This window comes from Idiotropiscis lumnitzeri, chromosome 7, assembly GCF_059441095.1.
Source record: "Idiotropiscis lumnitzeri isolate Australia: NSW breed Sydney's pygmy pipehorse chromosome 7, RoL_Ilum_1.0, whole genome shotgun sequence".
Lineage (NCBI taxonomy): Eukaryota > Metazoa > Chordata > Actinopteri > Syngnathiformes > Syngnathidae > Idiotropiscis > Idiotropiscis lumnitzeri.
In genome coordinates, this window is record NC_142397.1 from 23,520,420 (window position 1) to 23,592,508 (window position 72,089).

General features: G+C 47.4%; 1 protein-coding gene across 1 annotated transcript; it reads left to right on the forward strand.

The window, feature by feature from the left end:
- Nucleotides 1-1,993: 1,993 nt before the first annotated feature.
- On the forward strand, nt 1,994-14,714 carry LOC148334301 (uncharacterized). Its single transcript, XM_088299878.1, has 4 exons — nt 1,994-2,075; nt 10,740-11,988; nt 12,166-13,521; nt 14,680-14,714. The coding sequence occupies exons 1-4, from the start codon at nt 2,052-2,054 to the stop codon at nt 14,712-14,714; spliced, it is 2,664 nt and encodes an 887-aa protein (XP_088156004.1). The 5' UTR covers nt 1,994-2,051.
- The last annotated feature ends 57,375 nt before the right edge of the window (nt 14,715-72,089 follow it).

The window sequence follows — 72,089 nt, forward strand, 5'->3', positions numbered from 1 at the left end:
CACGTAGTAGCGGGAGACTTTAATAAGGCCAATTTAAAGACTGTACTCCCAGAGTTTCACCAGCATGTCAAGTGCCCATCGAGGGGAGACAACACTCTCGACCATGTGTACTCGAACATCAAGCACGCATACAGAGCCCTCCCACTCGCCCCTCTCGGCCAGTCAGACCACCTGTCCTTGCAGCTCGCACCTGCGTACACCCCTCTCAGGCGCAGATTCAGGCCTACCACAAAGACTGTGAAAACCTGGCGTGACGACGCCATGAGTGAATTACAGGACTGCTTTCATGACACAAACTGGGACCTCTTTGATCATCAGGACCTTGATGTCTACACGCATTGTGTACTGGACTACATCAAGTTCTGCATGGAAACTGTGTCCCAACATAAGACTATACGGACCTTCCCAAATGCGAAGCCCTGGATGTCCAGCAGGGTTCGCTCTCTCCTCAAGGCCCGTGACGCTGCCTTCAGGTCAGGCGACAAAGCCCAGTACAGGGTGGCTCGTGCTGACCTGAGCAAAGGCATCAAGCTAGCCAAGGCAACCTACAAGGGGAGGCTGGAGGCCCACCTTGCCAGTAACAGACCACGGGAGGTGTGGCAGGGTCTACGGAGCATCACCAACTTCCGTGGCAGCAGCACGACCTCTGTAGACCCGAGTGCATCGCTGGCAGAGGAGCTTAACTGCTTCTTCGCTCGCTTTGACTCGCCCCAACCGTCACACCCCCGCACTTCAAGCTCAGACTCCCCCCCACTCATCGTAGAGGAACACGATGTGAGGCGCACGCTTCTGGCGGTCAACCCCAGGAAAGCTACTGGACCCGACGGAATACCAGGCAAGGTCCTCAGAGCATGTGCCCACCAACTGTCACATGTTTTCTGCAGGATCTTCAACCGCTCCCTGGCTCAAGCAGTCATCCCCTCCTGCTTGAAAACTTCCACCATTATTCCTGTCCCCAAAAAGTCACCAGCCGTCCACCTGAATGACTACCGTCCTGTTGCTCTCACACCAGTCATCATGAAGTGCTTCGAGAGGCTGGTTCTCCAGCACATCAGGGACTGCCTTCCTCCCACTCTGGACCCCTACCAGTTTGCATACCGGGCTAACAGATCCACTGAGGACGCCATCGACACTGCTCTGCATGTTGTGCTGGGCCACCTGGAACGATAGCAGAGCTATGCAAGGATGCTCTTTGTGGACTACAGCTCGGCATTCAACACGATCATCCCAGACATCCTCGTCGCCAAACTGGACACTCTCGGCCTCCCTGCCCTCACACGCATCTGGATTAAGGACTTTCTGACCAACAGACCCCAGACTGTGTTGCCTTCTACCACTCGTCCATCGAGAGCCTGTTGACGTACTGTGTCTCCACCTGGTACAGCGGCTGCACTGAGGCGGACAGAGTGAGGCTCCAGAGGACAGTCAAAACAGCGCAAAGGATTATTGGCTGCCCTCTCCCCTCACTGTCGGACATCTACACCGCCCGGTGCCTCAGAAGGGCTCTCAACATCGTCAAAGACAATACCCACCCAAACTCACACCTGTTCGACCTGATGCCCTCTGGCAGGCGCTACAGATGCATCAAATCGAGGACCAATAGACTGAGAAACAGTTTCTTTCCGAGAGCCATCTCCATTCTGAACTCTCACACACACACGAGAACACCCTTACCTTGCAGAACAGCATTGTGATGTGTTTTTATATACCCTATTCAGTACTAAATTCCATTGCACTCTCTTATTTATTTATCTAATTTATATATTTGTCTGTATTATTGTTGTATTGCACTGGAGAGGGGAGCCCTCTAATCTCGTTGCACACTTGAGTACGATGACAATAAAGGGATTTCTAATTCTAATTCTAATTCTAATTGTGTTGTTAGCTTTGTGTCCCACTTGGCTCTGTCCTCGTGGAGGCAAGTAGGGTGCCGCTTGTGGCACACATCACACTCGCTTCTATTGCTACATTTCTTGGATTGGTGGCCAGGGTTGAGACAACCAAAACACAACAATCTTTGACGAAGCTTTTTTTTTTTAACCTCCTCCTTTATGAACTTTCTACACTTGGGCAAGGTATGTCCATTTTTCTTACAAAAGACACATGCAATTACTTGCTTTTCATCTACGCTTGAAGCCAGAACCTTTGCTCCCACCGTCGTGTTCCATTTTCCTCTTGGATTCTCAACTTCACCTTGCTTAATTGACATTAGCGAGGTAATTGGATGACAGACAATCTTCACTTCTTTCTTTTGGAATGCGACGAACTGACTGAAGGTGGGAAAATGTTGATTTTGTTCTTCCATTTCCACCGATATACGATTCCACCTAGCCATCAACCAGTACGGCAATTTAGAGAGAATCTTCCTGTTCTCGTTGCAGTCGTTCAAAATTTCCAGATCCTTTATGTGGGTCATTGCGGCCTCACAACTGCGAAGAAAATTTGTAAAGCTTCTGAGCTTGAAGCTTTCCTTAGGTCCTATCTTGGGCCATGAGTGGAGCTTTTCTCTGTATGACTGTGCAATCATGAAAGGGTTTCCATATCTCTCGTCTAAGAGCTCACATGCTGCCACATGGGCGGATGTTGTGCCAAGTAGGAAATAGCCCTCGATTGCTTTCTTTGCATCTCCATCTACATATCGGTGGAGGTAGTAGAGCTTCTCATTTTCATTAATGCTCTTCTGTTCAATCAGCATTTTGAATGACAGTCTCCAGTCATTGTACATCAAGGGATCCCCTTTGAATACAACAGGTTCAGGAACTGGAATTCTGTTGGTACTCACTACACCTGCGATCACCTGGACGAGCTCTGCTGCACTTTCACTTCGGGAGGAAATCTGGGCCTTAAGTGCCGAGAGCACATACGGGATTGAGGACTTGTGGGAGCAGGTACTTGTTTGACTGTTCTCAACTCACAACTCAGTATGTCTTTCTTCTCATCTTCAGTGACCTCCACTTGATCGTACACTTCTATTCTCGCCTGTGCTGCACTGAGACTTTTCATTGCCTCCAATTGCTGTATTTTACGCTTCTTTTCATCGAGTGATCTTTGAAGGGCTGCATGTTCTGCTCTCATTTGAGCTTTGATTTTAGCTTCCGCTTCTTCTATTTGGATTTGTCGTTTCAACTCGTCAGCTTCTCTTTCCAAACGGCGATTTACAGCTGCTGCTTCTTGTTCAGCTACCTTATTCAATGCTTCCTCTTCCAGCCGTCGTATTTCTTGTTGCTCTTTTTCTTGTTCTTGAGAGACTTTGACTTTGGCATGGCTTGCAGCAGCATCAGCAGCAGCTTCTTGTCGTCTTTCAGCTGACCCATTTGTATGTAGTGAGGTCTTCTTAGAGCCAGAGAAGAGAGAACTAACACGAGAGTTGAACAGAGAACCTACTTCAGGCCATTCATCATCTTCAAGTGCATCTTCACCCAGTTGTCTTGAGGCTTGGTCAGAAATGAACTTGGATACTTGGATCAACTCTCCGGCGAGTTTCCTGATCTGGCAGTGAGATTTGCCGTAGCTCGTCATATGCACGCTGTACATCTGCAGCACAACCACAACCAATTATGTGATTGAGCTTGTACTCTGTTACTGGTTCTGTAACGTGTGCTAATTTCTTCTTGGCAAATTTCACACTGTGCCTCCATTTCTCAAATGTGAAATTGAACCTTCGTTGAAAAGCCTTAATTTTCTCCTCTTGCATTGCTCTGCCTTTCTCAGTCAGCGTTCTGCTTCTTTCACTTTTTCTCAGCTTCTTTTTAGCAGTGTCTACAACTTGCCTCCTTTCAGGCTGCTCTTGGGAGTCCTCTTTGTCACTAGTAATGTCCCTTACAATCCTAGTAACCTGCTCACTTAGAAGCTGACTATCACTGCCTTCTATGTCAGTCAGCTCTCCTTTTCTTGACATCTTGTCACAGACCTACACTTACTTGTGTGTTATATAAACTAAATATATTAGTATACTGAATCTGTAAATTGAAACTATTACTGATTACTGTGCTATAACTGAAATGTTTATATATAAATATTTCCTTTTAAATTTCCTTAAACCTCTACATCCAAAGTTAGCAAATATGATTATTGTTCAATTAAATTAATCTTGAAAACTTGAAACACTTAGTTTATATGCAGATATGCAGTCTTACTTTGACTTGGAATTGACGCACATGTTGAACAGTCAATATAATACTCCCAAACAATGTAAACCATGTAAAATATTGATCCCTAGTGGTTATTTGTAATTATTATACAATCAACCCACACTTTACTCACACACTAACTAAATAGCACAATTACAAAAATCGCCCTTTCCTTGGATTAGTTTCTTAACAACAGTCCATGTTACGTTATTGTGTGATTAAATAACGAGAGAGAGAGAGAGCGGTTAACTTGCTTGTTAACGTTTAATATAACGACCCATGTTTTCCTTACCACCCCACATTCCTGTAACAAGTCCCCTGATTGGCTGAGATAACAACATTAACTCTGATTGGTTATATTAACCTTTACACAACATCTCCCCCTTTTAAGTAAGAAACAACATCAACATGACTTCACTTCCACATAGGAACATTGATCATAACAGTCAGGAACTCTTTTCACACAATCACAAGTCCAGTCGTTTGGGTGGACGTGAATGTCTGCCTGAGCTTGTAACATAAGCAGCATTTGGCTCTGCTGCAGGTTGATTCATCCTAGGCAAGTCAGTTTCCTGCCTGTTGGTCGGAATGGATGCTGACTGCTGGGTAGCTCGCAGGTGTGCGCGGTTTCTCCTCAACAGTCCATCCTCTGTTCTGACTAGGTAGGATCTGGGGGCGTCTGTCTGCTGCACAACTGTCCCGTGAGTGCTTTCTGTAGTGATACATACGTTCTGGCCAGGATGTAACTCCGGTTGACTCTGTGTTCTGTGGCGTCTGTTATAATATTCCACTTGTTTCCGTTTACCTTGTGTGTCTGTGGTCCGGAACTGTTTAATGTTGGGCCAGCGTGGACGCAGTGATTCGGGCACTTGTGGGAGTGTGGTCCTGAGCTGTCTTCCCATAAGAAGTTGGGCTGGAGAGTAACCATTTTCCAGAGGGGTCGCTCGATAACTAAGCAACGCTCTTGCATAGTCTCCTCCCCCTTTCCATAATCCTTTGACGATGGCCACTGCCCGCTCAGCCTCACCATTGGCTTGTGGGTATCGCGGACTGCTGGTTATGTGCGTAAAGCCGTACCCACTGGCAAAGTCCTTAAAGAGTGAAGCAGCAAACTGTGGCCCATTGTCTGACACGAGCACCACTGGAACTCCATGTCGAGCAAAGATGTTCTTTAGCGCTGCTGTGACTGTTTCAGCTGATGCTGCATGGAGGTGTGCCACTTCGATGTAGCGAGAGAAATAATCTATCACTACCAGGTAGATTTTCTCTTTCCAGATGAACAGGTCAGTTCCAACGCGTTGCCACGGTCTCTCTGGCACAGGGGTTGGTAACCGGGGCTCCCGCTGCGTGTGCCGGTGTTCCACACATGTCTGACAATTTCCCACTTTGTTTTTAATTTCATTTGAGAGTCCTGGCCACCAGACTGACTGACGGGCTCTAGCTCGGCACTTTCCTATCCCTTGATGACCCTGATGGAGGATGTTGAGCATGTCATCTCTTAAGGAGCGGGGAATAACGATCCTTTGTCGTTTCAGGAGCAGGTCACCGGACATAGAAAGATAATTCCTCGCATACCAGTAAGGTCCGATATCAGCTGGAAGGTGAGTTTTGTCAGGCCACTTGGTTTGACAGTACTGTCTCAAAGTACTGCAAACTGCATCCTCTTTCTGCTTTTCTGCGAGCTGTTGCAATCTTACTTCCGTTGCTGGAAGACACTGTCTGATGGAGTCCACGAAGATTTGAACATCCGCCTCCATCTCTTTCTCCTCCTGTGTGGCTAAGTGACTCACTGGAGCTCTCGACAAAGTGTCTGCCGCGATGAGTTGCTTCCCTGGCACATGCACAATGTCATAGGTGAACCTTAACAGTCGTAGTCGAAATCTCAAGACAGGGGGAGGAAGCTCATCCAGCGCTTTGCAACTCAGCAAAGGGACCAATGGCTTGTGATCCGTCTCAATTGTGAAGTTCATCCCTAGCAAGTACGTCTGCAGGCGTTCACATGCCCAGGTTACTGCTAGCGCTTCCATCTCAATCTGAGCATATCGTTTCTCAGCATCCGATAGCTGTCTGGAGATGAACACGACTGGTTTCCAGTCTCCACTCTCAGGCTGTTTCTGGATCAGGACTGCTCCAATCCCAAATGATGATGCATCAGCTGACACACGCGTCTCTGCATAAGGTGAGTATACAGCCAGGACTCTGGGTGAGCTCAGTTCTGATTTTAGCTTCTGGAAAGCTTCTCTTTGTGGTGTCCCGTCGTCGGCATGGCACACTACACCTTCACAGCCCTCTAGAATTTGCGTCATCCTCCGCTGGAAGTGTTCTGGGGCTGAGGATATTCCAAACGGCAACCGGTTGAAACAATAGCGACCGAATGGAGTGATGAAAGCAGTCAGGAGAGCACTATCTTCAGTCAATGGAATCTGCCAAAACCCTGATGTGGCATCCAATTTCGTGAAGAGTTTTGCTCCCGTCAGCATTGCCAGTGAGTGATCCACGTTTGGCAGAATGATCCTCTCCCGCTGCACCCATTCATTCAAGTGTGTCATGTCCACACACAGTCTCAGTCTTCCTTTTGACCTTGGTTTTGGTACCACGACCAGGCCAGCGCACCATGAAGTGGGTTTTGTGACCTTCGATATCACCCCCATGGCCTCCATCCGATCCAGTTCTGTCCTCACCTGATCACGTAACGGGAGAGGAACTCGACGTGGGGCGGACAGAGCATATGGTGTGGCCCCTGGTCTTAGCACAATTTTGTATGGCGTTGTCAGTTTCCCCAGTCCTTTGAAGACTGTGGGGTAACACTTTACAAAATCATCTCCCACTTGAACTGCGTGCATACGCTTCACAAGAGCCAGAGCTTTAATGGCTGGAAGTCCTAACAGTAATTTTGAGAAATTGTTCACCACATAGATGTCTTGTTCAGTGTGTCTATTTCTCACCTTCAGTTTTCCTCTGAAGTAGCCTTTTACCTCCAAGGGCTGCCTGCCCGGGCCGTACAAGGGAATTTTCGGGGGTTTCAAAGTCCCATGTTTGTCTGTTGAGTAGTGGTGAAACGGAATAGCTGTGACTCCTGCTCCAGTGTCTAATTTAAACTCTCTGGTTTCTCCATTTAATTCAAGATGTTCTGTCCATTCATTTTCAACATCGTCCATTGCAATAATAATTTCTCCCAGAAAGGTGACGTCAGAGTTACACTCCGTAGAGTCATCTGTGATGTCATGGACGCTGCCAGCTGACCGACATTTCTGGGCAAAATGTCCTCTCTTTTTGCATTTGTGGCATTCAGCATCTTTAGCGGGGCAGTCTTTCCACACGTGGTTTGTTTTATTTCCACATCTCCCGCAGTTCACCTCTTTATGCCTATTTCCTGATTTGGGACGTGCGCTGCTCCTGTCTCCTTTTGAGGTCCTCTGGGTTTTCCATTTTGTAGTCATCACATCTATGTTTCCCGACTCGCTCTCATCCCTACTGCCACACAGTACCGGTTGCTGCCTCTTTATTTCTTTACTGTGGCGCACTCGGCATATTGTCTTTTCAAGTGTGAGATCCGGGTCCATCTGTAATGACTCTGACAACTTTGTATCTCTTAGACCAACAACAATCCTGTCTCTGATAAGCTCCTCTCTTAGTGCTCCAAATGCACAGTGTTCTGCAAGACTATGGACAGCAGTGATGAATGATTCTGCACTTTCTTTCGGCTCTTGATTTCTTCGATTGAAACGTGCACGGTCAAAAATTACATTTTTCTTGCTCACACAGTGGTTCTCAAAGGCTTGTTTCACATCTGTATATACCTTCTTCTGCTCACTGCTTAAGGGCAACACGCTCAATATATCTTCAGCTTCATCTCCTAGAGTATACATCAGGGTGTTGACTTGGTACTCTTCAGACTGTTTATCCAAACTTGATGCTATTCTGAAACGTTCAAACCGTCGTATCCACTTTGGCCATTCATTTGCATTGCTGAAGTCAAAGTTACCGGGTGGAGCTAGCTGGACACTGCTCGCCAGTGCTGGAGGGTTGTTGAGCATTTTTTTTTCTTTTTAATTATAGCTTAAACGGCACCTTGGTTCGTTGTCCTTCTTTTTAGCTTTATCGGCCGCCTTCTCGCCTGTTTACGTCTCCCCCGACGCACCTTCGGCGAAGTCGGCTCCTCTCTCTGCCTTCTAGCCTGGCGTTAGCGAGCCAACGTTAGCTTCGAGCCTAACGTAGCCACCCGATCGTCTCGTCCGGGCAATTCTTCTCATGGGAACGTATCCTCCCGCGATTCACGAAGATCCCACTTCTGACACCATGTTACGTTATTGTGTGATTAAATAATGAGAGAGAGAGAGAGCGGTTAACTTGCTTGTTAACGTTTACTATAACGACCCATGTTTTCCTTACCACCCCACATTCCTGTAACAAGTCCCCTGATTGGCTGAGATAACAACATTAACTCTGATTGGTTATATTAACCTTTACACAACAGTCCAAGCTTCTTGTGGCTTCTTCCTGTAAATGTAGCTCCTATGAAACCTTCTTGCTTGTGTGTGAAATGCGAATTGAGCTTAGCGTTCACTTCTTGCCGCTGACGTGACGACGTCACTGTAGGCGGCCATTGTGCTGTTCGACGAGCGTTGAAGCAGTCTCCGGCGCCATCTTCTGTCCACTTGCGTTGGTGAAACAGACGAGTTTTCACTGTAACTCCCTCCGCAGGCACGACAAACACAAATGGTTTTCTTTTGGATAACGGCTTTAATGAAGGCGTCTTATTCCATCACACCGTGAAAACTGTACACAAATAAATAATACAATTGACAAGTTACATTCATAAAAACAACAAAGTAACTAATGTCACATACTGAAACAATATAGAAACGAAAAAAATACCTCGTTGGCTGCTGCCACAAAAGAGGGAATTGAAGGGTGAATTGTTGAGGTGATCACTTATCCTCCTTGTCTCTATTCTTAATAAAGTCTGAGTGAAGTGACCGCAGGGTCAAACCAGTTGGTTGTCTATACACGTGTGGGGCCAAAACCGGGAAGGATTTAAAGGGAAACGGAAGGCAAGGGCGTGTCCTCCAATTAATGCGATACTATGTATATAATTAAATGCAAATACTAATATGTAAATTACTTAACTGCATAAATTAACTATACATATAATTAATTATAAAGAACTAACGAGGAACAAATAAATTAAATCCATGCCCAATTATGGGTACATTTACAGTGACCACAAAATGATTTTAAACTAATGTACCCCTAATTCATTATTATTCTCTTACACACAGAAAAAAACAACCGACTGAAAGCAGTTTGTAAAGAACGTTAAGGTTGGACTAACAATATTGACTGCAAATTATGGCTTAAGTTTCATGTCGCTTTGACAACAAAAAGTCCTGTAACTTCCGTTTATCCATTATCTGTACAGCTTCTCCACACAAGGGGCGCGGGGTGGGGGTGCTGAAGCTTTTCCTAGCCGTCTTCCGGCAGTAGGCGGGGGTACACCCTGGACTGGTTGCGAGCCAACCGCAGTATTTAGTATTTACAAATGCTAAGCTAATGCTTATTAGTGTGTATGTATTATGTATTTTGATGTACTTAACATTCGTGAAAACAAATTAAACTTTATACGCACATCAGGCTTGGAATATATATATATACATATATATATATATATATATATATTTACAGTGCAGTAACTTAGAGAGAGAGCGAGAGAGAGAGATTATTTTGCGATTCTCAAAATAAATGAATAAACAACTAGAACACCCTACAAATATTTAACCAAACAGTGTCGGTAATATGTTTCACCTCGGAGACATATGTAACAGCTCAGGACCTACCAAAGTGTTTTGGAACCCTCCCCTGAATCTTATACGATGTCCACCATTTTTATCTGATGTACTTTTCCTAGAGTTAAGAGTTAACCCGATACACCTGATATTTTTTGAGGAAGAGTGTGCTGGCTTTCATGATGTTTAAACATGAAATTTGTGATGTTTCATGAAACACTCCTGCCATTGGAGCTTGCGACAGACTGTTTCACATCAACAAGTTGTTTTGAAGATCAAAAAATGCTCAAAAACTCACATTCAGCCTGGCAAAAAATATAATCCATAATTTAGAGGTTTATTGTGCCAGTCCAATTCCATTGTGCCAGTATCACAAAGTGGCCTGGGCTGTGAGGGCCCTCCATAGCTGCTTGCAGCTCTAGTTTTCGGCTACTTGTTTTTTTGTGTTCAAAATTGTATTGTGTATGTGAAAGGGGTTTTCTAAAACACCCATACAATACATTTCTCAGATTCCATGTTGCATGCTTAATTTACGTAAAAGGGATGTAGTGTGTGTGCGCGTGTGGGCGTGTAGGTGTGTGTGTGTGAGTGAAAAGGACTCAATTCACTTCATATGCGGGAATGTTTTCTGCAAAGTTTGCAATGACATTGTGTGTTCCTGATTAATGTTGCAGAAGACTTAAATTTTCAAAAGACTGGTGCCATTAAGGACTATACCCACTCAAGCTTAATAATGGACTTTCAGGACCATGATTCATATTTGATTAATTTTACCCTACTGAAAATGATTGATGTGTAAATGTTATTTTAACAATATGTTTAGATTCAGCTGTTAGCACTCCGTGCTAACCCCGCGTGGGCTCCCGGAGCGAGACCCGATATTCCCCGCGAGCTGAGGAGGAAGAGACGGGGATGTCGTGCGGGGGCTAAACGCCAGGCAAGGAGGAGACGATATCACCCCGTCCTCCCGTCCGTTATTATGGGGAATGTTCGATCCCTCTCCAACAAAATGGACGAGCTAACAGCGCTAACCCGGCACGAGAGGATTGTCCGGGAGGCTAGTTTGCTGGTGTTCACGGAGTCGTGGCTAACAGAGCTAACGCCGGACGCCGTCGTGGAATTGGACGGCTTCCAAATACTACGCGCGGACAGGACACTGGAGAGCGGTAAGAGAAAAGGGGGAGGGCTGGCTGTGTTTGTTAATGATAGATGGTGTAACCCTGGGCATATAACTGTTAAGGATCAACTTTGCAGTCGGGACATTGAGATGATAGCTGTTAGCATGCGTCCGGTCTATTTACCGCGAGAGTTCAGTCATGTGATCGCGGTAGCGGCGTACGTGCCTCCCTCTGCTAACGGTGAGACAGCCTGTGATGTACTGAATGCAGCTGTGAGCAGGCTACAAACACAGCACCCAAATGCCTTGCTCCTTATCTCTGGTGACTTCAATCATGCTTCTCCTTCCTCCTCTCTGCCTTCATTCACACAATATGTAACATGCCAAACCAGAGACAATAAAATATTGGACCTCTTCTATGCCAACACCAAGGAGGCGTACACGTCACTGCCCCTCCCCCCGCTGGGCAAAGCTGACCACAACTTGGTTGCTCTCCTGCCTGTGTACAAACCTCTCGTCCGCAGGCAGCCAGCTGTGACACGCACAGTTCAGCGATGGTCCGGAGAAGCCGAGGAGGCCTTGAAGGACTGTTTCAACACAACTGTGTGGGAGGTATTCAGCGAAGCTCACGGTGAGGACATTAATGGTCTAACAGACACAGTTACAGACTATATTAACTTCTGCATGGAGAACACCATTCCCACCAGGACTGTAAGATGTTTCTCCAACAACAAACCCTGGATCACACCGGACATTAAAGCTCTCCTGAAGGAGAAAAAGAGGGCTTTTGTTTCAGGCGACAAGGACGAGCTGAAGAGAGTGCAGCGTCAGCTGAGAAGGAGGATCCGAGAGGGGAAAAAGTCCTACAGGATGCGGATGGAAGAACAACTGCAGCGGAACAATGCCAGGGATGTCTGGAGGGGCCTGAAGACCATCTCAGGCCACGGACAAGCAGGTAAGACCCGGAAGGGGGGGGGGCTTCAGTGGGCAAATGAGTTGAACCTATTTTTCAATAGGTTTGATCAAATGTCTGACCCCGCTCAGGCTTCCCTGATGCAGCCCCCACCCACCCCTCCTGCCACTGCGAACAAGACCCTCTCTCCCCCTCTCTCGCCCCTCTCTCTCTCCACAGGCTCCAGTTCCCAGCCTCATCAGACAACCACCACTTCCTCCTGCTCAGCCTTGTTCCTCACAACATCTCAGGTGAAGAACCAGCTGAGGAAGATGAAGGCGAGGAAGGCGGCAGGCCCAGATGGGATCAGCTCCCAGCTCCTCAAATCCTGCGCAGACCAGCTGTGTGGAATCGTCCAGCACATGTTCAACCTGAGCTTGAAGCTGGGCAGAGTCCCCCAGCTGTGGAAAACATCCTGCCTGGTTCCGGTTCCAAAGACACCCCATCCGAAGGAGCTCAACAACTTCAGACCAGTGGCGCTGACGTCTCATCTGATGAAGACCCTGGAGAGACTGGTCCTCGTCCATCTGCGCCCCCTGGTCAGCTCCTCAATGGACCCACTCCAGTTTGCATACCAGCCTGGCATCAGTGTGGATGATGCCATCATCTACCTGCTCCACACTTCACTCTTCCACCTGGAGAAGGCGGGGGGCACGGTGAGGATCATGTTCTTTGATTTCTCAAGTGCTTTCAACACCATCCAGCCCGCCTTATTGGGAGACAAGCTGGAGCAGGCGGGAGTGGGCCACCTCCTCATCACATGGATCCACGACTACCTCACAAACCGGCCACAGTACGTGAGGACCCAGGACTGTGTGTCTGACGTGCTCCTCTGCAGCACGGGAGCGCCGCAGGGAACTGTGCTGGCTCCCTTCCTGTTCACCCTCTACACCTCGGACTACAAATACAATTCCACAACCTGTCACCTGCAGAAGTTCTCTGATGACTCTGCGATTGTCGGCCTCATCACTGACGATGACGATCGGGAGTACAGAGGGGTTACGCAGGGGTTCGTGGACTGGTGTCAGCAGAACCGCCTCCAAATCAACGCTGGGAAATCCAAAGAGCTGGTGGTGGATTTCCGCAAGCGTCGGCACTCTCCACCTGCACCAGTGAATATCCAGGGAACAGACGTTGAGAGGGTCTCAACTTACAAGTACCTGGGTGTTCATCTGAACAATAAACTGGACTGGAGCGACAACACAGACGCTCTCTATAGGAAGGGTCAGAGCAGACTCTTCCTACTCAGGCGGCTGAGGTCCTTTGGCGTTCGGGGAACACTCCTCAGGAACTTCTATGACTCGGTGGTTTCATCAGTCATCTTCTATGGAGTGGTCTCCTGGGCAGGAGGCATCTCGGGCCGAGACAAAAAGAGACTGGACAAACTGGTGAGGAGGGCCAGCTCTGTCCTGGGCTGCTCCCTGGACTCTGTGGACTCAGTGGGGGGCAGAAGGATGACTGCAAAACTGTCATCAATGCTGGACAAACCAGCCCACCCATTCAATGACACTCTGAGAACACTTTACAGCTCCTTCAGTGACAGACTTTTACACCCTCGCTGTACCAAAGAGAGATTTCGCCGCTCCTTCCTGCCAACTGCTGTCAGACTTTTTAACAAGAACATTGGGTCAGGCCTACAAACGGGAGGGCATTAGTGCAATTGTGCAGTCCTAGGATGCAATATTAACTACTACTGTACTTTCAGCCAAGGGTGTACTTAAATATTGACCAATGATGTATTTTGTTTACCATTACAGTATTCTTATTACAATACTTCTATCACTGTAGTATTTCTACCACTGCAGGATGTTCACTATTACAGTACTTTTATCATTGCAGTACTTTCATCATTGCAGTATTTTTCTATCGTTGCAGTACTTTTACTTTTACAGTACTTTTACCATTGCAGTATTTTCTATCATGCAGTACTTTTCTATCATTTCAGTACTCTTACCATTACAGTACTTTTATCATTGCAATATTTTTATGATTGCAGTATTTTCAATCATTCAGTAGTTTTTATCATTACAGCGTTTCCCCCTCCGTATAATGGACAAACATTAGGAGTGTTTCCTTACACTTAGATACGTTTATACTGTGTATATTTGCATGCTTTTTCTGAATGTCTGCTGCTAATGTTATACATTAACGGCTACATTACGCCGCCGACTCTGTGTGATCTATATCTTTGCTGCTGTAACACCTCAAATTTCCCCATTGTGGGACTAATAAAGGACATCTTATCTTATCTTATCTTATCTAGATGTGGGAGGTTATCAACAAAGTTGTTTTGTATGTCATTGGACAATGACTATAACTACTTCATGTTTGTCGAACCCCAAGCATAGCTGCGCGCTGGTTCTTCCGGAACCAGTATCCCACATAAAGTTACAGATAAAAATAATTTTTAAAAATGTGCAAGACCTAAGAGTGCCAACAACGTTTTGTTTCATTTGTGGAAGAAACTAAGATTTTAAAAAAAGTTTCATTCGTCCCTCGGCAGGGATCATCTTAATGCACAAAATCGACCCTTGGGTCGCCAACCTTTTTTGGGTTAATATTTGTATATCTGACTCCAGCGGTGCAAGTGGCTCACGAATCATTGAAACCCTCCACACGTCACTGTCACTGAGGCATGTCAGCCATCAAATCTGTTGTCACAATGCTGCTGTCTCCTTGGAGCTTCATCTTTAGCTCCCAGCCTGGTCCAGCTCAAGTATTTAGCCTGAGTACAACTTACCGGATGCTGCTAATGGAAGTTTAGCCGAAGCAGAAACCTTCAATCCTTCTGAAGGTGATTAAGTACCTAAATAAAGGCTGAGTAAGTGGGATAAGCCTACTTGGCTTATCCATACTGTACAAGTCATGCTCCAGATGGCAGTGGTGGAACTAGACTTTCATCCTTGGGGTGGCCATGAGGTGGCCAAGGCTATCTCAGGGGGTGCTCAAAACAAAAACTTGGAAAACAATCAATAATCAACATCTATTTTTACCCATCCTTCCATTATTCGAACTGCTTATCCTCATGAGTGTCGTAGGTATGCTGGACCCAATCCCAGCTGTCTTTGGGAAGTAGGCAGGGTACACTCTGAACTGATTGCCAGCCAATTGTAGGGCTCACTTAGACGAGCAACCAATCACACTCCCAATCACACCTATTGAGAATTTAGAGTGTTCAATTAACCTACAATGCATGTCTTTGGAATGTGTTAGGAAACAGGAGTTCTCGGAGGAAACTCATGCCGGCATGGGGAGAACATGCAAACTCCACACAGGAAGGTTGGAGTCTGGATTCAAACGCTGGGCCTCCCTACTGTGAGGTGGATGTGCGAACTTGTCGGCCGCTGTGCTTTGCACATATGATACAATACAATACAATGCAACTTTATTCATATAGTGCATTTCACAACAGCTGGTGCTGTAACAAAGCTCTTTCCATATGGTGAAATATAAATTACTTGTTATAGTAAATCAATTATTGGCCGGGCAGATTATCGCGGCCGAAATTTGTCATTTTGCCGAAAATCGGCAGCTGCCTTTTTTAAAATTTTTATTTAAATTTTGGCTCGCTGCAGCGCACTTCTCTCTCTCTGTTGCGCTCGCGAACCTTGCTTGTAACAGGCAGATTGCCCGCCCACGGCACCATCTGATTGGTTCCTTGTGCAGCCAATCAGCAGTAAGCAGCCCGTTTTCTTTTTTCACCTCGAGTCACTACTGGCGAGGACCCGAGCAGAGGAAGGTACAGCGACAGACTTTGCCCAAATTTTAATAAATGTCAGTCTACTACAACTCGCAATCACTTTTAACATTACTATGACCCCTTTTATGTCATATAAACATAAGGGGCAGTTCTACTCACCACAATAGGATGCCTTTGCCTTGAGGCAAAATCTAATCATTCCCTTACTGTAACATTGCAGAGATAATTTCCTCCTTGAACAACATGACTCTAGAGACAAGTAAAGTTGATGATAATACTGAGAGATGTAAATGATGTAAAAGTAAGGAATGGGTGAGTGTCAGTGTATCCATAGCTGTGTGTGAAAGTCACATGTCAGAAAAAGCTAAACTCAACTATTTAAAGAGCAATTTAAAACAACCACCGCTCCATACAAAGTGCTGTTACATGGCAAAGATTGACACCAGAGTACTTGAAAAATAAATATATATTTTTTACAAGCGATAAAAAAGGTTTGACATGTTGTATATCTCTAAAGTTGTTTAATAAATATGTGCTTAAAGGCTTTTAAATTAAGTCAAGTTTTGGAGTTTTTACTTTTAAAATTTTTGACTCAATTTTACCCCTTTTTTTCTACAAATGAATATCGGCTTTAAATATGGGTTATTGGCCTCCATGACTACTAATAATCGGTATCGGTCTATCACTAACATACACGCACGCATGTATATATGCATGGACACACACACACAGTTACTGTATTCACAGTCTTATTTACACATATAGGACTAAATACAAATTATTCTTTCTTTTTTTTTCTCTTTTGGTGGAGGTGATTTTGTGTTCAGTCAGACACTCTCTTTTATAGTAATACCTGGCTTCCTTCAGAAATGAAGGAATTCATTTTGTTTCCTGTAGAATGAGAATGCCCTCTATTGTCATTATACTCAGTGTACAATATGGAGAGCTCCCCTCTCCAGTGCAATATAACAATAATTTAATTAAATGTATCAATGAAATTAATCAAATAATTAAATAGAAAATAAATACGAAATTAAATAACTAAACCATGTTCTATGCGCAGTGCTAGCGTTAGCATTGGGGGGGTGTAAACAGCAGTGACCATTACTACTGTTAGCTCCCTCGGGAGAAAATAAGTCAGATAATTAATATCCGTTTGAAATATCTTCTGTTGTGCCATTTCCTGACATTGAGTCACTTGTTTTACCATGTATATAGCATATTGGTGCACTGGCATCAGAGTTGACCAATTTATTTGAATGTTTTATTGTATCTTGTTAACGGTTGCAAAATGTATTAGTTAACATTTTAAGGATATGATATTTGAAGACTCCATTGGAATTAATTTTAAAGCTATATGGAATCAAAGTGAATGAGAGATCTACAAATGTCATATTACAAGACGGCACGAGTTCATATTTAACTTACTGTAATGATTGCTATTTTTTTTATGTCATTGAGCTTTTCAAACATTACCAACACCTGAAACAAAAAATACAAAAAAAGGTTTTCAGTTATAAATGGGTTTCAATTACTGAAATAAAAAATAAATAATTAATCTAAATGACTTCTTGGCCTGTTTGCTATTTCTGTTCTTTCTTTTCTGTTCCCAATTCCCCGAATTAGGTGATGGCGATTCACTTGGAAGTGGCTGTACTGAATTTACACCAACTGACTGGTACAAGATCGAAGGCTCATCTTCGGATATGCTGCCATGGATATTACGGCCCTGGATGAGGACCCACTCCACTGAAGTCATCTTCCTGCAGCACTTCATTCAATTGACTCTTATATTATCTCATCTATTATTGCATAGCATCATTGTATGTGTCAAATGTTGCCCAGTTGGCATCCATTGCAGCCTGGTCATCCTGGAAGGGGGATTCCCCCATCTGTGGTCCCTTCTCAAGGTTTCTCACTTTTCCCTAATGAGGTTTTGTGAGTTTTTCCTTGCCCTCCTGGGGGTTAAGATCGGGGATGTCGATTGTGGCTATGTAAAGCCCTTTGAGACTGTCTGTGATTAAGGGCTATACAAATAAAATTGACTTGACTTGACTACGTTGTTTCGCTTGAGAAACCACTCATCTTGTTCCCTGCCACCACTTACCCCCCTCTTTTATATTTACTTAGATTATATTTACTCCCCTGAGGCTCTGCCTAGTCCTCGGCACCTCCAGCAGCATTTGGTCCACAGACCAGAGGCAGCGGGCAGGTGCATAGGGGGGAGGAGCTCTAATAGGTACGCTGGGGCGAGGACATTTAAAGAATTATTTGAAGACGAACATAAGTATCATAAAAAGTGAACTCTAAAGTGCACTGGGAGCCAGTGAAGAGAGTCCAAGATTGGGGTTATGTGACCCATCATCCGAGCGCCAGTTAAGAGGTGAGTGGCAGCATTTTGGACCAGTTGGAGGTGAGGTGAGGAGTGGCTGACTCCAAAGTAAAGTGAATTACAGTAATCTAGTCTAGATGTAACATATGCGCCCGACCGCCACCACCACCTGTCTCTGTCTCGGTGGTGCCGACCTGCCGCCGCCACCTGTTTCTGTCTTGGTGGTGCCAACCTGCCGCCGCCATCCGTCTCTGCCTCGGAGGCGCACGACCTGCGGCTGCCATGGCCTCCAGGACACCCGCCTGACTGGCCTCCCCTGACAGGCATGGAACTCTTGGAGGATTGACGGATCAAGGATCCAGGAGCAGGGGACCCACTGACGCTCTTCTGGCCCATAGCCCTCCCAGTCGACCAAATACTGGTCACCCCTGCCCCCCTCTTCTTGAAGTCCAGAACCGACCGGATCGTGTAGTCAGGCCCACCATCGACCAGACGCGGAGGAGGAGGAGGCCCCTCTGGAGGGTTGAGCGAGCTAGCAAAAACTGGCTTCAGCAGAGAAACATGGAACACAGGATGTACCTTCAACGCAGGCGGGAGCCTGAGTCTCACAGCAACAGGGCTGATAATAGTCAATAGCAAACAGACCAATGAAGCGCGGACCCATCTTCCTTGACACACCGGCTAGCCGAAGATCCTTAGTGGAGAGCCACACCTCCTGGCCAGGAAGACGGGGCACGCGACGATTGCGGTCGGTAGTACGGGAAAGATCCTGCCAGACACTGCGAGCCCGGCGGAGGTGAAGATGGACAGAGGGAATGAGACCTCGGATTCTTGAGAAGGAAAAACTGGAGGTTGATATCCGTAAGCAGACTTGTATGGAGATAGTCCAGTGGCTGAGCAGATCAAGGTGTTATGGGCATATTCCACCCAAGGGAGGTGGAGCTACCAGGACGACGAATGCTGCTGACACACAGAACGAAGCGCTGCCACAAGGTCTTGGTTAGCCCGTTCGGTCAAGCCATTGGATTGAGGGTGGTACCCCGAGGTCAGGCTTGATGAGGCCCCCATGGCCCTGCAGAAAGCCTTCCAAACCTTGGATGTGAACTGCGCTCCCCTGTCGGAGACCAGATCCACAGGAATGCCATGGATGCGAAACACATTCTTCACAAGTAAGTTGGCCGTCTCAAGCAATGACGGCAACTTGGGCAGGGGAATGAAATGGGCCATCTTCGAGAAACGCTGCACCACACTGAGGATGACGGAGTTACCTTGTGAAGGCGGAAGACCAGTGACAAAGTCCTGAGAGACATGAGACCAAGGACGGGATGGGATGGGCAAGGGCCGAAGAAGACCCGCCGGTGCCTGATGAGAGGACTTGTTCCAGGCGCAGACAGAGCAAGCAGCAACAAACTCACGGCCGTCCGCAGTGATGCCAGGCCACCAGAATCTCCGCAAGATGAGGAATCGCGTGCGACCCATCCCAGGATGACATGCCACCTTCGATTCGTGACCCCACTGCAACACCTCTGTCCTCAATTCCTTCGGCACAAACAACCTGTCCTTGGGGCATTCCATAGGCACCTGAACCGTCTTCAACGAGTATGCCGCCCTCGTGATTGTGAAGTCAAACTGGGTCAAGAACAAAGCCCACCGAGCCTGACGGGAGTTGAGTCTGTGGGCCGCTCTTATAGATGCCAGGTTCTTATGGTCTGTGAAGATCTGGAAGGGTCTAGCTACGCCCTCCAGCCAGTGCCTCCACTCTTGAAGCGCGAGGACGATGGCCAGGAGTTCGCGGTTACCAACGTCATAGTGTCTTTCTGCGGTGCTGAGGCAACGTGAAAAGAAAGCACAGGGGTGAAGTGTCTGGTCAATGGGAGAGAGCTGGGACAGGACGGCCCCCACACCTGAATCTGAGGCATCCATTTTACGACAAATTGAAAGTCAGGGTCTGGATGCGTGAGAACCGGAGCAGAGGTAAACATGCGCTTTAAGTGAGCAAACGCCCTCTCTGCGCCCTGCGTCCACTCAATAGGCCTATTGACACATGTCTGTCTAGTCAAGGGTTCTGCTTTATTGCTAAAACCGCGGATGAACCTTCTATAGAAGTTAATTCACAGCTTGGACCTTTGCTGGATCGGCCCACAGTTCACCCTCCTCCACTATAAACCCCAGAAAGTGTACTGACTTTGAATGAAACATGCACTTCTCTGCCTCAATAAATAGTCGGTTCTCCAGCAACCGCAGAAGTACACGCTTAACACGTTGTTATGTTTCGGGAAAAAACCAAAACATCGACTAGATACACAAAACAGAACTGGTTAATCATGTCATGCAGGGCGTCATTGATCAGGTTCTGAAACACCGCAGGCGCGTTGGTTAACCCGAATGGCATGAAGATATTCAAAGTGTCCAATTGGGGTATTGAGGCCGTCTTCCACTCGTAACCCTCTTTAATACGAAACAAATGGTAAGCGTTGCGCAAATCCAATTTAGTGAAGACCGTGGATGAGTGTAACGGTGTAAATGCTGAATCTAACAGGGGCAGCGGATACTTATTTTTTATAGTAATTTCATTAAGACCTCGATAATCCACACATGGACCAAGAGTATTGTCCTTCTTATCAATAAAGAAGAAGCCCACCCCAACCGGCGATTTAGACGGATGAATGAGACCTGCAGCTCGGGAGCATGAGATGTACTCCCTCAGGGCTAACTGTTCTGGTCTTGACACTCTGAACAATTTAGCATTGGGCAATGGGGCATTAGGGACCTACTCAATGGAACAATCATACGGACGGTGCGGAGGAAGCGTCTGGGCTCGCTCTTTACAGAATACTGCCTTAAGGTCATGATACTGCCCCCGGAATGTTTTTGAAATTGACTGGCTCATGCACAAAAGAATTTGACAAGGTTGGTTGAGCACTCGCAGCATGTAGGCAGTTAGCATGACAAAAGGTACTCCAATTCTCAAGTTTAGGGACATTCCAATTAATGCTGGGATTATGCATTTTGAGCCAAGGTAACCACAAAACTAGTGGTGCTGAACTAGACGGCATGAGAAGGAAACGCCTAGCCTCATAATGGTTACCCGACTATTTTCAGGACATAGTGGCAGTAGAGTGTGTAGCAGTAGCTAAGAGTTTGCCATCGAGGTCTCGCACTTCCTGTCAGGTTTTGCCGTTCGGCGAAGAGGTGGGTGGACCCAAAGAGCGAGGAAGCAGGAGAAGGGTAAACTAAGGGAGTTTATTAAATAAATCTAACGAGGACAAACAACGGGGCGTGGACAAACAAACGTGGCAGGATGAAAAATAACAAGGACGCAACCAAAACGTGACTAACAGAAAAGGAAGACGAGGAACATAAGCCGGGGGCAAAACGCTGAGGGGCGTGACGGGAACGAGGACGTGAACAAGAGCATGAACTTGACAGGAACAAACGTGGTCGTGGAAGTCCGGAAAGTGCGGCAGCAATTGCAGAGGGCAGGCGTAGCAGGGGCAATGTTCCGACCATGAGTTGTTGGGATGAGGTGTTTATATAGTCCAGTCATTAGGAGTGCGGATGGGCATCAGGTGTGTGAGCTGACGGGGAACAGGTGCGTGGCTGGTGAGGGCGAGGTGCTGAGGGGAAACGCCCCTACTCAGCAGATCAAAACAATAACAAGTGCACATGGCCGGGAGGTGAAGAAAACAATAACAAAACCGCATGAACATGAAAACAATAACAAAACCCCGGTCATGTCCGACGCGGATCATGACAGTACCCCCCCCCTCAAGGGACGGATTCCAGACGTCCCAAAAAAAACAAACACGGAGAAAAAAGAACACAAAAAAGGAACCCCAAAATTGTCCAAGAACGAGGGTGGGCGGAAGGGGTCGGGAGGTGGGACCAAGGTCCGCGAACGAGACCGGTCTGGCGGATGTCCAGGGGGCCAGACCAGCGAGTCCCGACGGGGCCATTCGGGCGGACGTCCGGGAGGCCCGATCAATAAGTCCACCCGTGGCCATTCAGGTGGACGTCCGGGCGCACCCGAAACAGGAACGTGGAGCGGCGGCTGGTCGTCGAGCCCCGCCGAGACAGGAACGTGGAGCGGCGGCGGGTCGTCGAATCCCGCCGAGGCAGGAACGTGGAGCGGCGGCTGGTCCTCGAGCCCCGCCGAGACAGGAACGTGGAGCGGCGGCTGGTCCTCGAACCCCGCCGAGACAGGAACGTGGAGCGGCGGTGGACCGTCGGACGCCGCCGAGGCCGTGACGAGAAGCGGCGGCGCATCGTCGAAGGCCGCCGAGGCAGAGTCGAGAGACGGCGGCGTGTCGTCGTCCACCGCCGAGGCAGGAGCCAGGAGCGACCCTGGGTCGTCGAGCGCTGCCGGGGCAGGCCCTTGCGACGGGCGCAGGACAGGCGCCGTCAGATCCTTGACCGGAAGCGGACGCGGGACGGGCTCCGCTGGGACGTGAGCTTGGGGCGGACGCACAATGTGCTCCGCCTGAACGCGAACTGGGGACGGACGCACAACGTGCTGCGCCTGAACGCGAACCGGGGACGGACGCACAACGTGCTCCGCCTGAACGCGAACCGGGGACGGACGCACAACGTGCTCCGCCTGAACGCGAACCGGGGACGGACGCACAACGTGCTCCGCCTGAACGCGAACCGGGGACGGACGCACAACGTGCTCCGCCTGAACGCGAACCTGGGACGGACGCACAACGTGCTCCGCCTGAACGTGAACCTGGGACGGACGCACAACGTGCTCCGCCTGAACGTGAACCTGGGACGGACGCACAACGTGCTCCGCCTGAACGTGAACCTGGGACGGACGCACAACGTGCTCCGCCTGAACGTGAACCTGGGACGGACGCACAACGTGCTCCGCCTGAACGTAAACCTGGGACGGACGCACAACGTGCTCCGCCTGAACGTGAACCTGGGACGGACGCACAACGTGCTCCGCCTGAACGTGAACCTGGGACGGACGCACAACGTGCTCCGCCGGGACATGGACTGGGGACGGACGCACAACGTGCTCCGCCGCAACATGGACTTGGGGTGGACGCAGGACGCGCACCACCGGAACATGGACTTGGGGCGAACGCACGACGTGCACCGCCGGAACATAAACTTGGGGCGGACGCGGAACGTGCTCCGCCGCCACATGGACTTGGGCCATCGGCAGGGCGCCGGAACGGGGCTCGGCAGCTGACGAGGAGCCGGAACGGGGCTCAGCAGCTGACGAGGAGCCGAGACGGGGCTCAGCAGCTGACGAGGAGCCGAGACGTGGCTCAGCAGCTGACGAGGAGCCTGAACGAGGCTCAGCAGCTGGCGGGGAGCCTGAACGGGGCTCAGCAGCTGGCGGGGAGCCTGAACGGGGCTCAGCAGCTGGCGGGAAGCCTGAACGGGGCTCAGCAGCTGGCGGGGAGCCTGAACGGGGCTCAGCAGCTGGGGAGGAGCCGGAGTGGGACTCTGGAGGCTGCAGCGGACGAGGAACCGGCACGGGGGGCTGCCGCTGACAAGGGACCGGCACAGGAGGCTGCCGCTGACGAGGAGCCGGCACAGGGGGCTGCCGCTGACGAGGAGCCGGTACTGGGGGCTGCAACTGACGAGGAGCCGGCACTGGGGGCTGCGGCAGACGAGGGGCCGGCGCTGGAGGCTGCAGCTGACGAGGGGCCGGCGCTGGAGGCTGCAGCTGACGAGGGGCCGGCGCTGGAGGCTGCAGCTGACGTGGAGGCGGCGTGGGTTGCTGCAGCTGACGTGGAGGCGGCGTGAGTTGCTGCAGCTGACGTGGAGGCGGCGTGAGTTGCTCCAGCTGAGGTGGAGGCGGCGTGGGTTGCTGCAGCTGACGTGGAGGCGGCGTGGGTTGCTGCAGCTGACGTGGGGGCGGCGTGGGTTGCTGCAGCTGACGTGGAGGCGGCGTGGGTTGCGCAGCTGACGTGGAGGCTGCAGCGGGCCGGGCGCAGCAGCCGGGCCGGGCGCAGCCGAAACGGGGGAACTGATCCCTATCAGCCTGCCGCCATAGGGAGTCAGGGGAACGGGAAACATGAGGGACCGTGACTACTGGTGCTGGTGAACGTGAGCTATGAAACGCGAGGGGAACGTGACTAGGAGCGGAAACAGACTGTGGACGTGGTGAACGACGTGGCCGTGATCTACGTGATTTGGGACGAGGTGAACGACGCGAGGTAACGTGGGAGGTGGTCTCAAAACGGTCAAAAGAAAAAGGTGACGGAAATTATTCGGGGGGAGGAAAGTGACGGATCCTAACGGAATCTGTGTCATGCTGGGCATACAACTGGTCATAAATGTATTCAAAGTCATCCTCGTGATCTGAGTCTACTAAAATGTGAGGTGGTGTAATGGCATTGCGCTCAAAATCTTCTTGGTAATCTGAATCTATAATAAAATGGGGAGGTATGACAGGTGGGTAATCCTTAACATTATCATGAAACGCAGGGGAGAAAACCGGTGGGGAACGAAAAATAGAACCTACGTGAAGGACGCGGGATTGGTCGGCAGGCTGAGGGGGGTAGTCCGAGCAGCGACGACGATGATGTCGCCGAGAGCTTCCCGCTGGGTCCGTGGTTGGTCGGAACATTCTGTCAGGTTTCGCCGTTCGGCGAAGAGGTGGGTGGACCCAAAGAGCGAGGAAGCAGGAGAAGGGTAAACTAAGGGAGTTTATTAAATAAATCTAACGAGGACAAACAACGGGGCGTGGACAAACAAACGTGGCAGGATGAAAAATAACAAGGACGCAACCAAAACGTGACTAACAGAAAAGGAAGACGTTGAACATAAGCCGGGGGCAAAACGCTGAGGGGCGTGACGGGAACGAGGACGTGAACAAGAGCATGAACTTGACAGGAACAAACGTGGTCGTGGAAGTCCGGAAAGTGCGGCAGCAATTGCAGAGGGCAGGCGTAGCAGGGGCAATGTTCCGACCATGAGTTGTTGGGATGAGGTGTTTATATAGTCCAGTCATTAGGAGTGCGGATGGGCATCAGGTGTGTGAGCTGACGGGGAACAGGTGCGTGGCTGGTGAGGGCGAGGTGCTGAGGGGAAACGCCCCTACTCAGCAGATCAAAACAATAACAAGTGCACATGGCCGGGAGGTGAAGAAAACAATAACAAAACCGCATGAACATGAAAACAATAACAAAACCCCGGTCATGTCCGACGCGGATCATGACACTTCCCTAGCCCAATCTAACGGACACCAAGTGCAATTTAAGGATGCCACCATTAAACCATCCACAAAACAGTCATCGGCCCCGGAGTCTATCAAAGCGTTGATGTCCAGGCTTTTACCATTGTACGAAAAGACACCAGCCAGTTGCATCCTCTTAACAGAAATCCTGTCCTTGTAGTCAGTTCAGAGTACTTAGAGGGATCCGAAGATCCTCCCGCAGAAATGTTTCTGGGAGATGCCTCTGACGTTGCGGTCTGTCGATTGGTGCTGATAGGCCCTGCAGTCCGGAGGGACCTGTAGGTATGGCGGAGCAGTTGACCACCTGATGCCCCGGCATCCTGCAGTAGAGGCAGAGACGTGACCTCATCCGTCTGGCACGTTCCGCTCGGGTCAGTCGCCTCCCACCCACTTGCTTGGGCTCCTCCGTAGTTCCAGGCTGTTCAACTGTTGAGACAGGACTCATTTCTGGAGTTGAGACCACCTGCAGAGCTGATCCGGCAGGAACCCCTGTGAGTTCATCTTTTATTCGTGGATAAAGTCCCCGTCGAAAAATACTACATAGTGCGGCATCGTCAAAACCGCTCTCGGCTGCCCGCTTATCTGCTTTTAATGGGACGATCAAAAACTTTTTTCATCTCGGTAAGGAATGTCTGTAAGGATGTGCGTGCTGCCGGGTACTGATTGCTGATTGCCATGGCCCACGCAGCAGCTTTGTCACTAAGCAACCCAATGATAAAGGCAACTTTAGCAGAGTCATTAACATATGTCAGACGTTACTGATCAAACACAAGTGAGCACTGGTGCAGAAATTGCGCATAACTACCAGGTTTGCCGGAATAGCGGGCGGGATGAGGAATGTTGGGTTCTCGCCAGCCGGCCCGAGTGAAACCCAGGGGTTCATTAACCACGTTAGTAGCATTATCAATGTTACTTTGACAAGTTTACGAATCCCTATCGAGACGCGACCCTAGTGCCTCCACTCTGGAAGACAACGACGATATATCTTCCATAATTTGTTTTAGGTTCTGGTCATGTTGACCCACCAATGCCCCCTGACTAGACAAAGCATGGCGCCACCGCTCTGCCTCTGCGTGATCCATCTGGTTGGAGTATTCTGTTATGGATGGCCTTACGGCCAGAGAAGGGATCACCACGCACAGGCAAGTGTTTGAGAGCAGTGACACTGGCTTTATTCAAACCACTGATTTAAACAACAACAGGAGACGTCGTCACAAGAGTAAAAACAAGTTTGCACTAACAAGAAATAGTGGACGAGAACCAATGGAACAAAAGGCTTTTTACAAAAACTAAACAGAAAGTGTCCAAGAGCACTTAAAAGAAAAAACAGCTTAAGTACTCTTGGTCTGCTAACTAGTCTTGTACCACAAACACAAAAACTCAATAGAACTTAATTTAACTAACCCTAAATACGCAACATAACACTGGACATGACAACTTAAAACACATTTAAAAGTAAAGAAATAAAATTGGTTTGATAAAATATCTAAAAGGAAAAAATGATTACAAATTGTTGTAGGAGCTTAAGAAAAGGATGATTAAAAAAAGACAAGTTTTTAACCTGGATTTAAAAGCATTTACACTCAGAGCGCAGCAGCTAAATGTTGCCTTACCATGTTTATTACATTGAACTCTGGCATAAATAACTGTCCTCTGTCTGCAGACTGCAGAGGACTACTGGCTTTCTATTAAATCAGCATTCCGTGAATATACTCAGGACCCAAACCATTCAGAGAACTATAGACCAGTAGCAGATTTTTTTTTATTTTTTAAAATCTATTCCACAGCTACTTGGGAGCAGGTTAAATCCTTCAAGACTGGCGGAATGTGTTTTGATCTTTTTGTTTTGGTCAGAACCTGAGCTGCAGCTCTTTTGTGGGAGTCCAGAAGAACACTGTTATAATAATCAAGTCTACTGGAAATAAAAAGCATGAATTGTAAAAAATGAAGTTTCTCCTGGTCTGGACAGACCCTTCCTTCAGTTCTATATTTTTCAGTAACATATACAGACTGAACAAAAGACTTCCAAGGACCGACCCTCGTGGGACCCCATATGTCATGGCCATTCAATCTGTTTGTGAACTAGTAATATAATATTAAATAGAGCTAATCTTGCAGTGGCTTGCTTAGAAGTTGACAAGATATCCTAACTAGGTTCGTTGCTCTAGACTTATTTCTTCTCATTTCTTTAACAAACTTTCAGTCACTTGTAATCACAGGAATGCCACATGCTTTGCGAGCTTCATTGGGTCCCGACTTATTCTGGGGACAAACACTGTTTGTAATTGATATGCAGTCTGGACCCAGAACATATAAGACCGGGCTGGAGTAAAGTATCTTCATAAGCAAAGAAGGGGATCGGTGGAGTCAGGCGTTTGTTGAAACCTGTGGTTCGTGTGGGTGAATGGTGATCAGTATTAAAAGGTGAGAACATAGGGTTGTGGAAGTGGCTTCAGTTGAATTCCAATATTAACAAGCTTGTACATCTCGTTGGTAAAATCTGGGTGTGAGTCATTCATGGACAATGGGTTTTGAACAGTCAGGGCTGAGTCGTCGTTCGGGGGCAATTTACAGTCGAGGGGTGAGTGGTGGTGGTGTTTGGCAGTGTGAAGAAAGCTCCAAAGTTTGGGTTGAATCCAGTGGTAGATGAGGCTCAGAGGTTTTGGCCAATGAGAAGGAATCTGTTTCCGAGGGAGGGGTCTGAGGGATTGATTTTCAATATGTGATTGTTGGTCCTTTGGAGTGGAGACAGAATCTCATCTCAATCTGTTGTTGCGGATAAACATGACCTTTATTTTGGGAATGTGCCGCCCATGATGCACACTTTGGACAATGTTGGCAGTCAGTAATTTGATCCCCTGCATATTAAGATAGATCCGATTGCATTGGAAAAGATGATGTTCCTAAAAAATGGAAAGATTGTCAATAATATTCACTGAATGAGAAGCACAGACACTCACCCATCTTGACAGCAACATTATCTGACTGAAGTGTTCACCCCGTGCCAGATTTTTAGGTCAGGTCCGTTTAAAGTTCCTCTGCGTTCAGAGATTGCATTTTTTGGGAGGTCGTCAAAGTCTTGCTTCAGTATCTCTGACTGTTTTTTCTACAAATCAAATGCTCCAGTGTGAATTGTAACCAATCTAACAGTCGATTGGTCAGCAGTGATCTTCTCGACCTTGCAAAATATCATAAATCAATCGTTAGAAAAACACAGAACCTTTGTATGCTTCTTGCTGCATACTTGTTTGATGCCAAATAAGACTTTGTCGCTTATTATCAGTGTTTGTGGCCCTGTAGCTGAACTAATTTGCTGACAGGGTCCATTTTACTACCTTTCGCTGGTGTTGTGATCCACCGAAGATTGCTAGTCAGATGACAGTAGGGCAAACCTGTTTCTCAGTTCAATGCCCGTGTTTTGTTTTCATTGTCCATAAATGGCTTCCTTCTTCTTGCTGGTGCCAAAGTCCAAGACTGATTTCTTGGTGTTGATGTGACCTCTTGCATGAGAGCACACAGACTCTCATTGCCTGATTTCCCATTGAACTCCACAAACACTTCGAGGCGATGCATTTCTGCCTCCAGCACTGCCATCTTCTGAAGGAGTTTGTGCTAATCTTCTGTGGAGATGGGAGGCATCTTCTAGCCATGCTGCTACTTGCAGTCTTGTGCTAATAAGCAGGCCGCACTCTTATCGTTGGTAGGCAATGAAAAATGTTGAAAAACTGGGCCTTGCCAGCTGCATTAAAAAAGAAAACGTAAAACAGCCACACTGATATAAATAGAGAGCAAAAAAAAAACAAAGCAGTTATCAGTGAAAAGAATGCAAGCAAAGCGGGAGCTGAGCAGCTGGCATCTACACACTACGCAAGCTGTCATGGAAGCTGCAATTTACCTGCACTGTAGATTTCCAGTTGTAGATAAATCTGAAGAAAATTATGGAGGGATGTTTATATTTTCATTTCTCAAATAAAAATGTGAGAAAATGTTGATGCCTATCTTGGAAAAAAAAAACATTCATTGTGTGGTGAGGGACACTCACATTCTGACATGGGGAGTGGGTGTTGTTGGGATTGGGGTATTGTTACTGTGTTCTGTCGCTGATAGGGGTATTTTTCCTGTCCCTGAGCCTGGTGCGCGGGCGGAGCTTCCAGTGCATTACAATCAGCTCGGTACATAAATGCTGGAGAAGTGGAAACACCGGAATATTGTGTGTTTTCCAAATTGGATCGTGTGATTGTTTTATCTGCCACGTAACATAGTTTCACATTCTCACATGTAAGTAATTCCATTTTTCCATTGTAATTCGAGTCTAGATTCGATGTGTTTGTCTCCCTTCAGTTTTTAAACTAACCTGGTTTAGATTCTGTTTGTCCTTTCTTATGCATTCAGGACTTATTTCCGTTTATTACACTCACCTGTCTTTCTCCCAATTGGGCTGAGTTCTTTTGTTAGTTTTTTTTAGTGCATTTCCATTGTATTCATTTCTGTTTAGTAATTTTATCCCATATTCTGGCGTCAAGATTCCATTGTGATTGGCCTATTCCCCCTGTGTTGCTTCTTGTTTTCACGTCAGCCATATGCTGATGTCGTTCTTCTATAGGTTATTTGCATTTATAATAGCTCCCGTTCCCGTGCTCCCTTGGTTTAATAAAATATTATATTCACTCATGAATTTGGCTCTGCTTTGGGGTTTAAAGTTCTGGGCATGTGATTGTGACAAGATGCAGATGAACGGCGACCTCACAGGTAATGGGACAGTTTCAGAGCATAATTTGAGGACTATACCCTGGCAACAAGGGATAGAGGACAAAGCAAAAGAGGTACAGGCAACAACTTTGCGAAGAATGATGGGCAGCGAATGTCATTCCATATCTAAACGCAACTTGGGACTTTCTGTGGAGCAGTGGAAGGACCCCTTGTGACGAAAGTGAGGGAGAGGGCCGCTTCCTGTGAGTATGGACAACTCAGAGAGGATCTGATTACCACCCCAGAGGAGCTTCTTATTGTGTATTCCTTTTCATGTAAAAATAGTCTATAAAGCACCCTTATGAGAGAGTTTTTATTTTTCAGATTTTAAGTTGAATAGACTTACTATAATTTTTTTATTACTGAGGTTATGACCGTTTTGAAAAACAAAACTGAAACTGAAAACTTTTTGATTTCAATTCTGTTATTGAAACCTGAAGTATACCATAACATATTTAAATACAATTTTCCTTCTGAAATGACAATAACAGATCGTGTGTTTCTCGTATTTTTGCCAAAGCATTCACCACACATTGAGCAATACAGTATATTGATAGTATAGTATATATCGACACGCAACAAGCAAACAAAGGTAAAATGACACACAAGCAGCAATAGAAAATAAACACAAGTGCCATCCTATGTGTGCTTCCGCACCCTCAATTATTTTCTTACACACAGAGTGACTCTTTAATTAGCCGATGAACTTCAAGCTCACAACTAACGCTGACAACACCCACAAAGCAGTGCAAGGTTTCAAGTGTTAATGAACAATACATTGAATGAACCAATAACATCAACTGCATAAACTGAGGCCTCGTTTGTCATTGGTCACAAAATTATTCTAGAAAACAACACATTCTGAATTGGGGCTTCATTTTGCATGCCAACCTTTGCTTGAGACATGCTCCAACGCCTTGGCACATCTCAAAACTTCACTATAATTTTGGCTTTTTGTTCTTTCAAAATCAAATTCCTTATTGTGAGCACTCCTGCCTTGCCTACCTGAATACTTAAGTCATCAGGACAACCACGTAGGGTGTAATGAACAGCCCTTACCGTGAAATTGTCGTCAGGGAATCTGGACACCAGCTTCCTTTACAGCAGGTGTTGGATTACTGAACAATCTTTCCCGGTACATAACCTAGTGTCCTGCTAAATTCACATACAGTAAGAGGACTAGGCACAGGTAAGAAAGGTAAACTTGCGGATTAAGTCCTCAGCTCTGACTGCAAAGATTCTTAACAGATTTATTTGTACTTAATCCACTCAAGGTTTTGGCTGTAACGGTACAACAAAGTTACCTCATCAAATAAGGTGGTTGACAAAGCACAGCCATGTTTCATCTGGGAGACTGTTGAAGATCAAGTCGTTAATTGTTAATGTCACTGTTTCAAATTGCATTTGCAGAGTGATCCTATTATGTATGATTGAAAGCTGACAGGGCGGCACGGTGGCCCGACTGGTTAGCACGATGGCCTCACAGTGAGAGACAACATCGAGCGTGGGTTCAATCCCGGCCATCCTGTGTGGAGTTTGCATGTTCTCCCCGTGCCTGCGTGGGTTTCCTCCGGGTACTCCGGTTTCCTCCCACATTCCAAAAACATGTATGGCAGGTCGATTGAACACTGTAAATTGGCCCTCGGTATGAGTGTGAGTGCGGATGGTTGTTCGTCTCTATGTGCCCTACAATTGGCTGGCAACCAGTTCAGGGTGTCCCCCGCCTACTGCCCAAAGATAGCTGGGATAGGCTGCAGCACCCCCCGTGACCCTCGTGAGGAGAAGCGGTACAGAAGATGGATGGATGGATTAAAGCTGACAAATGTGTTTTCAAAGAGGTCAAAGAAGGATTGTGAGCAAAAGCGCATGACAATAATGAGAATGGATAGATATTTAAAAGGTGGTTAAATCAATCAAATAGGATCCATTATTGTCCACACACTGTCAAAGGCATTCCTGAAAGTTGTCGATAACTCGGCGGGTCCTTTCATGTGGAATGGCAGTAAGTTCTTTATTTCCATGATTGGAGTGCAAACAGAACGCTCGTTATGTTGCAATTACAGATTTGTTTGTTTTGATAAACGTTTCCACAATGTAAGCGTGATGATGCTCACAGCACGTCATGGCAGCAAATGAAAAAGAAAAAAAAACAATGGAAAAGAAATAAAGCAAAATGGCGTTCATATGAAAAAAATGGCGACATAAAAACACTTTTTCTTGCTTTACTTAATTTTATACGTATATATATATATATATATATATAGAGAGAGAGAGAGATAGAGATACATATACATAAATATATATTAGTGCTGTCAAGTGATTAATTTTTTTTCACAAAAAAATATTAATCATGATTAATCACATTTTTCAACTATAATATTTTTAAACTCAGTATTTTGTTCTGAGACATGCTAAAGGCAGCTAATATGGCACAATATTTGCAAAGTATTCAAATTATTTTTTAAGTCAATCAAACTGAGTTAAAATATTTAACTGCGTTAAAAATGTTTGGATTAATCACCTGAGTTAATGCTTTAATTTTGACAGCCCTAATATATATATATATATATATATATACACAGTGAACCCCCGGTTATCGCGGTTAATGGGGACCGAGACCACCCGCGAAAACTGAAAATCCGCGAAGTAGCGTCGCACCTTCAAAAAAAAAAAAAAAAAAAAAAGACAAAAAAAAACACAGTGTATATATATACTTCGCACCTATATATATATATATATATGAATATATATAGGTGCGAAGTAGCGGCACACCTTCAAAAATGCTTAAAAAAAAAAATATATATATATATATATATATATATGTATATATATATATATATACATATATATATATATATACTGGTAGAGAGAGAGAGAGTGAAATTCATGTTATAACAAAAAAAAAATATTAAAACTTATTTTTTTATTCCCCAGCCATTATTTTTGTATTTATTCAATTACATCTTTTTGTATTTATTTAATTACTTCGACTTTTACCTGCTGGTACGCCGTCCGGTGTGCCCTGTGAAAGTTATGATCCTCCAGCAGAGCTGGAGGATTGAACAGGACTCTCCAAACGCAGACACGGGAAAAAAGGTGGTGATACAAAGATATTTATTATAATCACAATATAGTCAGTGTAATCAGCGCGTCTCGCAGCAGCTGACGACATGGCGCGAGACGATCGCTGGAGGAACGCCCACACAGCTGAAAAAACAAAAACACACACGGCATGACAGGCACGGATCATGACAGGCACGGATCGTGACAGGCACGGATCATGACAGGCACGGATCATGACAGGCACGGATCATGACTGTGAAATGAAAGGTGGCATTCTTCATTTATTTATTTATTCATTCATAACTGACAGCCTCGCGCTCCGCCGGTGCCCGGGCGGAAGGTGCTCCTCTTCGGCTTACTGTGACGCGAGCATGCGCTCCTCCTCCGGAGCTTCCATTCGGTTAAACTTAGGGGCCGCTTGGAACCGCCCGTGCCCGGGGAAGGTGCTCCTCTTCGGCTTACTGTGACGCGAGCATGCCCTCCTTCTCGAGAGCTTCCATTCGGTTAAACTTAGGGCCCGCTTGGCACCGCCCGTGCCCGGGGAAGGTGCTCATCTACGGCTTAACTGCCACGCACGCCGGCCGGAGCTCTGATACGGTCCGAACCGCGCGAAACGTCGCCACCAATCGTGTCCGGGGGAACCTGCTGTACTTTGTCTACTCTCTTCTTCGTCCACTCTCCTCTTCGGCGCACGCCGGCCGTCTAACCGCTTCAGCGCCCCCTTGTGCCGCTCGGCGAAACTACAATGCCCCCGAATATTTTTTAGACCCGCGAAGCACTGAACCCGCGAAAGGTGAACCGCGAAGTAGCGGGGTTTCACTGTATATATATATATATATATCCATCCATCATCTGTACCGCTTCTCCTCACTAGGGTCGCGGGGGGTGCTGGAGCCTATCCCAGCTATCTTCGGGCAGTAGGCGGGGGACACCCTGAACTGGTTGCCAGCCAATTGCAGGGCACACAGAGACGAACAACCATCCGCACTCACACTCATACCTAGGGGCAATTTCGTGTGGTCAATCGGCCTGCCATGCATGTTTTTGGAAAGTGGGAGGAAACCGGAGTACCCGGAGGAAACCCACGCAAGCACGGGGAGAACATGCAAACTCCACACAGGATGGCCGGAGCCGGGATCGAACCCACGCCCGATGCTGTCTCTCACTGTGAGGCCAGGGTGTCCCCCGCCTACTGCCCGAAGATAGCTGGGATAGGCTCCAGCACCCCCAGCGACCCTAGTGAGGAGAAGCGGTACAGATGATGGATGGATATATATATATATATATATATATATATATATATATTTATATATTGATTATCCTAGGTTTATTTTAATGAACAGCGGCTGAATTTTACTGCCTGCAGTACAATCAGTCGCCACTAGGGCACCACCAGCACCACGTTGTTTTTTACTTTATTCAATTCAAAAGGATTAGACAAACGAAAAACCTGTGAAAATCAGTAATTAGTTAGAAGGCTGATACCTTTAGAGAATTTGAGTTCGTTTTAGAATCTTAGAGGTTCATAACTTTTATTCAAGCATACACACAGTATTACCTGAGTTAAAATATTTACCTGAGTTAAATTTTTTGGGATTCCAGTATTGGTGTTACTCCTCCCCACTCGAAATGACAAAACCCAAGATGTCCTTTTTTATAACAGGCATTTATTGCTGTTAAGCATAACGTGAGAACTGTACGGAATATGGAAAATACAATATTAAGGAATTAAATAACAGAATATCATTCTCAGAGAGAACACAAACGCTTAATAAATAACCTCTGTTGCCATACAAGTCTGTTAACATACACTAAATGCTGTACTATGCTAACGGACTAGCAGTAGCATGCGAACGGACTAGCGTTAGCGAACTAACAATAGTACACTTCTTCCAAAAGCTTTGTAAATAATAACAGAAGACGTATTACAAATTACTGGCACGGTGGCCGACTGGTTAGCACGATAGCCTCCCAGTGAGACACAGCAGAGGTTGTGGGTTCAATTCTGGCTCCCGCCTTTCTGTGTGGAGTTTGCATGTTCTCCCAGTGCCTGCGTGGGTTTTCTCCGGGTACTCCAGTTTTCTCCCACATTCCAAAAACATGCATGGTAGGTTGTTTGTCTATGTGTGCCCTGCGATTGGCTGGCAACCAGTTCAGTGTGTACCCCGCCTACTGCCCGAAGACAGCTGGGATAGGCTCCAGCACCACCCGCGACCCTTCTGAGGAGAGCGGTATAGATAATAGATGGATGGATTTTACCATATACTGCATATGTGTTCCTCATTGGCCGCATGTACTTGAGAAGGGTAAAACAAAGGACATCTTCCAGTCTTTGTACCTGAGTGGATCTCCAGAGAACACGGATGGTTCAGGTACCAGCAATCAACTTGCATTGATACTCTGCTATTGCTTCTTCTATAGGCTCCAGTTCCCAGCCACATCAGACAACCACCACTTCCTCCTGCTCAGCCTTGTTCTTCACAACATCTCAGGTGAAGAACCAGCTGAGGAAGATGAAGGCGAGGAAGGCAGCGGGTTCAGATGGGATTAGCTCCCAGCTCCTCAAATCCTGCGCAGACCAGCTGTGTGGAATCGTCCAGCACATGTTCAACCTGAGCCTGAAGCTGGGCAGAGTCCCTCAGCTGTGGAAAACATCCTGCCTGGTTCCGGTTCCAAAGACCCCCCATCCGAAGGAGCTCAACAACTTCAGACCAGTGGCGCTGACGTCTCATCTGATGAAGACCCTGGAGAGACTGGTCCTCCTCCATCTGCGCCCCCTGGTCAGCTCCTCAATGGACCCACTCCAGTTCGCATACCAGCCTGGCATCAGTGTGGATGATGCCATCATCTACCTGCTCCACACTTCACTCTCCCACCTGGAGAAGGCGGGGGGCACGGTGAGGATCATGTTCTTTGATTTCTCCAGTGCTTTCAACACCATCCAGCCCGCCTTATTGGGAGACAAGCTGGAGCAGGCGGGAGTGGCCCACCACCTCATCTGTGGTGCCGCAGGGAACTGTTCTGGCTCCCTTCCTGTTCACCCTCTACACCTCGGACTACAAATACAATTCCACAACCTGTCACCTGCAGAAGTTCTCTGATGACTCTGCGATTGTCGGCCTCATCACTGACGGTGACTATCGGGAGTACAGAGGGGTTATGCAGGGTTGCGTGGACTGGTGTCAGCAAAACCGCCTCCAAATCAACGCTGGGAAATCCAAAGAGCTGGTGGTGGATTTCCGCAAGCGTCGGCACTCTCCACCTGCACCAGTGAATATCCAGGGAACAGACGTTGAAACTGTCTCAACTAACAAGTACCTGGGTGTTCATCTGAACAATAAACTGGACTGGAGCGATAACACAGACGCTCTCTATAGGAAGGGTCAGAGCACACTCATCCGACTCAGGAGGCTGAGGTCCTTTGGCGTTCGGGGGAGACTCCTCAGGAACTTCTATGACTCTGTGGTTTCACTGGTCATTTTCTATGGAGTGGTCTCCTGGGCAGGAGGCATCTCGGGCCGGGACAAAAAGAGACTGGACAATCTAGTGAGGAGGGCTCTGTCCTGTGCTGCTCCCTGGACTCTGTGGGGGACAGGAGTATGACAGCAAAACTGTCATCAATGCTGGACAACCCAGCCCACCCACTCAAAGACACTCTTAGAACACTCTACAGCTCCTTCAGTGATAGACTGTTACAACTTTGCTGTACGAAAGAGTGATTTCGCCACTCCTTCCTGCCGGCTGCTGTCAGGCCTTTTAACAAGAACATTAGGTCAGGCCTACAAACGGGCGGGCCATTAGTGCCATTGTACAGTCCTACAATGCAATACACACTACTGCTGGGCTTTATCCAATGCTGTACTTAAATATTGACCAATGCTGTACGTACGTATTTCGTTTTCCATTCCAGTATTCTTATCACTACAGTACTTTTATCACTGCAGTATTTTATATCATTGCAGTATTTTTTTTATCACATCAGTACTTTTACCACTACAGTACTTTTATCATTGCAGTATTTTTATCACTGCAGTATTTTCAGTCATTCAGTATTTTTTTTATCATTGCAGCGTTTTTATTTATTTCCCCTCTGTACCATGGACAGGCATTAGGAGTGTTCACTTGTATATGTTGTGGTATGTAAGTATGTATATACAGGGGGATTTGTGTATATACATGTATATACTGTGTATATTTGCATTCTTTTTATGAATGTCTGCTGTTAATGTTATACATTAACGGCTACATTATTCCGCCGCTTCTGTGTGATCTATATCTTTGTTGCTGTAACGCTGCAAATTTCCCCATTGTGGGACTATTAAAGGATATCTTTATCTTTATCTATAAATGCGTCACTCTGTGGGAATTTGCCCCCTCTATGCGTTGTCATTGATGTACTATAATCACGTCAGGCAAATAGTCATATTCTTGCTCAGTCATAATGGACTTGGACACTGGACTTCCCAACCAACAAAACAAAAACAAAAATGAATAAAACACTCCAAAATAAGTTGTGATGTAAAATTTAAAACCAGCATCATTATAATCATGATTATAATAATGGTGATTAAATACTAACAGCAATAATAATTGCAGTAGACTATTCCTAGTTATCACAACATTTGTTATTTTGGAGGACATAACACATCCGTCACCCGCCCGGTGTGTTCTTTGTTTCACGCGTTACAAAGTGCAGGCTGTCAAATGAAGCGGATGACTGCATGTGTGGTTGTTAAACATTCTGTTGCGCTGAATTAAAAACAAGAATTAAAAAAACACTCGAGCACCAAACATGTTTTGAAAAAATAGTGCAATTTAATGGTAAAAAGCATTTTGATGATTGCACCACTTAATTGTTGCAGTAGACAGAGAGAATAATATTTAAGTGCACATATGTGCTATTTAAAATGTATTGGAACAAATGTTTTCAAGATGAAGATGTCCCCTAAAACGTCATCTCCCAGCGCCTCAACACGCTCTGTAAGGGACTGTAAGTTTGTCATTCGTTCTTATTTGTTTTCATGCGGTTGCCGCTTGCTCCCTGTACTTGGATCGACTTAGCATTAGCCGTTAGCTTGCAGAAACGGATGCCAATGAAAGCTTGTCCCTGCGAGGACGAAATGAGTGCTGTTGGTGAGTGGCTCCTTCCTTGGCAAATCGTGAATCATTCACAACAAAACAACGTTCACAAACTGAACTGATGTACTGCATGGAGTTCTCGTTGGCGTGAACCAGAAACTGCAGCGACACGTTCATTCACTGAATCGTTGACGAACGGGAAATGACATTACGGATTGCTTCGTGAACGCCAAGAGCGTGGCAGTATGTTCAGTAAATCACGTTTACATTAACATTGTCTGTTGGTTGGGTGTTCGCAAAGATTGACAAAAAAAAATTAAAATCACTTCCTGAAGTGATTCGTTCACTCACTTTCACTGGAAAGATTTGTTCTTTTTGAACGAATCGTTCGCGAATGACTACACTACAACACGCAAATAACCAAAATTGGTTCTGCTCTCAAAAACCGACACAATACATTAACAAAGTTCTTACCAAAGCAAAATAAATCTTAACATTCATTCTAATAAAGTAAATGTGTTAATTGTCATGCTGACTCTAATGACAGCTACAATTGGTTTCCCCCAGTTCTAGTTTGAAGAGTTTTTTATAAAGATAGCAAACCATTCAGGTTTCACTTGTAAAAAAACTTTGTAACTTAACAATTGTTCAATCAAGCAACCAGAAAGAATTCAGAAGAAAATGACACATTGTAATTCAAAGCTGTAACTCTTCTCCCAATTAATTATTCCAGATAATGCACATTGAAGAACACAATTAGACATTAAACATTACATGAATCCCATGTATAATATAAGGGATTATCAAGATTGCGTACGCATGAATTATAAATTCTGTTCGAGTTTGTTCTCTTTGCAAACAAAGAACAAAGGCCCTTTTGCAGTTGCAGAGTGTCACAGGATGTAGGAATTCTGGTGGGGATGGTCCTTCCTGTCCTTCACCAGGACTTAATGTTTCCTGTTCGACACACCAGTGTCACTATTGGCGATAGTTTCTTGAGGATTGTAAAGGTGTTGAGCAGGCTATACAATTCAGCCGCTGTTAATTAAAATATTAAAATAGAAATTATATATTAAATATATAAAATAGAAAAAAAAATTATATATATATATCTATATGTGTGTGTATGTATTGCACCTCTGCATGTTTAAAATGTTGGGGGACTTGTCAGGTTCGCCAATTTGACATATAGGGTTCATAGCTGAAAGGAGAGAGGCACTCAGCTCAAGTGGATACAGAGAGGTCAATAAAGTTTATTGGCAACTTCATCTCCCTTCTGTTCCTCGATGTTTTTCACACATTCCCTTTTATAACATCGAGGAATCAGATTACACTTCGAGAAATCAGATTGCATTCAAGGGTGGTACAGTTCGTCTTCTCAAAAGCTGGTTTAGTCCGGTTTATCATTGGCGTGACGCCATGGGTCGCAGCTGACTTTGACGTCAACATCTTCTATCAGGACCCAGCACGATGTTGTTTACTTCAGACTTCGATGCCAACTTCTACTATCAGGCTCCTCACGATGTTGTTTACTTCATCCTCACTTCTGAAGAAGTGCCACCGCCTTGCCAATTGCAGACCACTCCACTAATTTGCAAAATGTCATGCGCACCATGCATTGAAATAATGCTGCGTCATGGCAAATGTATAATAACCTCTAAATATTATTCTAACATTCCCCCCTGTTTATTCTACATTTGCCCCAAAAACTATCATCAATGAAATTTCCAAAGATTTAATTCCATCAAATCATTAGCTTGATAACAAATCTAAACCCCTCTATTTTTCTTTGTTTTACTTTAATGTATTTGAGCGTTTTGGATTAACGAATTGGATCTCCTAGGTAAATTCAGTCATCATCATCAACTTGGTCATCAGTGTCTCCTCCATCACCAGCACCTCTGTAATTAATCAAAGGATATATTTCCTGTAGTTTGGAATTTGTTGGAGCGAGAGCTGTTGAGATAAGTCGGACAAGCAAAGCGCGAATGCAGGGAATACAACAACATCCACACAGTACAAGGATTGAGGTGAACATCGTTATAGAAATCATTACAGAAAATACCATATTTTTATATTTACCAAACGTTTTGTTCCACCACTCATCCCATGCAGAGGTAGTCACACCTGAGTGTTCCTTCATCTTACGGTTCAGGGTGCGCAAACCTGCAATGGCTCTTGTGAGGGACCCTTCCGGAGAAGTGTTGTTCGGAATGAAAGTACAACATTGGTCCCCAAACATGGCGCAAACCCCTCCTCTCTCTGCCAACAGCATGTCAACCGCGATGCGGTTTTGAAATGCCATGAGTGATGTTGCTGCCAATTGTTCTTTAATAGCTATAAATCCTTCTTCAGTGAAGTTCCCCAATCTTTGCACGTTATAGTGTATGTAATTTATTCGATCAACATTCTTATTTGGTGTAATCCAAAGAAGAATGGACTCGAACCCTGCTGCGATTTGATTTACCAACTTATACTCATCTGGTACGCCCCTTGGTTGGCCAATTGCATCCAAATAGGTCACATCACCATCCCTCCAGGAAGCACTTCGTCTTTTCCTGGAATAATAATAGTGGAATTTGTGGGCTTCAACTGCTCTTTGAATATCCCTTGCTGTGGATGGAAAAATAGACACTGGTAAGAGAAGTGACACCAATGCACAAGTTCCAACTGCGCCCTTTAATGAATCAAATAATTTAGTACCCCCGCACCACCACCACACATCACTGCGTGGCAGTAGTGTACCTGCTTGGAGCAGAGTTGTTTTGCACCACGCTGATGATAAGATTCCCACTCTATTTTGTGTTCCTGTGAGATTAACACAAGTAAAGTTAGCCACTGCCACATCGGTAGAAAAGATAGGCTTATCTTTCGTTGCCTTAGTCGCAGGGTACACATCATTCCAAGCAATGCAGTCCGCATTAGGTGTCAATTTCGTCATTACTTCTAAAAGACATGTTGATGGAAGAGCTGTTGGAATTACTCGTAGCAATGGTCTCAGACCCATGCATGAAACACAGCTTTTACTGCAACCAAAACTACACAACACAAAATCTCAATTTTTATCCACGCGAAAATCATGTCAACCGAGAGACCCCTAATAGGGTAGGGTGGCTTATAGTTCTTCACTGGCCTAAAATGTTTTCAGATCCTATTGATCTGCTCCCACCTAGTCACCAGACTTGCCTGCCTTTCCCTTGTCGGGTGTCTGAGTTGAGATGACTTTTTTACAATGCACAAGGTGCATGTTGCTTGGGGAAACTGTCCTCGTTTTGGGCTTATGTTTCCCTGACAATTGTGTCGAGCACAGATCATACAGGCTCTACAAAAAATCTTTTGAGAAAAGATAAAAGCCATATGTTGTATAAAATTGGTTTATCTGTCCTACCATCCCTCCTGTTTGACACATGTGGCACACCAAGTGTCAATATAGCAACCCATCGAAAAAGATTTTTGAGAAGAATCGATTTCTTATCTGAACTGACATATATGCCATTAGTCAAAGTAGCTCCTTTTCTAGCCATAGTTTTTTCTCTTGCAGAAGACTCTGTTGTTGCATGTCTGCAAGGATGTCGTCTCGCAGAACGTTATCTAGCAGCGCACACACAGCCACACCTATGAATGGTTTGGTAGCTGCTTCTTTTGCTGTCTTATCTTTCCTAAAGTAATGTCATCAGTACCCACAGTATGTGCGGAACATTTACATATTGCAATTTGGTTTTGTTATCTAGTATCTAGTTTCCGTCTTAGTGCCATTGCCATCCAAAATTCTGTATCTTCATATCCATCTTCATTCATCTCTTTTTTTTTTTTTTTTTTTCGTTTTATTTTTATCTTATCTTGTAAGTCGACTATTTTTTGTATATTAAGCTGACCAGCGAATTTATATTTTGTTATCCATGAGTTTAAATGTTTTACTTTATCCGGACATTGGCTTTCTATAAATTTCCAGTCCTTACACATCAATTGTTGTTTCGGATCCTTTTTGTTAGCTTTTTTACTGTTTGATTTCCCCATGTTAGAAGACAGCGGTTCACCTAGGGTGACTAAACTGTCCTCCAGTCCCTGAACAGGCTGACAATTGCTCTGTCTTAGGTAATTCCCAAGCTTCTACCACAAGTGGCGGGGAATTCTTTGCCTCTGCTTCCCAGACAGTTGTCAGTTAATTTTCCTGTTCCAAAATGAGGTTGCAAGCCTCCATGCATACTTTTCCATTCACACTATGTTTTTCTTTTTTTCTCTTTTCAAACGCGCGTAGGATACACCCTGTTATCCTCTATCAGTTTTATAGACTATCTCTGTCTCTTCACGTAACATTGACTAGTATTCTTACGGTTTTACACAGTTTTAAAGACTTACTCTGTCTAGTCGTAGAGGAGTCCGCCCTCCTACATCCACGGAATTTAACTACTAATTTGCAGAGGAGGAATCCGCCCTCCTGTTTATGCGGAATTTAACTACGTACCTTCACATGCACACATTCATCCCATTCGAAAATGAGTGACTTACCAAAGATGAGCTGAGTGTCTCCCTCCGCAGCTTCCCTTCAACCTTCAGTATCCAGCAGCAGAGCCGAGGATCAGGTCCAAAAAAAAAGAATAGTAATCATCGTTGTGGCCACGATTGTCCCCGGTCGTCGGCTCCGCCCCTGGACACCTCCAGTATGTTGGGCTCACAGCTTCAAAGGACCAATTTTATGTCAGGTTCGCCAATTTGACATATAGGGTTCATACCTGAAAGGAGAGAGGCACTCAGCTCAAGTGGATACAGAGAGGTCAATAAAGTTTATTTGGCAACTTCATCTCCCTTCTGTTCCTCGATGTTTTTCACACATTCCCTTTTATAACATCGAGAAATCAGATTACATTCCAGGGTGGTACAGGTCGTCTTCTCAAAAGCTGGTTTAGTCCAGTTTATCATTGGCGTGCCGCCATGGGTCGCAGCTGACTTTGACGTCAACATCTTCTATCAGGACCCAGCACGATGTTGTTTACTTCAGACTTCGATGCCAACTTCTACTATCAGGCTCCTCACGATGTTGTTTAATTCATCCTCACTTCTGAAGAAGTGCCACCGCCTTGCCAATTGCAGACCACTCCACTAATTTGCAACATGTCATGCGCACCATGCATTGAAATAATGCTGCGTCATGGCAAATGTATAATAACCTCTAAATATTATTCGAACAGGACTACACCACAAGAAGACTGTTGCTTCCTTAAAGAACTGAGGAGCATCATATGGTGAGCCGAATGGCTTAATATGGCAAACAATATACTTCAAAGATCACAAGGAGATTGCCTCAAAGGAGTCTAACACTGCGGAACAAGGAATGCGTACAGAGGGTTCAGATGTAGCGTTTGAAACAACAGTCCAAGCAACCTTCTCCATAAAAAACTGCAAAAATCTATTACACACTTCAGGGGATGAGTTTGTGCAATTTGGCTGACGGGGTTTAAGTGCAGAATCGATAGTATTAAATGGAGTTTGCGGATTATGACAATTAGCTTGAATAAGATTGGACAAGTATTCCCTCTTTGACTCTTTCGCCTTGTTTTGAATACTGTGCCAGCAGCGTTTTCAGATTTGATATGAGACCTGCAGCCTCTCCTTTTTCCACCTGTGTTCAGCTTTGTGGCATTCTCGTTTAGTGTTTATAGTTTTTTCATTAAACTATGGCTCCGGTCTTACTTTTGGCCGCATAATTTTCAATGGAGCCGCAGAATCCAAAATATTACTACATGAAGAGCTGAGTCCCTCTGAGTTTGATGAGGGAACACAGGGCTGATCAAAGGCTTCAGAGAACCGACTAGCAGTAATGGGTTAAAAATCTGGCGGATGCATTCACTGGTAGTTGGTTTTACAGCAGCAGAGGAAAGCACAAGTGAGGACAAGGTCTAACATACGTCCCTGTTTATGAGTGTGGCCAGACATACATTGCACCAAATTGAAAGAGTCTATGAGTCCTGAAAAGTCCTTTGCCAGTCCATTTTCAGGACAGCACACATGTATATTAAAGTCCCCCATCAGCAGGATATTCCAACCATGAACAGGGACGAGGGAGCCTTCATCCTCTCTAACACCTGGAGTAGCATCTTGGAGGAGTGAACGGACAGCGGAGGGCGTGACTTGCCTGTCATTTTTTTGACAGCCTACTGCCCGAAGATTGCTGGGATAGGCTCCAGCACCCCCCGCGACCCTAGTGAGGAGAAGCGGTACAGAAAATGGATGGATGGATGGTCAAGTTTTAGACCTTTATTTTGTAGAAATTCTTACTTTTCACAAGCAATGCTCAGATGAGCATTGCAAGGGTGACCTCTTTGATCAAGATGGCGCATAGTGCGCTGGTGTTCTCAGCGACCCTCTTGATCTATCGGATTTTCTTTCTTTCTGGTGATTTGTACGTTGCTCACGGACTCGCGGCTGGTGTATAATTGCCCATCTCTGCTGGACCTACGATGTGAAGTTGGCGATTCAGCTGCGTTCGAGCATTTGGGGTAGGACGTTGCCCGGCAACATCCCGGCGTAAATCTTCCGCGTCTACAAGCTCCCATCATGGCGAAAGCGGCGCTTCGGCAAATGCGGCACCCAGTGACGAAGCTAAAAAGGGAGCTAAAACACGCTTTGTCCCCTGCTCGATTCCAAAGGCATGGATGTACCCCGTGGTGGCACAAGCTCGGCTATTGGAGGTGCTATGCACAACTCCGACTCCCACAAGGATAGCTTTATTGAACGCCCGGTCGTTGACGAACAAAACATTTATCCTGCGGGAGCTATTTCTACAAAATGACTTGGATTTTCTCTGCGTGACGGAGACCTGAACGTGGGCCGGTGCGATGCTGGAAGTATTACCGCCTACGTGATCTTACTTGGACGCTCTGAGAACGTCAGGTCGTGGTGGAGGAACGGCAACTATTTTTAAAAACAATATGGTTAATGGTTTTCTTTTTGTAACGGGTTTAATGAAGGCGTCTTACTCCATCACACCCTGAAAACTGTACACAAATAAATAATACAATTGACAAGTTACATTCATAAAAACAACAAAGTAACTAATGTCACATACTGAAACAATATAAAAATGAAAAAATACCTCGTTGGCTGCTGCCGCAAAAAAGGGAATGAAAGGGTGAATTATTGAGGTGATCATTTATCCTCCTTGTCTCTATTCTGAAGTGACCGCAGGGTCAAACCAGTTGATCATCTCTACACGTGTGGGGCCAAAACCGGGAAGTATTTAAAGGGAAACGGAAGGCAAGGGCGTGTCCTCCAAACAATGCAATACTATGTATATAATTAAATGCAAATACTAATATGTAAATTACTTAACCGCATAAATTAACTATACATATAAATAACTAACAAGGAACAAATAAATTAAATCCATGCCCAATTATGGCTACATTTACACTCCCATCAAATTACACAAACAAAATATTGTGGAATTTCTTATGAATGTACTATAATATAGCATGTTGAGCTATTTTTCAAAGGTAAGTTTTAACAGTTAAATTTTATATTGACTCATAATAATATTCTAGTCTGCTTCTATCAAAGTGACCACCTTGTGTATGGGTCTCTCCAGATATACTGTACAAGTGGTTGGGTTCCTTTTACTATCATATGAGATGTGGCAAACCAGTAGCTTTAGCTTTCTGACCCTACCATCTTGCCCTGGGTAGACTTCAGTGACTCTTGCTAGTTTCCATTCATTGCGTGGTGTCTGTTCATCTTGAAGAAGGACTATGTCATCTACTTTAGAGTTCCTTCTGGTTTTACACCACTTTTGTCTTTGTTGTAGGTTGAGAAGATATTCTTTTCGCCATCTTTTCCAAAACTCATTAGCCAAATACTGTACTCGGCGCCACCTCTTTTGAAGGTAGAGATCTTGCTTGACGAATTCTCCAGGTGGGGGTAGAATAATTGTTGACTTCATTGTTAGAATGTGGTTTGGGGTTAATGGTTCAGGTCCAGATGGATCATTCAAATGTTCAGCGGTCAGTGGCCGGCTGTTAATGATGGCCATGACTTCGTAAAGGTAAGTCCTGAGGGAGGTACTGTCAAGCCTTTGTGCGGACTGGTCCAGAATACTAGTCAGGATGCTCCTTATCGTTCTGATCTGCCTCTCCCATATGCCACCCATGTGACTAGCCGCTGGAGGGTTCATGTGAAACTCACATCCGAGAGCCTTCAATCTTTCTTCATTCATACCTTTCACAAGTTCTGTGAACTCTCTCCTTGCACCAACAAAATTGGTTCCTTGGTCGCATCTGAGTTGGCGAACGTTTCCTCTGATGGCAATGAATGATCTGAGTGCATTAATGAATGCATCCGTTGTCATATCGTCTATCACTTCTATATGGACGGATCGTGAACATAGACAGGTAAGTATGAATCCATATCTTTTGATAACCTTTCTTCCTTCTTTAACGCAGATTGGGCCAAAGCAATCCATTCCAGTGTAGGTGAAAGGGGGAGTTGCTTCCATACGATCTTGAGGTAGGTCGCCCATTCTGTGTTCTTCAGTGCTTCGTCTGTACATTCGGCACTTGACACATTTATAAATGTGTGAAGAAACAGCAGTACTGCATCCCAGGATCCACCATCCGTTAGCTCTGAGTGCATTATTGTCATTCCACGTCCTTGGTGTTGAATGCTTTCATGGTGGTGCTTGATGAGTAGTGATGATATATGACTCTTCTGTGGAAGTATTGTTGGATGTTTTATGTGAGGGTGTAACGTAGCTTTCCCTAGCCGTCCTCCCACCCTGAGTATCCCATCTTCATCCAGGAAAGGGCTTAACTTCATCAACTTACTTCCTTTGGTTTGAGTAAGCTCCTGCCCTTGCAGGAGTTTTTCGATCTCAGATGGGAATGCTTCTTTTTGAACAAGCTTAATAATGGCAAGCTCCGCTTCTTTCCTTTCTTCGATACTCGTATCTTCATTGGTGCGTTGCTTCAGACCTTTGTGCTCTTTGACCTTTCGTTGTAATCTTGCGATTGCCTTTACAGCTCTTGTCCAGTCTGAAAACTTCTTTAGGTTGTCTAACAATGACTTCTCTTCCTTTGTTTCAGTGTGGCCCACAAATACATTGCGAAGTTCAGGGTCATCTTCGCCAACTTCTCCCACCTTGCACTCAATCGGAAGTGAACCTCTTTGCCAAAGGAACTTGGGGCCTGTATACCAATTTGAAGACTTCAGTTGGTTTGCAGTCAACCCTCGTGAGGTGTGATCTGCCGGATTGTCATCAGAAGCAAGATAGGACCACTGCTCCGGCTTTGTGCTTGCCTTGATTCTCTCAATTCGATTGGCAACAAAGACTTGAAATCTTCTCGCATCGTTGTTTATGTAGCCAAGAACTACGTTGGAATCTGTCCAGAAGAATTCTTGCAAGTCTTGGATTTCAAGCTCATTACGGAGCATGTCGCTGGTTCGAACTGCGACAACTGCTGCAGCAAGTTCGAGTCTTGGTATTGTTAAGACTTTTGTTGGAGTAACTCTTGTTTTTCCAATGACAAAGCAGCAGTAAACTTCATCCACCTCATTAATGGATCGCAGGTAAGTACATTCGCCATATCCTGAGACACTTGCATCTGTGAAATGGTGAAGCTCACGCACTTTGACGTTGCCAAAATTTGAAGGTAGGTAGTATCTTTTTAGATGTGTCCCAGACAGATTAGGTAAGTCTCTCAGCCATGACTCCCACTGTGGTCTTAGAGTTTCTGGTAGTTCTTCATCCCAGTCAACTTTCTCTCTGCACATCTGCTGGAGAACTTGCTTCCCGATGAGTACAAAGGGTGCAACAAACCCAAGTGGATCATAAACAGAGGCTACCGTTGAGAGCACACCTCGTCTTGTCAGAGGATGGGGTTTAACTTGGACTCTGAACTGAAAAGTGTCGGATGTAACATACCACTCTACTCCAAGAGCTCTCTCCACGTGTAGTACATCGAAGTCCATGTCTTGTTCTTTGACTACTGCACATTCCTTTTCTGGGATACTCGCCATGACACGTTTGCTGTTTGAGACAAACTTGTGCAGTCTCAACTTCCCAGTGGAGCAAAGTTCTCGTGACTCTTTGACAAGTTGTATGGCTTCGTCTTCACTTTCCACACTTGCCAAACCGTCATCCACGTAAAAATCTCTTAAAATGAAACGTCTGGTTTCTTTGCTGAACTGACCTTTTCAATGCGTCGCCAGGTGTTTGAGGCCAAAGTTGGCACAGCCTGGGGATGAGGCTGCGCCAAAGAGGTGGACCTTCATCCTATAGACTGATGGTGTTGCATCCATATAGCCATTATTCCACCACAGAAATCGTAGATAGTCTCGATCTTCTTTTCTAACTTGAAACTGGTGGAACATTCTTTCGACGTCGCACATAACTGCAACATGGCCTTTACGAAAGCGACAAAGGACACCAATCAGTGCATTTGTCAGGTCTGGACCAGTCAGCAGATGGTCGTTCAGTGACGTTTCTTGGTACCGGGCAGAACAGTCTAATACAACACGTATTTTTCCTGGCTTCTGTGGATGATATATTCCGTGATGAGGTATGTACCAAGCCGGACTGTTGTTGAGTTCTTCCTCAGGGACCCTTTCAGCGTCACCACGAGAGATAATATCCTCCATAAAGGTACAGTAATCCTTGTAGTAGTTCTCATCTTTCTTGAGTCTTCTTCCCAGACACTTCAGGCGGTGTATCGCGCTGATCTTATTGTTTGGTAGCTCTGGTCGTTCCTTCCTGAAAGGTAAGGGCATCTCGTAGTGACCATTCTTTTTCTGTATAATGTTCTCTTTTAGCTTTGACAAGAACTTTAGGTCATCTTGAGAGATGGGATTATCTTCCTTTGCTCTTTCTGAGAAGTCAGACTCGAGGACTTTGATAATTTCTGTAGCTGTCACTTCTTTAACTTTAACTCTGTTGACGTAGTGCACTTCTGTGCGGAAGCTGGTAGAAGACTCCACATTTGGTGTCACTTGTCTCACTTCCATATGATGACTTGTTCCAATGGCATCTCCGTAGTCCACATAGGGACTTCCACATCCCACAATGCTCCATCCTAAATCTGTACGTTGTGCATAGGGCTGGTTTACTTTGCCAGATACAACTTCTCTAGGTAGAAGTGCTTGTGAGCAGTTGTATCCAATCAGCAGGCCTACTTCACAGTCCAGCAGAGGTGCAATCTTTTGCTGAAGGGGTTCTAGGTGGGACCAGGATTTTGCATTCTCATTTGTAGGGATGTGGTCTCGGTTTGCTGGGATAAACTCCCTAGTATACGATGGTGGTAGGGAGATCTTCTTTCTTGAGTAGTAGCCACGGACTTGCAAGTTGTTCACCTTTTGTGCATTAACTGTCGAAGTTGTCGTCATTGTGGTGATCTTGAGCTTTATCTGGTCTTTACTGGCTTTCAATTTGTTAGCAACTTCACTGAGAATAAAGGTTGAATCACTCTGAGAATCTAGCAGCGCATACACCAGGACTTCTTCTGCTGGGCAGGTTGTAGATGAGAGCCAGACTGGAATTATGGCAGAGGTAATTTTGCCAATCTCACCAACAATAGCTCTATGTGTGATAGCAACTGTGGCTGTTCTTTCAGAAGGTGTACATTTAGGTTCCTCTTGACTTTTCTTCTCTTTGGCTTGTGTTAGCTTTGTGTCCCTCTTGGCTCTGTCCTCGTGAAGGCAAGTAGGGTGCCACTTGTGGCACACATCACACTCGCTTCTATTGCTACATTTCTTGGAATAGTGGCCAGGGTTGAGACAACCAAAACACAACTTATTTTCTTTGACAAAGCTTATTTTTTCTTGAACCTCCTCCTTTATGAACTTTCTACACTTGGGCAAGGTGTGTCCATTTTTCTTACAAAAGACACATGCAATTACTTCCTTTTCATCTACGCTTGAAGCCAGAACCTTTGCTCCCACCGTCGTGTTCCATTTTCCTCTTGGATTCTCAACTTCACCTTGCTTAATTGACATTAGAGAGGTAATTGGATGACAGACAATCTTAACTTCTTTCTTTAGGAATGCAACGAACTGACTGAAGGTGGGAAAATGTCCATTTTCTTCTTCCATTTCCACCGATATACGATTCCACCTAGCCATCAACCAGTCCGGCAATTTGGAGAGAATCTTCCTGTTCTCGTTGCAGTCGTTCAAAATTTCCAGAGCCTTTATGTGGGTCATTGCGGCCTCACAACTGCGAAGAAAATCTGTAAAGGTTCTGAGCTTGACGCTTTCCTTAGATCCTATCTTGGGCCATGAGTGGAGCTTTTCTCTGTATGACTGTGCAATTGTGAAAGGGTTTCCATATCTCTCGTCCAAGAGCTCCCATGCTGCCACATAGGCGGATGTTGTGCCAAGTAGGAAATAGCCCTCGATTGCTCTCTTTGCATCTCCATCTACATATCGGCGGAGGTAGTAGAGCGTCTCATTTTCATTAATGCTCTTCTGTTCAATCAGCATTTTGAATGACAGTCTCCAGTCATTGTACATCAAGGGATCCCCTTTGAATACAACAGGTTCAGGAACTGGAATTCTGTTGGTACTCACTACACCTGCGATCACCTGGACGAGCTCTGCTGCACTTTCACTTCGGGAGGAAATCTGGGCCTTAAGTGCCGAGAGCACATACGGGATTGAGGACTTGTGGAAGCAGGTACTTGTTTGACTGTTCTCAACTCACAACTCAGTATGTCTTTCTTCTCATCTTCAGTGACCTCCACTTGATCGTACACTTCTATTCTCGCCTGTGCTGCACTGAGACTTTTCATTGCCTCCAATTGCTGTATTTTACGCTTTCTTTCATCGAGTGATCTTTGAAGGGCTGCATGTTCTGCTCTCATTTGAGCTTTGATTTTAGCTTCCTCTTTTTCTATTTGAATTCTTCGTTTCAACTCATCAGCTTCTCTTTCCAAACGACGCTTTACAGCTGCTGCTTCTTGTTCAGCTACCTTATTCATTGCTTCCTGTTCCAGTCGTCGTATTTCTTGTTGCTCATTTTCTTGTTCTTAAGAGACTTTGAGAACAGCATGGCTTGCAGCAGCATCAGCAGCAGCTTCTTGTCGTCTTTCAGCTGACCCATTTGTACGTAGTGAGGTCTTCTTGGAGCCAGAGAAGAGAGAACTAACACTCGAGTTGAACAGAGAACCTACTTCAGGCCATTCATCATCTTCGAGTGCATATCCACCCAGTTGTCTTGAGGCTTGGTCAGAAATGAACTTGGATACTTGGACGCATAGATCAACTCTCCGGCGAGTTTCCTGATCTGGCAGTGAGATTTGCCGTAGCTCGTCATATGCACGCTGTACATCTGCAGCACAACCACAACCAATGATGTGATTGAGCTCGTCTTCTGTTACTGGTTCTGTAACGTGTGCCAATTTCTTCTTGGCAAATTTCACACTGTGCCTCCATTTCTCAAATGTGAAATTGAACCTTCGTTGAAAAGCCTTAATTTTTTCTTCTTGCATTGCTCTGCCTTTCTCAGTCAGAGTTCTGCTTCTTTCACTTTTTCTCAGCTTCTTTTCAGCAGTGTCTTCAACTTGCCTCCTTTCAGGCTGCTCTTGGGAGTCATCTTTGTCACTAGTAATGCCCCTTACAATCCTAGTAACCTGCTCACTTCGAACCTGACTATCACTGCCTTCTATGTCAGTAAGCTCTCCTTTTCTTGACATCTTGTCACAGACCTACACTTACTTGTGTGTTATATAAACTAAATATATTAGTATACTGAATCTGTAAATTGAAACTATTAGATTACTGTGCTATAAGTGAAATGTTTATATATATATATATATATAAATATTTCCTTTTAAATTATCTTAACCTCTACATTCAAAGTTAGCAAATATGATTATTGTTCAATTAAATTAATCTTGAAAACTTGAAACAGTTCATATGCAGATATGCAGTCTTCCTTTAACTTGGAATTGATGCACATATTGAACAGTCAATATAATACTCCCAATCAATGTAAACCATGTAAAATATTGATCCCTAGTGGTTATTTGTAATTATTATACAATCAACCCACACTTTACTCACACACTAACTAAATAGCACAATTACAAAATCGCCCTTTCCTTGGATTAGTTTCTTTACAACAGTCCAAGCTTCTTGTGGCTTCTTCCTGTAACTGTAGCTCCTATGCAACCTTCTTGCTTGTGTGTGAAATGCGAATTGAGCTAAGCGTTCACTTCTTGCCGTTGACGTGACGACGTCACGGTAGGCGGCCATCGTGCTGTTCGATGAGCATTGAAGCAGTCTCCGGTGCCATCTTCTGTCCACTTGCGTTGGTTAAACAGACGAGTTTTCACTGTAACTCCCTCCGCAGGCACGACAAACACAAATGGTTTTCTTTTTGTAACGGGTTTAATGAAGGCGTCTTACTCCATCACACCGTGAAAACTGTACACAAATAAATAATACAATTGACAAGTTACATTCATAAAAACAACAAAGTAACTAATGTCACATACTGAAACAATATAAAAATGAAAAAATACCTCGTTGGCTGCTGCCGCAAAAGAGGGAATGAAAGGGTGAATTATTGAGGTGATCATTTATCCTCCTTGTTTCTATTCTGAGGTGACCGCAGGGTCAAACCAGTTGATCATCTATACACGTGTGGGGCCAAAACCGGGAAGTATTTAAAGGGAAACGGAAGGCAAGGGCGTGTCCTCCAAACAATGCAATACTATGTATATAATTAAATGCAAATACTAATATGTAAATTACTTAACCGCATAAATTAACTATACATATAAATAACTAACAAGGAACAAATAAATTAAATCCATGCCCAATTATGGCTACATTTACACACGCCATGGAAGTGGACAGCCAGATGTGAGTCGGCATTCCAGAATGTGAAGACGGCCCTTGTCGACTCCCGGGCCCTCGCCCATTTTGACCCCAAACTCCCTCTTCAGCTGGCTTGTGATGCTTCGCCTTACACCCCGTAAGTGCTGTCGTGTCACATATCATGCCGTCTGGGGAAGAGAGACCGATTGCTTTTGCGTCAAGGACGCTTAACAAGGCGGAAAGCAATTATGCACAGATTGAGCGTGAGGCACTTTCTATAGTCTTTGGAGTAAAAAAATTTCATCAGTTCCTATATGGCAGGAAATTCTTCTGACAGACCATCGACCCCTGACCTCTATTTTTGGTTCCCATAAGGGCATTCCGTCACTGGCAGCCAGTCGCATGCAGATGCAGCGTTGGGCTCTGGTGTTATCTGCCCACCAGTATGTCATCAAGTATAGGAAGTCGGACCTTCATCAGAATGCTGACGGGCTTTCGAGACTCACCTTGCCTGTCACGCGCCCAGAGCCTGCGAACGCCGAAGTGTTTTACTTCGAGGAATTGTCTGTTACTCCAGTTACCTCAACGCAGGTGAAGAAAAAGACTCGCACTGACCCAGTCTTGTCCGAGATCGTGGATATCATCACTCGGGGATGGGGAGGAGAGATGACACCAACCTTCAAGCCTTACTTAGTGAGACGAGATGAGCTTTCAGTCCAGAATGGATGCTTATTGTGGGGCTATCGTGTAATAATTCCACCACCCCTCAGAGAGAAACTACTTGCGGAGTTGCATGTTGGACACTGCGGTGTGGTTAGGATGAAGGAAATTGCACGCAGTTATTTTTGGTGGCCAGGCTTGGATGCAGCCATTGAGGAGAAAGCAAGATCGTGCATTGACTGCCGGAAATCGAGAAACCTCCCACAGCTTGCACCTTTACACCCATGGGACTGGCCTGAGGAACCGTGGCAAAGAGTCCATATTGATTTTGCTGGACCACTCGAGGGCCACATGTTCCTAGTGGTAGTCGATGCTCATAGCAAATGGCCTGAAGTCGCTGTCATGAAAAGCACCTCTTCAGAGAGAACTGTCGAAGAGTTAAGGTCTATGTTCTGCAGGTTTGGTCTTCCCCAACAGCTTGTCAGTGACAATGGCCCACAGCTGGTGTCGGAAGAGTTCCGAATGTTCATGGAAGAGAATGGTATTCAGCACATCAGGTCTGCACCGTATCATCCTGCTACAAATGGGCTTGCTGAAAGATTCATACAAACCATGAAGCAAGCGCTAAAGTCCTCCCCAAGTACCCAATCTCTAAACCGTCGCCTCAACAGATTTCTGTCATACCGAAACACGCCCCACGCCACAACTAAGGTGTCTCCGGCCGCATCAATGTTCAAGAAAACACTCCGCACACGACTTGACCTCTTAAGACCTCAAAAGACAAAAGACATTGTTCATCACCAACAGGAAGCTCAAATGGGACAACGGGCGAAAGCCAAGTTACGGTCCTTAACGGCGGGGGATAAGGTTCTTGCTCAGAACTATGCCCGCGGTGATAAGTCGACACCTGCAACAGTTGTTGCGAAAACAGGCCCAGTATCATATACAGTGAAGACCCATGATCACCTCGTTTGGAGACGACATATTGATCAATTGCTCCTGGCTTCCGGCCCTGGGGAAGACTCATCTCGTGCTACGCCCTTCAATCCAGCGCCAGCGGTCTATCAAGAGCTACATCCACCTTCAGAGGAACCTCAGGAGCAACCCTCTGAAATGGACAATGTCCACGGAACACCTAAGCCTGCTCAGGGGACTATGCCCGGTACCCCTCTCAACCCAGGAGTCATTCAGCCATCTTCAACAGACACTGTAACTGACTTATTGATCGGTCGTACTTATCCTAAAAGACAAAGACGACCCCCTGACAGACTGACATTGTAGTGTAGTGACTAACCCATTTTATGGGGCAGAATAATCCCCAGGGTTTAGTCCGGATTGAGGTAGTCCACCCTCTCTCCGTAGTTAGCGCCCGGTTTGAGGGCTAGTTAAAATTGTTGTGTGTTGAATCACAATCTTTACATGGTAAAAATAAAAAAATAAAAAATAAATAATAATAAGGTTGACTTTTGCTAAGGGGACCTTAAGAGTAAGGGGGTAGGAATATGTTATGTATTGATTGTAGTCGTTGCTCGTCGAGAATGCAGCGGTGCCCTCTGGGTAACTTGTTGATGACGTAAGTTGTTGTTGAGCGTGGAACAAAAATATACAGACGTAGTTGAAATGGCTTCCTGTCTCCCGAGTCTTTACTTTGGATATTAACCCTCCTACCCAAGTTATAACACATGCGTGTGCGCAATTGCGTCCCAGGGACCATGCTGTACCGTCCTTATTGACGGAGCTGCTCCGTCACAGATGCCCAGACACCAGCCAGGCATTCTTTTTCAATTTGGGCGTATTTCCTCTCAGCGTCCGTTAGCGTCCGAGAACAGAACGACACAGGTCAAAGCTTTCTGTTGTGCTCCTGCATCAATAAGCCTCCTAGGCCGTAGCTACTTGCATCTGCACTAACCACTGTTGGTCTCCGAGGATCAAAGTAGGCCAACACTGGTGCAGAACAGATCTGTGTTTTCACATCCTTGAAAGCACTTTCTTGTTGGGGACCCCATATCCACGCTCTCTCGGTCATTCAAGGGTTGGAGTCGGGTGACAGGTCGGGTACGCAGCGACCTACATAGTTCACCATCCCCTGGAACTGACGTAGTTCTGGGACGTTCTTCGGGGCGCTCATGTTTGTGATGGCAGCAACTCTCGCTGGATTGGGTTTGATGCCATCTTTGCTCACAACTTGTCCTAAGAAGTCCAATACTGGTCGAGATAGCTTGCACTTGTCTTTGTTGAGCTTTAGACCCGACTTCTCGATGGTTTCCATCACCTTTCTGAGTCTCACGTCGTGCTGTTGTTTGCTTTCTCCGCTGACCAGGATGTCGTCCATATAGCATATCACACCCTCATGCCCTTGTCGTAATTCAGACATTTTCCTCTGAAATATTTCGGGTGCTGAAGTGATGCCGAGCGGCATCCTCCTGAAGCAGTACCTTCCCAGAGGGGTGATAAAGATCGTCAGCAGAGTGGACTCTTCATCTAAGGCACTCTGCCAGAAACCGCTGGCCGCGTCCAGGCTTGAGAAGACTGTACTCCCCGCTAGCTTGGGGAGTAGGTCATCGATCGTGGGCAGAATGAAGCGTTCTTGTTCAACGCTTTCATTGAGCTTCTGCAAGTCGACGCAGATTCTGAGTCTTTTGGTCTTTTTGACGACTGGGACCATCGGTGCGCACCATTGCGTTGGCTGAGTCCCTTTTTCGATAATCCCCATGGATTCCTTGCGTCTTAGTTCTTCCTCTACCTTGGGAAGCAGTGGGACCGAAACGCGACGAGGTGTGGCCAGACTGTATGGCTTTGCTCCCTTTTTAAAGCACTATCCTCACAGGATCTCCCTTTAAAGTTCCTAGTTCACCATACACGTCGTTGATTTCGTTCAGTCTTTTAATCAGGCCCAATTTGGTAGCTTCTGCACGACCAAGCAGATTTTCTCCACAGGATTTTACAACAACTACTCTAAAGTGACAATCCCGCAGCTTGTTCTGGATCTCGGTTTGAGTTTTGGCGATAAACTGTCCCCTGGTAGCGACCAGGCCGCCTGGACTTCCGAGAGATGCTTTCACTGGGTTGAGCTGGGGCGTTTTAGCTAGGCTATTGTAAATAGCCTCCGTGATGACTGCTGCATCAGCTCCCGAGTCTATTTTAAATGTCACTGGAGTGTTGCATATGCTCGGTACAGTTTGCCATGGTGGTTCACCGGGAAAATCTCTGTCTCCAGTCAGGCCACGCCGCCGACTTCGTGAAGTCCAGCGCTTCGGGAGGTGAAAACTTTGCCATAGCGAAGCACAAACGTCGTTTTTCACGCTTCTTTTCCTTCCCCTTCAAAAGCGTTTACTTCTGACACCATGTTGTATGCATAACTGAGAGCTATAACAGTAATAATGAGGCTCGACTCCCGTTAGCAGTGCAAACACAGTTCGCATTTATTTTACGTCTGCCAGGCACTCATTGCGCATGTCCGCATACGCACTCTGACTCACGCAAAGCATTATCAATGTAGGCTGAACTACACTATTCGTGACACTCAATGCGTTTTCATTTTTATATTCAAGAAGGAAATGGTCAAATAACGAATCAACACCCGATCTAAGTTCCGATAGTCTCTTCAATTATATGGAGTTCAGGAAATAGTAAAAGTCAGATATCTGGGCTACTTTTCTGATCCCGAGAGGACCCATATCCAAGACGAATGCATTTAAGAAAAATGGTGCCCATAAAAATGCAGCCCTCAGATGTATATGATCCCTCACACTAGACAGGTTTTTCTATCATAAGTCATGTCAGTTGAATTTGTTCTTCCTCTCTCTTTCCATCTCTCAAGTCCAAAGCCAGGTCCCACGGTTGATCCCCATCTGGTTCCACGGTTTATCCTGCAATTTTGTCTTTGTCTTTGGTGTGAGTGTGTATGTGTTCAGATCTCAAATTGTCATGTCTTTATGTGTGTTTTTTGCGATTGGGCCCTTGTGACCCCTGTTGTGCATGTCTTGTGTCAAATCCGTTGTGTTCTTAGCTGTACTGTCTATGTGGCAGATGCTTTATCGGTTTTGTTTTGTCTTTGGCAGAATATGAAGTGTTGTGTGTTGTCTGTTTTCACATGCAGACTGACTATGTGTATGTGTTATAAACGTGGAGTGCAGGTCATGAACAGTCTACGGAATTCAACACATTTAAACGAAATAATATATTAATAAAACGTGAAAATAATATATAACCAGTAAACACAATCACGTGTCATTACTGTGCACGGTACTTCTAGTATCATTTGATAAATGCTTTTTGTTTAATAAATGCTTTACACCTGAAGAAAATATTAGCCTGCTAATGTTAATGATTCCGCTAACATGATACAATCTTTCAACTGCAATTTCAATGTTGGCAGGTTGAAATCACAAACTCACAATTCCATTTAATAGAGTCCACGCTGTTTGTAATTTGATACTAGGTAGTCATACAAAATAGACTTTGGCTGTTCTCTCAAGGTGGCACTCTACACTGGAATTTAATTTAATTTAGTAAATTGTACCAGTAGTTCAATGTTTTCGCTGCAAAATATGCTTATTAACATTTTTAAAAACTGACGACCGAGTAACCTACGTGTCAAGCATGGAGTCCGTTTTATCGGTCATGAACGTTCATTAAAATAGATCGCTATTGTTTTTCACACTAGTCTCCAGGATTTTAATGGTGCTTTCAGCTGCAGGCATTATGTATTTTATGAAGTGAACGCTGATCATTAGAAGATATCTACCGTGCTTCCAAAGTCAATGACGGCCATTGTTATAACCCAAGAGCAACACATAGCTTGCAAATAATGACATTAGCTATAATGTTATAAGTAAAATGAGAAGTTACTGTTCTTTCTGTACTGGATAGTATTTACAGACTAAGAGATCATGAGAGGAACATTAATGGGTTTACGATAGTGCGTGTGTGTGTGGGGGGGGGTGCATGTGTGTGTACACCCCCACTTGCCCCCCCTATAAAAATTACACTTTTTTTGCGTGTAAACAGATCGTTGGATTTTGCCTCAAAATAATTGTCTGCAAAGTGGTCTGTGCCATCCGTGACTTGCTGCAGCAGCTTAATGGTAATAAACAGCTGAAGGAAGTCCGCTGTTCAGTGGTCCAGTGCTCGCAGTGAAAGTGACGTCTTTTAGGTGGCATCCCCATCACTTTAAGATGCATGCCCTGTAAATTACAGAAATATGAACAGTTGCAAATATGAGATATTTTATTGCTGCAGTATGAATACTTTTATTCAATCTTTCTTTGCATCAACAATGTGAGGAGCTCTTTGGCTGCTGAATTCACAATAAGTAATTTATAGAAATAAGTACAATTACCCCACATTTACTGTTGCTTTTATAAACACATCTCTCTCTCTCTCTCTTTCCCCGATTCTCCTCTCTGCCCTCCCCATACACGCACACACGTACACAAATACACACACGCATATGGCTTAGTTTCATTTATCTCTTCAACTGACTGAAAAAAATAAAATGAGCTGCAGCGGTTTTAGCAAAGTTCTGACCAAACCAAATGTATTTTTGCATGCATACAACACAGAGTGACGATACGCAAGTCGTGTAAATGCGGTCGTGCCGTGCATGTGCGCAACATATTTTGTCCACTTGAAGAGGACACATGATCCGTACATGTATTATTAGTATTACTGGCAACTTCATGGTATATTAGGACATACCCATGTGCAAAAACGTATTGACGAGCATAACAGGTGACAAAGCTTTGAAGGGGAACAGGCAAGCTATTTAGCACTGACCTCCTCGTTCTGGTGGCTCCGGTGACGATTCTCTGCTGCTTTAACTCACATCAGATCTTTTTCTGACAAATCGGGGTCCATATCCGGCTTCTATTTGTCGACTTCGCAGCGGGAAAACTCCAGCAAAGCTACGCGTGCGCCTTGTGGGCCGCGTGAGGCAGGCGGAGCCTCTTTTGATGGCTGCTTGCTTTTACGAGGAAGAAGCATCATCCTCTCATCAAAAGCAACTCCATCCCTTTTGTCATGCTTATTGGGAGCTTTTATTTATTTTTTTACCCCAAAAGCATTCCTCGAGGGAAAATTGCTTTTATTTTCCATCTCCGTCTTCCGTCAAATACGCTTCAGTTTACACGCGCTCCCCCAACACTGCTCCCCCACCCAACTCCAATCTTCTTCTGCAGCGTGATTATGGCAGATCTCTTACACCACTGTCAGAGGTTGCGTCAGACCCTTCTGCACACTCTGACGTAAAAAAGACACGAGGACGGACTTATATGTCTTGGGCAGGGGGCGCCAATGCTTTTTGAAGACGTACTTGTACGTCTTGGAGAATGAAAGAATTGATTTCTAAGGGGCGATAATGGGCCATTTTTTAAAGAAATTGCACAACAAGCTTATAAAATATTGATGATATTGCCAGGCCTGATGAGTGTGCAAAGTTTCACGAGTTTTCGACCTAGTTAACCTGCTCAAAGAAAAACATCAACAAAAAGAATTTGTATTTGCTTTAATTTGCTTTTGTGGCGCTACAACTATGATAAAAAATAAGTTGGTAGATGTCTAAAAGAGCTGGAATATCTTCAAATGTGAAAAATTTTGAGAAGATAGGATCATCTGAGTGATGTTGCTGGAGCTTTTGTTTCCACGGTGAATAATAAGACTTTGCAGCATCGTAATAGCCACGCCCTTTGAAGAAAAGTCACAAAATTTGGGATAGAGTAAGATCAATGTCTTGAGTCTTTTCTGAGCATTTTTCAGTCGGATTCGTTTCAAGGGCTACGTGCAGTATATTAAAATGTACAAAATGATATTTTTCGTCGCCACTAGGTGGCGCAATGTGTATAATAGAATATAAACATATAGATGTCTTCGAGTACTGACTCTTTATGTACATGTGATGTTTTGGGTTTTTAGCAGCATGTGCAGGAGAGTTATTAAGCAATTTGTCCATTGCGGCGAAGGAAATGTTAAAAGAAAACTTTGAAGCCCCGCCCCATCATATAGTATTTCAAAAACTAAAAAGATGGTACAGCCGGAATTTTAAGGCAATCGGATGAACCCTGTAGGATCATGGTGCAAAAGAATGACCCCTGTAAACGTGCAAAAATGGGCGAAAGTTGGACTCTCCAAAATTCATAACATACTCCCTTCTCCATTATAGACTATTGTTGTCAGAGAAATTATGTGTCCATCTCGGGGTACTGCACGTGCCTGACAATTTTTGGAGGCCTAGGTCAAACAAGCCAGGATATCCTATGATGTTTTCTCTTCTAGTTGGCGCTAGAGAGCCATTTTGTTTGCGTCGTTTACGACGACGTTAAAATATCTAATTTTTCGCCATGCCCGATGAGACTGCCAAGTTTGGTGAGTTTTCGTGCATGTTTAGGGTGTCAAAAATGTGGTCGAACGATCGGAAAATAGAAAAAAAATAATAACTATAAAGGGCCCTCGCAACCCTGGCAACGCTGGCACGTTGGGAATATGAAATATTTACGAGAAAAAACGTGAGGAATCCACACGAGGCAGTACGTTAAAATGTAAAAAAAAAAAAAATAATTTTTTGTTTACACTAGGTGGAGCTGTGTGTATAACAGAATAATAACATATAAATGTCTTCAGGTCGGGACGTTTTATATACAGTTGAAGTTTTGGATTTTTTGGAGCACGTGCAGGGGAGTTATTAAGCATTTAGTCCATTGTGGTGACACGGCCCCTTTCAAGTTTATTCAAAATGGCCGACTTCCTGTGCAATTTACCTCATGGCTCCAAGAGACTTTTTTGAAGGTTTTGGCCTTATACATACTCCACAGAATTTTCAAAAAGCAAGGTAAAACACACAACCTTCTTTTTTGAAAATTTTAGAGGGCAATAGAGTGTTCGGGCCCGAATAATAATACTAATAGAATCAGAATCAGAATCAGAAATCCCTTTATTGTCATTGTACTCAAGTGTGCAACAAGATTAGAGAGCTCCCCTCTCCAGTGCAATACAACAATAATTCAATTAAATATATAAAGTAGATAAATAAGAGAATAAATAGTGAGATGGAAAATAATACAAAATAGGATATATAAAAACACTTCTGCAAGGTAAGGGTGGTCGTGTGTGAGTGTGAGAGTTTAGAATGGAGATGGCTCTTGGAAAGAAACTGTTTCTCAGTCTATTAGTCCTTGATTTGATGCACCTGTAGCGCATGCCAGAGGGCATCAGGTCGAACAGGTGTGAGTTTGGGTGGGTATTGTCTTTGACGATATTGAGAGCTCTGCTTAGGCACCAGGCGGTGTAGATGTCCGACAGTGAGGGGAGAGGGCAGCCAATAATCCTTTGCGCTGTTTCGACCGTCCTCTGGAGCCTCACTCTGTCCGCCTCAGTGCAGCCGCTGTACCGGGTGGAGACACAGTACGTCAGCAGGCTCTCGATGGACGAGTGGTAGAAGGCCAGCAGCAGCTTCCTGTCCAGGTTGAATTTCCTGAGGACTCTCAGGAAGTGCAGACGTTGGTGGACCTTCTTTACCACTGCTGTGGTGTTGTGTGTCCAAGAAAGGTCATCGGAGATCTGTACCCCCAGGAACTTGAATGTGTGGACCCTCTCCACACACACGCCTTCGATGCAGAGGGGGGGCGGCACCGTCTTGTTCCTCCTGAAGTCGATGATGATCTCCTTTGTTTTTGCAATGTTGAGTTGCAGTCTGTTGTCCTCGCACCAAGCCGTCAGTCTCTGGACCTCCTCTCTGTAGGCTGTCTCGTCACCTCCCGAGATCAGACCAACCACTGTCGTATCGTCAGCAAACTTGACGATGGTGTTGTTACCGCGGGCCGGGCTGCAGTCGTAGGTGTAGAGGGCGTAGAGGAGAGGGCTCAGCACGCATCCTTGAGGGGAACCGGTGCTCAGCGTACGGGTGGAGGATGTGTAGGGGCCGAGCGACACATTCTGGGGTCTGTTGGTCAGAAAGTCCTTAATCCAGACGCGTGTGAGGGCAGGGAGGCCGAGAATGTCCAGTTTGGCGACGAGGATGTCCGGGATGATTGTGTTGAATGCCGAGCTGTAGTCCACAAAGAGCATCCTGGCATAGCTCTGCTGTTGTTCCAGGTGGCGCAGCACAACATGCAGAGCAGTGTTGATGGCATCCTCAGTGGATCTGTTAGCCCGGTGTGCAAACCGGTAGGGGTCCAGAGTGGGAGGAAGGCAGTCCCTGATGCGCTGGAGAACCAGTCTCTCGAAGCACTTCATGATGACTGGCGTGAGAGCAACAGGACGGTAGTCATTTAGGAGGACTGCGTGTGACTTTTTGGGGACAGGAATAATGGTGGAAGTTTTCAAGCAGGAGGGGATGACTGCTTGAGCCAGGGAGTGGTTAAAGATCCTGCAGAAAACATGCGACAGTTGGTGGGCACATGCTCTGAGGACCTTGCCTGGTATTCCGTCGGGTCCAGTAGCTTTCCTGGGGTTAATAGCCAGGAGCGTCACATCGTGTTCCTCTACGGTGAGTGGGGGAGAGTTGAGGCATGAAGTGCGGGGGTGTGACGGTTGGGGTGAAGAAGCGGTTAAGATCCTCTGCCAGCAATGCACTCGGGTCTACAGATGTCATGCTGCTGCCTCGGTAGTTGGTGATGCTCCGTAGACCCTGCCTCACCTCCCGTGGTCTGTTGCTGGCAAGGTGGGACTCCAGCCTCCTCTTGTAGTCCGCTTTGGCTAGCTGAATGCCTTTGCTCAGGTCAGCACAATCCATCCTGTACAGGGCTTTGTCGCCTGACCTGAAGGCAGCGTCACAGGCCTTGAGGAGAGAGCGAACTTGGCTGGACATCCAGGGCTTTGCATTTGGGAAGGTCCGTATGGTCCTGTTCAGGGAAACAGTTTCCATGCAGAACTTGATGTAGTCCAGTACACATTAATGCAAACAATGAATCCGGGGAAACAAACGTACAAAGTGAAAAGCAATGAGGATGACAAAGAACGCGACTGGACAGAACTAAACTTGACCAGGAAAACAGAGACAGTGACAAATAACTTAGGTGCGTGAACGAAAACGAGAACGATTGCAGGAATCGTCCGTGACAGTCAGGGAAAGGAAGCAATGTCCCGACAACAAGCTGTCAGTCCTGAGCGCTTAAGTAGTCCGGGTGATTGACAGTCAATGTGACACAGCTGCGTGACTGATGAGGAACCGGTGTGTGGCTGGTGGGCGCGTCTCTCATGCCCCGATGATAAGGGAAGGGAACGAGGGCTGGAGGAAACGCCCCCACTCAGCTGTGACAACAAAAACAAAGACATGACATGATCGAACGGGTCATGACAGTACCCCCCCTGAAGGGACGGATCCCAGACGTCCCAAACACGTAAACAAAAAGAAAAAAAAATGTCCAAAAACGAGGGAGGGCGGAAGGGGGCCGGAAGGCGGGACCACGGCCCACAATCGAGACCGGTCGGGCGGGCGTCTGGGAGGCCAGACCAGCGAGTCCAATCGTGGCCATTCAGGCGGACGTCCGGGAGGCCAGACCAGCGAGTCCAGCCGTGGCCATTCAGGCGGACGTCCGGGAGGCCAGACCAGCGAGTCCAGCCGTGGTCCTTCAGGCGGACGTCTGGAAGGCCAGACCAGCGATTCCAATCGTGGCCATTCAGGTGGACGTCCGGGAGGCCAAGGCAGCCGCAAGGAGTGCGCCGCCGAGACGAGAGGCGGCGGCAGTTCGTCAGGCACCACAGAGGCAGTGACTTGGAGCGGCGGCGGGTCGTCGGGCGCCGCCGAGGCAGAGACGAGAAGTGGCGGCGGGTCGTTGGGCGCCACCGGGACAGGAACTTGGAGCGGCGGCGGGTCGTTGGGCGCCGCCGGAACAGGAACTTGGAGCGGCGGCGGGTCGTTGGGCGCCGCCAGAACGGAACTTGGAGCGGCGACGGGTCGTCGGGCGCCGCCGGGACAGGAACTTGGAGCGGCTGCAGATCGTTGGGCGCCGGCAGAACGGAACTTGGAGCGGCGACGGGTCGTCGGGCGCCGCCGGGACAGGAACTTGGAGCGGCAGCGGGTCGTCGGGCGCCGCCGAGGCAGAGACGAGAAGCGGCGACGGGTCGTCGGGCGGCGCCGAGGCAGAGACAAGAAGTGGCGACAGGTCGTCGGGCGCCGCCGAGGCAGAGACGAGAAGCGGCGGCGGGTCGTCGGGCGCTGCCGAGGCAGAGACGAGAAGCGGCGGCGGGTCGCTGGGCCCCACCGGGACAGGAACTTGGAGCGGCGGCGGGCCGGGCGCAACCGAGACAGGAACCTGGAACGGCGGCGGACCGGGCGCAGCCGAGACAGGAACTTGGAACGTCGGCGGGTCGTCGGGCGCCGCCGAGGCAGAGACGAGAAGCGGCGGCGGGTCCTTGGGCGCCACCGGGACAGGAACTTGGAGCGGCGACGGGTCGTCGGGCGCCGCCGGGACAGGAACTTGGAGCGGCTCTGCAGCTGGCGAGGCGCCGGGACGGGGCTCAGCAGCTGGCGAGGAGCCGGGACGGGGCTCAGCAGCTGGCGAGGAGCCGGGACGGAGCTCAGCAGCTGGCGGTGAGCCGGAGTGGGACTCTGGAGACTGCAGCTGATGAGGGACCGGCACTGGAGGCTGCAGCTGATGTGGAGGCGGCTTGGGTTGCTGCAGCTGACGTGGAGGCGGCATGGGTTGCTGCAGCTGACGTGGAGGCGGCATGGGTTGCTGCAGCTGACGTGGAGGCGGCGTGGGTTGCTGCAGCTGACGTGGAGGCGGCGTGGGTTGCTGCAGCTGACGTGGAGGCAGCGTGGGTTGCTGCAGCTGACGTGGAGGCGGCGGCGGGTCGTCGGGCGCCGCCGAGGCAGAGACGAGAAGCGGCGTCGGGTCGTCGGGCGCCGCCGAGGCAGAGACGAGAAGCGGCGACGGGTCGTCGGGCGCCTCCGGGACAGGAACTTGGAGTGGCGGCGGGTCGTTGGGCGCCGCCGGAACAGGAACTTGGAGCGGCTCTGCAGCTGGCGAGGTGCCGGGACGGGGCTCAGCAGCTGTCGAGGCGCCGGGACGGAGCTCAGCAGCTGGCGGTGAGCCGCGCTCACATTCATACCTAGGGGCAATTTAGAGTGTTCAATCGGCCTACAATGCATGTTTTGGAATGTGGGAGGAAACCGGAGTACCCGGAGGAAACCCACACAAGCACGGGGAGAACATGCAAACTCCACACAGGATGGCCGGAGCCGGGATCGAACCCACGCCCGATGCTGTCTCTCACTGTGAGGCCATCGTGCTAACCAGTCGGCCACCGTGATAATAATAATAATAATAATAATGACGACGACGACGATGATGATAATTTCTACAGAAACAATACAGACCTCGCACCGGTCGCTGCCCGGGCCATAATAATAATTTCTGCAGAAACAACAGAGACCTCGCAGCGGTCGCTGCACGGGCCCTAATAATAATAACTATCGCTGCGAGCAGCTATTGTCACGGTTCGCCTTACGGCGAGGAGGAGGTGGACCCAAAAGGCGAGGAGGCAGAGAGGTGAGTAACGTGAAGGGAATTTATTAACTGAAACAAACAAGAACAAACAACGTGGCATGGGGCTAGGGAACAAGGGCAACCAAAACGTGACTAACAGAAAAGGAGGACGAGGAACAGAAGCCGGGGCAAAACGCTGAGGGACGTAACGGGAACGAGGACGTGAACAAGAGCATGAACTTGACAGGAACAAACGTGGTCGTGGAAGTCCGGAAAGTGCGGCAATGACCCGACACTGCGTTGTCGGTATGGGAAGCTTAAATAGTCCGAGTGATCAGGGGAGCAGATGGGAAACAGGTGCGTGATGAGGGTAACGGGGAACAGGTGCGTGGCTGGTGAGGACGAGACGGCTGAGAGGGAAACGCTAGGGGCTGACAAAACAATAACAGAAAAGCACATGGCACGAAGGAGGGAAGAAAACAACAACAAAACACAGACATGCCCGACACGGGTCATGACAGTACCCCCCCCTCAAGGGACGGATTCCAGACGTCCCAAATAAAGCCAAAGGAAAAAAAAAAAAAAAAAAAACGACAACCCAAAAAACAAAGTCCAAAAACCAGGGTGGGCGGAAGGGGTCGGGAGGTGGGACCACCACCCGTGTTCGGGACCGGTCTGGCGGGTGTCCGGGAGGCCAGACCAGCGAGTCCCTTTGTGGACTTTCAGGCGGCCGTCCGGGTGGCCAGACCTGCAAGTCCCGCCTTGGCCATTCGGGCGGACGTCCGGGAGGTCCAGATCGCCACACGAAGTCCGCTGACGGGGCTGAGACGAGAGGCGGCGGCGGGATGCTGGGTGCAGCAGAGGACGGAGCTTGGGCCGGCGTTGAGGTGGGTGCAGCCGAGGCAGGAACTTGGAGCGACGGCGGGACGTTGGACGCCGCCGAGACGGAGACGAGGCACGGTGGATTGCCAGACGCCGCCGGAGCAGGGACGAGACGCGGCGGTAGGTCGTCGAATCCCGCCGAGACAGGAACGTGGAGCGGCAGCTGGTCGTCGGACGCCGCCGAGACGCCGCCGAGACGCCGCCGAGACGGAGACGGGACGCGGCGGATCGCCGGACGCCGCCGGAGCAGGGACGAGACGCGGCGGTAGGTCGTCGAGTCCCGCCGAGACAGGAACGTGGAGCGGCGGTTGGTCGTCGATCCCCGCCGAGACAGGAACGTGGAGCGGCGGCTGGTCGTCGAGCCCCGCCGAGACAGGAACGTGGAGCGGCGGCTGGTCGTCGAGCCCCGCCGAGACAGGAACGAGACGCGGTGGACAGTCGTCGTCCGCCGCCGAGGTAGGAACCGGGAACGGCGGCGGGTCGTCAGGCGCTGCCGGGACCGAGACGTGCAGTGGCGACGTGTCGTCGGATGCCGCCGAGGCAAGAGCGGGGCACGATGGTGGGTCGTCGTGCGTCGCCGAGGCTGAGGCGAGACGCGGCGGCGGACCGTCGTCCATCGCGGGCACCGGAACCGGGAGCGGCGGCGCTTCGTCGGGCGCCGCTGAGGCAGATACGGCAGGCGGCGGCTGGTCATCGTCCACCGCCGAGGCAGTAACCGGAAGCAGTGGCGGATCATTCGCCGAGACAGAGGCGAGGAGTGGCGGCGGTTCATCTGCCACCGCCGGGGCAGAGGCGAGAGGCGGCGACAGATCATCAGACGCCGCCGAGGCAGAGACGAAGGGCGCCGGCGCGTCGTCGAGGACCGCCGAGACGGAGGCGGGAAACGGCGGCGGTTCGTCGGACGCCGTCGCGAACGTGACTTGGGACGGCGGGGAATTGTCGACCGCCGTCGAGGCGGGAACTTGCGACGGGTGCAGGATGAGCGCCGTCGGATCGAAACCCTGAGGTGGTTGCGGGACGTGCTCTGCCAGAACAAGGACTTGGGACGGACGCAATTCGTGCTCCGCCTGAACGTGGACTTGAGGCGGACGCAGGACGTGCTCCGCCGGGACATGAGCTTGAGGCGGACGCAGGACGTGCTCCGCCGGGACATGAGCTTGAGGCGGACGCAGGACGTGCTCCGCCGGGACATGAGCTTGAGGCGGACGCAGGACGTGCTCCGCCGGGACGTGAACTTGGGACGGAAGCAGGGAGTGCTCCGCCGGGACGTGAACTTGGGACGGACGCAGGGAGTGCTCCGCCTGAACGTGGACTTGACCTTGAGACGGACGCAGGACGTGCTCCGCCTGAACGTGGACTTGACCTTGAGACGGACGCAGGACGTGCTCCGCCGGGACATGAGCTTGAGGCGGACGCAGGACGTGCTCCGCCGGGACGTGAACTTGGGACGGACGCAGGGAGTGCTCCGCCTGAACATGGACTTGAGGCGGGCGCAGGACGTGCTCCGCTGGATCGGGTACTTGGGACGCGGCAGAGGCGCCGGAAGGGGGCTCGGCCGCTGGTGAGGAACCGGTACAGGACTCTGGAGGCTGCAGCCGACGAGGAAGCGGCGTAGATTGCTGCAGCTGACGTGGAGGCGGCATGGTCTGCGCAGCTGACGTGGCGGCGACATGGGTTGCTGCAGCTGACGTGGAGGTGATTGCGGGCCGGGCGCAGCATTCGGGCCGGGCACAGCCGCGACGGGGGACCTGATCAGCGTCAGCCCTCTTCATGTCGATCAGCTGGGCTTGAAGTGAGGAGACCTGCTTCTCCGCGTTCCTCTTGCCCTCCTCTGCCTCAGCCAGCATCTTCCGCAGAGCGTTCCGCTCATCCTCCTGCTGCCGCAAGCGAGTGGAGAGGCTCAGCTTTTGGCGGGTCTCCTCTTGGAGCAATTCCTGTGCATCCTGCAGCTGCGACTCCATTGAAGACAGGTCTTGGCTGACTTTGATGTTTCTGCCCTCGGCTTCAGTCAGCAGACTGTTGGTATTGTCCAGCTCCGACTGCATCTTGGCCAACTTGTCAGCCATCTCCCGCCTCTGCTGTTCGCTCTCTCCAAATTTGACCTGTAGCTCTCGCTGTGCTGCAGTTGAGTCTAGAGCGTCCTCCAACTCAGTCTTGAGAGCTTCCAGCTCCTCTCCAAGGTCTCTGCGCCCCTCATCTGCCTTGTTGCGAGCCTGTCTCTCTGCTTCCAGATCCTCCTGCAGCTCCGAGATCTGAGCTTGCAGTTCCCGGGTCCTCTTCTGGGCGAGGTTCTCCTCCTCCCTCCTTGCCAGTACAGTCAGCAGCTCCTCCTCTTTCTGGGCCATGCGAGCTTCCAGTTTAGCAAGGTGGGCCTGAAGTTCAGAAATCTGGTCACTGATTGAGTCCGGGTTGCGCTGGGCGTCTGGAAGACGGTAGAAATACTCGAGATCGTCCTCGTGATCCGAGTCGATGATCAGATGGGGTGGAATGACGGGTAAACCATCGATGACGTAACCTGGAGACGAGGGGAGTGTAGCAGACGTGGCGCTGAGGTGATCGGCAGGTTGAGGGAGGTTGTCCGTGCGGTGGTGTCCATGACGCCGCCGCGTGCCCCTCGCTGGGTCCTTCTTTCTCGGTCGGGTCATTCTGTCACGGTTCGCCTTACGGCGAGGAGGAGGTGAACCCAAAAGGCGAGGAGGCAGAGAGGTGAGTAACGTGAAGGGAATTTATTAACTGAAACAAACAAGGACAAACAACGTGGCATGGGGCTAGGGAACAAGGGCAACCAAAACGTGACTAACAGAAAAGGAGGACGAGGAACAGAAGCCGGGGCAAAACGCTGAGGGACGTAACGGGAACGAGGACGTGAACAAGAGCATGAACTTGACAGGAACAAACGTGGTCGTGGAAGTCCGGAAAGTGCGGCAATGACCCGACACTGCGTTGTCGGTATGGGAAGCTTAAATAGTCCGAGTGATCAGGGGAGCAGATGGGAAACAGGTGCGTGATGAGGGTAACGGGGAACAGGTGCGTGGCTGGTGAGGACGAGACGGCTGAGAGGGAAACGCTAGGGGCTGACAAAACAATAACAGAAAAGCACATGGCACGAAGGAGGGAAGAAAACAACAACAAAACACAGACATGCCCGACACGGGTCATGACAGCTATAAACGGCCCTCGCAACCCTGGCACGTAGGAAATATTTACAAGAAATAGTAATAACGTGAGGAATCTTCAAAAGGAAATTTTGTGTAGTTAAAGTTAGAGCAGCTTTTGTCGTCAAAGCCTCGTCAATGTTTGAAGTAAATTAAAAATGGCTGACTTCCTGTCAATTTAGCATGTGGCACCCAGAGACTTCATATTATGTGTCGGCTTTGTACATGCTTCATCAAATTTTTAAAAAATATTTTGTTTGTTTTTTTCTCGGGGACGATAGCGAGCCATTTTTAAAAAATTGCACAACAAACTAATAAAATATTTATGATTTTGCCAGGCCTGATTTTGATGCAAAGTTTCATGAGTTTTCATTCAAATTTAGAACCTCAAAATGTCACGATCCGTCTGTATTGTTGCAGCTGAGTGGGCGTGTTCCGACGGCGCGCGATCCTGGGACGCGGCCACGAGCGAGACGCGCTCCCGAGCCACGCAGCTGCGACCAATGAAGACCGTGATTTACGGACTATTTAAGCCACCTGTCCGCGTCGGATTATTGACCTACGTTGCTCTTGTTCATGTGCCCTCGCTATAGTTCTCGCCACTTTGTTCCGCGTATGGTATATTGTGTGTTTTTGTTATTTTGGACCCAGCTATTCTTCGGCTCGCTTTTTGTTCTCGTTTTCGTGTTTGGCCTCACCTTACCCTTTTGAGGTAAGCCATTGTCGTTTACGGTCATCTTGCGTTGCAAGCTCTTTCTGTTTCTCGTTTTTGATTTCCTGGTGTGAGTTTGGTCGACCAGCGTTTTTCGTCATCGTTGCTCGACGACAGTAATCATAGATACCCTATTTATTACAATATCTTGCCTATTGGATTTGATTGCTACCTATTGGTCACAATAAACCCTTGTTCAATCTCATCTTCCCTTGTCAGCGTTTTAAGGATCCAACGGCTGGAAAGCGGTCCTAACAGAATAATCCGACCATGGATTCCGCCGACACCGAGAAAATCTATTACGCTCTGGCCAGTCAAGGACGCCTAGTAGGCCAACAGGCGACCGAGCTCGCTACCCTGCGCGACGCGGTCGGCCAACTGGCACACCAGCTCACGAGCTTAGACGCTCATTTGAATTCCCCTGCACCACCGGTCACTCCGGTTCCTAACCCGGTCGTTTCCCCTCCCGGAACCCAGTTTCCGGTTTACCCGTTCAAGGAGCCAAACCTGGCTCACCCCAACCGCTACGGCGGAGAACCCGGCCTCTGCGGCCCATTTATCCACCATTGTAGGTTGATTTTTGATCAGCAGCCCCTGACTTACGCGCACGATAGCACGAAAGTAGCGTTTACGATGAGCCTCCTGAATGGTCAAGCGAGCGCATGGGCCATGGCCATGAGCAACGCACGCCCGGAGATCCGTTCCTCGTTTCCCACGTTCCTCGCGGAGTTCCAAAGGGTGTTCCACCACCCTCTCCGGGGGAAGGAGGCCGGACCAGAGCTGTTGGACTGCACCCAGGGTTCCCGATCGGTAGCGGATTACTCGATCGTGTTCCGCATCCGAGCTGGCGAGAGCGGGTTCGGCGACTGCGCCCTGAGGTCCGTGTTCCGCAGAGGCCTGAATGCGGCCCTAAAAGACGAGCTGGCGGCCCGCGACGACGCCGAGACGCTCGAGGAGCTGATCACCCTGGCCATTCGTCTCGACAACCGCCTGCGTGAGCGTCGTCGAGAGCGAGGGAGGGAGCAGCGCAGTGCCGAGCGACCGCGTTTCCGGGATCCTGACCTGCACCAGTCGACGAGCCCATGCAGATGGGAGCAAGCCGCCTGGTTTCCCGCCAGCTACAGCGTCATCGAGAGCGAGGGTGGGAGCAGCGCCGCACAGATCTTCCACGCTTCCGGGTTCCCGAACATCCACCCGCCGACGAGTCCATGCCGCCGGGGCCGAGCCGCTTGGATTACCGCGAGAGGGAGCGTCTGCGCAGTACGGGGGCGTGTTTCTACTGTGGACTTCAGGGTCATCGAGTAGCGGTATGCCCAGAGATGACCGCCCGCCGAGAATCGCCTACTC

Excerpts from the sequence above, each read along its gene's own strand:
- LOC148334301 (XM_088299878.1), top strand. The coding sequence starts at position 2,052 with ATGAACTTTCTACACTTGGGCAAG. Across the intron at positions 2,076-10,739 it reads ACTTTCTACACTTGGGCAAG|ATTCAGCTGTTAGCACTCCG; the intron begins GTATGTCCATTT and ends CAATATGTTTAG. Across the intron at positions 13,522-14,679 it reads AACACTTTACAGCTCCTTCA|CTCCCAGCCTGGTCCAGCTC; the intron begins GTGACAGACTTT and ends CTTCATCTTTAG.